General features: G+C 36.2%; 2 protein-coding genes across 4 annotated transcripts in view; both read right to left on the reverse strand.

The window, feature by feature from the left end:
* Positions 1–3,884: 3,884 nt before the first annotated feature.
* LOC111149893 (NOP2/Sun RNA methyltransferase family member 3) lies at positions 3,885–59,198 on the reverse strand. Its single transcript, XM_022507193.1, has 6 exons — positions 59,068–59,198; positions 58,147–58,256; positions 46,577–46,920; positions 36,442–36,596; positions 35,582–35,703; positions 3,885–4,775 (listed from the first exon to the last, which is right to left on the reverse strand). The coding sequence occupies exons 1-6, from the start codon at positions 59,077–59,079 to the stop codon at positions 4,505–4,507; spliced, it is 1,014 nt and encodes a 337-aa protein (XP_022362901.1). The 5' UTR covers positions 59,080–59,198; the 3' UTR covers positions 3,885–4,504.
* Positions 59,199–66,718: 7,520 nt separating this feature from the next.
* Positions 66,719–72,005, reverse strand: part of LOC111152096 (ADP ribosylation factor like GTPase 13B) — a 71,366-nt gene continuing 66,079 nt past the window's right edge. For all 3 annotated transcript variants that reach the window (XM_022510412.1, XM_022510405.1, XM_022510418.1), the window contains one exon: positions 66,719–66,994. In XM_022510412.1, the coding sequence (XP_022366120.1) occupies positions 66,918–66,994 (77 nt within the window). In that variant the 3' untranslated portion in view covers positions 66,719–66,917. The remainder of the gene's footprint in view (positions 66,995–72,005) is intronic.

Below are 72,005 nucleotides of genomic sequence, written 5' to 3' on the forward strand. Positions count from 1 at the left end.
TCTGTTTATTAAACATATTTGTTATAATTAATGACTTAAGCTGAGGTGTTTTTATAATCAAGTCAAGAAGGATATCTACCTGTGGAAATGTGGTATGACTAGTTGGCTATTCATGGCTATATCATACGGAACAATTTCCAGTAGCATTAGAGCTAATTGTCACCATCATGTCCCCTTTTCCTTTTTCTGAAGAGTTGTAGTTATGGGGCACTTGGTGGCTCAATTAGCTGAATGTCTGCCTTCAACTCAGGTCATGATCCCAGGGTCCTGGGATCGAGTCCCACATTGGGCTCCCTGCTTTGCGAAGAGCATGCTTTTCCCTTTTCTTCTGCCTGCCGCAACCCCTCCCCCGCACAATGGCTTGTGTGATCTCTCACGCTATCAAGTAGATGAATATTTAAAAAAAAAAAAAGACTAATGTTTAAAAAAAAAGAGTTGCAGTTATGAACTACAAGCTCACACTATAACTTAGTAATTAAAAGCTGGAATATTCAGTCCCCTTTTCTATCACCAGTGCTAAGCCCTCTTAACTTTGTCCATTCTTATTAATACCTGCAATTGTATTCCTATTTGTTTTTAAGAACTAGGAAGAAACTGGGTCCTGCTTCTTATTTTCCAATTAGCTATGTTTTTAGTCTCTGTCGATTCTGCTAGGTTGTACAGTTATTTGTGTGTAATAGGCTCTTCCATAGCAACATGCAGCAGAAAATCCCTCTGACAAGCCACAGCAAGCTTAATTGAGTCATGACGTATGCCATCAAATAGCTTCCAGTGAGAAAAAAAGTCCTTTTTCTAAGATAGCATATGCTTTCACCCGGTTTCAACATGACTATATGATCTCACATGACTAAGGAAATAAATTACTTTCTTCATTTGTGAAAAGTTATAGAAAGGTATGGAGTTAATATTTGATTGAGCTAATTAAATTTTAAAGAGATATATGCTTTGCCAGGCTTTCTTCCTCCTTAGATTTAGTGAAACCTATTTTTTAAAAATCTGAGCATTGAATTATAGGTCAATTTTTAAATTTGTTTTTGTTTTCATTCTATTATTTAATCATTCCCTAATGAGAATCCCAAATCAATTCTTGTTAAATTTTCATCTTATTTTAAATGTCACACAGTAAGTAATATTAATAGAAACTATTCTGTTAAGGTAGTATTTCTGATTCTCTTCCATGACTTTGCAGCATGAAGCCATTCCAAATACTGACATGACTTTTAATGTTTTCAGGACAGATGCCGTTAGGGCTTTCAGCGCAAGTAGTAGGTTATCAGCAGACATTAGTTAATTTGTGAACCTTCATGTGAATATCCTTCAGATACCCATGGGATCTGGATGATATTGTAACTCCAATGTCAGCCTGAAAAGTAACATCAGTAATAGGTACCATCCTTACTCCCCAGTGCAGCAATAAGGCAAGGAAAGGGAGATTGTAAACCATTGATTTGAACCATATAAATGGGTTGTGCTATCTGTTATATTTGTCCCCAAAGTCAAATTTACCTAACACATAATACAAGGAGTTCCATTCAACTGCATCAAAGGACTTCTTTGCATCTAATAAAACTGTTGCTATTGGTTCCAATTTTCTCTTTGTATTCCAGACAAGTTGCATCAGCCTATGCAGATCATCTGATGCTTATCTTCCAGGTATAAGGCCTTCTTGGATGAGGGCCTATTACATTTGTGATTACTTTACTTAGTCATGTAGCAAGTGTTCTGGTACCTATTATTTTATACCTCCTCACATTGTATAAAAGGATATTTTTCACAACACTGCTAAGGGAGTAACATGCAATCTTGGATATGAGGCTATATGGATACATATAATAGGATAAAGGACTATAGGCCACCTTGATTTCAAACCACAGGTAATATCAAATGCTTTAAAAATTCAGTATAAACCATTTAAATGCATTACATTTATTCATAGTCTATTTCTGAAACCAGTGGCTATTCAGCGTGCTGAAGGCAGAGAGAAGTTAATGTGTTGGTAAGCAACCTAAATTTTTATAAAGCTATTTTGAAAGTAACTCAATGCCACAGAAAGTAATATCAATTACTCTTTGCTTTTCAATTGACATTGCAAGGCTGCTCCAAATTTCTGTTCTTCAGTTCAGCATCTGCAAAGAACAGGAAGGCATAGAGCACCTCCATGGGAGATTTCTGGGTATTGCAATCACAAGAAACAGTTTAGAGCACACTCTGAAATACTGCTGTTTCCCCCCCAAGTGTTGATTAGCCCTTTGATGCTCTGTGACTAAAGAATTGCATACAAGTGAAAACCTGAGGGATGGAGAATAAGGACCAGCTGTAATCCTGGGGGTTCCTATAATCTCTATCTTGTGAGACAGCACAGTATACGGAGAAGGTCCTGGACTCCAGAGTTAGTTTTAATCTCAGCTCCACTCTTTACTTACCAGTGTAGCCTTGGCAAGCTACAAACAGCACTGAGCTAGGGTTTTCTCATTCACAAAAGGCAGTTCTAATACTCAAGTTGTTTTAAAGATCAAGAAAGACAACATTTATATAAAGAAATTAATCAAATATTTAAGGCTCCATAAATGCCAGCTGTTTCATTATAATTAATGTCAACAATAAAGTAAGCTATATATGTATCTATATTTGCATTTTTCAATAATCATAGGAAGGTCAAATCCAATGGCACATTGAGTATTCAGATTAGGCTTCATGGCAGCATGTTGGAAAAATAATGACATTCAACAAAGTGCACTGTGAAAATTTACTTTGTGATTAACCTACACAGAATAAATGCACTTTTTAACTACAGTACCTGAAGACAAGGTTTTATTTATTTATTTAGAGATTTTATTTATTTATTTGAGAGAGAGAGGGAGAGAGAGATAGTGAGAAGACAGCATGAGCGGGGAGAAGAGGGAGAAGCAAGTACCCACTAAGCAGAGAGCCTGACATGGGACTTGATCCCAGGACCCTGGGATCATGACCTGAGCCGAAAGCAGATAACTTAACCCACTGAGCCCCCCAGGTGTCCCATGAAGGCAAGGTTTTTCAACTGAATAAATAAGCCAACAAATACAAACTTAAAATAAATAAAAAAAATACATTTTCCAGTATCTTTAATTTTCTGTCTTAATCCAAAATATTTCATTGAGTCCAAGAGATCCAGCTTTTTCTTTCCCAGCTATAAGAAACTGGTTATATATGCTTGGTGTGGGGGGACCAGTCCAGGAGATAAGAGTCTCTAGTTTAAATATGCAGAATATAGTAAACAAATTCAAAAGGATTCGGCTTCAGCAGAATATTCTATTTCTTTAGTTTTTTTTTTAAGTTAATTTCCAAATAGATACTATCTTTTGAAGTGTGCTGCATAATTTTTCTTAATAGTTGGTAAAGTACCTTTGGACTCTAAGTGAAGCAATTTCTAGAGAAAAAACATGATCCAAACCTAAAGCTAAAACCCTAAGTACATAAACAAAAATGTACACAATATTCCAGGATATATGTAAACAGGGAGAGCCACACAGTAAATGGTATTGGGTTTTGGTAATAGTATAATCCACTCTCATTAGGCATCTCCCTCTTGTGCATTAATATGTGACATCATACTCTCATATAACATTTCATAACGGGAGTGAAATAAAAAGCCCCTCCAGATTGCAACTGTAAGATAATCAGATTCTGTAGTGCTCATTATGACTGCAATTATGTAACAAAACTCTCCAAATATAGTTCAGTTATTAATCATTCTGGTTTTGTTTCAAGTACTTGCTTTATAGCCTGCTGGATAGACTCCATTATTCTACAAGCTGAATGTCGAAAGTCAAACTTGTGCATGTGAATCTGCTGTTCTAACAGCCTTTCAACATAATTTACCCTTTCAATTTGTATTTGTGAATACAAAAAAAAAGTGGAGAAATAAAGCTGGTGTCAATAGAGTCACTGACCTTTGCAGTAAACAGAAGATAGTCCTTAGTGGAAAACAATGTGGCAAATAAGAAACCTATTTTCTAGAGCTCAAAATAGTGCCGTTTAAGAAGTTAGTCTCAGAATACTAATCAGTTCTTACAGAAAAATGTGGGGGGGGGGGGTGGACTCTGAAAGAATCCGTATATTTGATAAGGAGAAAAATTATAAAAGGGACAGCCAAATGTGCATTTTTTAAAGGTTCAAAACACCAACATCATGGATACAATGTATCCCTAAGCATAGTATGCATAAAACCACATATTCTGATTAATTTAACTACAAAATGCCAACTAAAAGACAGCAGATTTATTATTCAGAACAAACACCATCTGCAACACCTGAAACCAGTGCTATAGATATACTTCTAGGGAAAAAAATATACCTGGAAAATCCTCAAGCCTAGATTCTGAGATGCCAAGTATTAAGGAAACAGGATTCCAAACAGACCCAGGGAAAATGACTCCACATTTATTTAAATGTTAACACCTTGAGAACCCAGAAATGTAAATATAATAATACACTGTCATGGCTTACAAAATGCATATCACCAATTTCATGTAGTCCATGATTTCTTCAATTTGGCTACATACATTGGGCCCCAGGCTTTGCCCTTGTCTGGAATCACTAAGAGTCCACATTCCTGGCCAGTGGGAGCAAATGTGAAGTCTTGGGAGCAAGTCCTTGCCATTTCCTTAATGTCCACAGACATGATGTTCGTGTAGGAGTTTAAAATTTCACTGATGACATCTTGATTTTCTGCCTTGGAAAGTGTGCATGTAGAGTACACAAGCAACCCTCCAGGGCGTAAGGCCTTAATTGCAGACCTGTGTGTAATCAGAAAAATGGAGAAGTTTGGTTAGATGCAGGAAAAGGAAATATGAGGTCAGAGGGCAAGGAAGCTAAAATAACTCTACTGTGACTTAGGCTGCAATAACTGTGAGTGTTTTCTAGCCCTACAAGCTATTTCCTTCTAATGTGACTTGAAACAATGATAATCAGATCAATCAACATGGAAAAACAGAGAATGTGTTTGGCTGGTTCTTTTGTTTGTTTGTTAAGGCTAGGAGGATGAGGGTGGAACATGATTAATGGGTTTGTCTTTGAATATACTGAGTGGTACTAATGAGTAGGTGGGAAGAACACCTGAACTTCAGGAAAGCAATTAGGGTTCAGTGATAGCTAAAGTCATGGGCGTAAATAGGATTTCCCCGGAAAAGAACAAGGAAATAGTGGACTAAAGGAAGACACTAAGAGAGAATACCTACATTTAAAGGGAGACAAAACTCAGGAAGCAATGAGGGCTTCACCTGATGAAAATGTAGCTTTAGGAAAAGATGGAAAGAAAGGTGTTTTTGTTTGTCTGTTTTGGCTTGTTCTTTTTTTTGTTTGTTTGTTTTTGTGGAAGACTTGAACATATTTGTAAATGCAGATCCAGGAGAAGAACAGATCTAGGACTTCAGACAGCAAATGGAGGAGTCAGCTTCACAAAAGATGGGGTTCCAGCACTTCATCTGAAACAACATGGAAGCATGAAGAGGGAACTAGGATGTTTTAAGGTAAATAAAGTTCATGATAGAAAGAAAGACTTGATAATAAGAGTGGAGTGGGAGACAAGGTAATCTACTGAGAGAGAAAACAATAAAAGTTTTAGTCCTGCTGCTGTGGTGATAACCGCTAAACAATTACTACTCAAGGTTTTTTGTTTAAAGAGTCCATATTCTAAAACCTCTACTGGACTTAAGTATACAGCCAATCCTATGTCTCATGTTTGTATTTTAACAATCTGTAGCACATGCCAGTAACGGAGATTTATAATGAAGATACACATTATCAAAATAAGTTCAAATTCTATTCCATATGCCCAATTACTAAAGGATTGAGGAATCCTAATTCAAGACAAACAAACTGATTTAAAAAAAAAAAAAAAAAGACAAACCGATGACAAACTTTTCTTTCCTCAAATATCCTCAGACACCCTGAAACACAAGGTGAAAAATATATACATATATTTTTAAGTATCAACTCAAAACAATAAAGTAAATAGGATAGACTTATTAACTGATAACAGATTTCAACATATTTCTGAAGGATGATATGCAGATGGAGGAGTGGTAGCAGATCAAGAGAGAGGAGAGAGCCTCTCATGGCGAGGACAACAGCCACAGGGAGCATAATTTGACCTGCGGACTACAGAGTTTGGGAACTGGAAATGCCATCTATAATGTGATGGGAGTAAAAAGTGAAAACAAGGATATTAATTCAGAGCATATATAGGAAATCATTGATTCCATACTCCCATGTACGGCAAGTCAGCCAGGTAAAAAGTTTGGAAGGTTTTTATCTAAGAAAGTTGAATAAATTATCTGAGGAGACATAAGTCAGCCACTGTCAGCATTTGCCCCTGAAACCAAAGTCCTCCGCATTCTCCCTCGAAGGGAGCCTCCAGGGTAACTGCCTGCTCATCATAAAGTGACATCACTGGGCAAAAAAATCCCACCTTTAAACTTCTAAAATAAAACTCCTAGTATTTTACTGTCCCATTAAATAAAAATGTACAACCAAGGACTGCCAGATAATTTTGGGTGATAAATGCTCAAAAAGAAATGTATAACAGTAAAAACAAACAAAAAATGGCTTAGGAAGAAACAGAAAATTCAGAAAACAAGAGACATAGTAAGACCTATTAAATGCAAAAAGATCAGCAAAGATATAGCACCTATAAAACAATAATAGAATGTCATGGAACAGGACCAAGGGAAGGGCTCATAGGAGTTAAATATATGTTTAACAAAATAAATAATACTTTGTAGAAGTGTTTAGAAGTTAAGATTGAAGAAATCATCAAAAAAGTAGAACAGATTGACTAAAAATGAGACAAGATCAATCAAGTAGGTCCAAATTTTAATTCATAGGAGTACTGGAAAGGTAATATAGAAAACTGGAAGTGGGGGGGGGACACTAAATCAATGAAATTTAAGAGAATTTTCCAGAGATAAAAGGAGTGTTTAAGATGAAAGAACTTATCAAGAGGCTAGAACTCTTATTATTATTTATTAAGCATCTATTATGTTGCTTGGCATTGTTCTAAATGTTAGGTATGTTTTAAAATAGAACAACAATTGGGATGCCTGGGTGGCTCAGTTGGCTTAGTGTCTGCCTTCGGCTCAGGTCATGATCCCAGGGTCCTGGGATGGAACCCCACATCAGGCTCCTTGTTCAGTGGGAGCCTGCTTTTCCCTCTTCCTGCCACTCTCCCTGCTTGTGCAATCTGTCAAATAAATAAGTAAAATCTTTAAAAACAACACAACAATAACAACAACAAAAACTCCTTGCCATCATGAAGCTACCATTCTGGCTGGGGGACACAGAATATAAAAAATAACAATAATAGTAGTAATGACAGTAAGTTTGTCATGAGCTAAATTGTGTCCCCTCCCTCCAAATTCATTTGCTGAAGTCCTAACCCCCAACAATTCAGAATCTAATAGTATTTGGAAAATAGGATCTCTAAAGAGGCAATTAAGTTAAAACGAGCTGGGTCCTACTCTAACAAAACTGGTGTCCTTATAAGAAGAGGAAATTTGGTCACAGAGTTATAGAGGGAAGACCATAAGAAGACGCAGGGAGACGACAGATTATCTACCAGCCAACCAGAGAGGCCTGATGAAACCAACCCTGGGGACCTTGCTCGCAGACTTCTAACCTCCAGAATTGTGAGAAAATAAACTTCTGTGATTTAAGCCACTCTGTCTATGGCAATTTATGGTAGTCCTAGAAAACTAGTACAAAGTATATACACACCAAAGGACAACTTGTGTGTGTGTGTAAACACATACATAATACACACACGTATGTATATATGTTTGTGTATTTTTCCCTTATCAGACAATCCTCCCCTCAATTCTCTGAGAACACTGACTGCAAGTCCAACAATTTACCTCAATTCTGACACTATTCACCTGGAGTTAGTATCAGATCCCAAGGTTAAGGGCTTACTATAAGGCTGCCCTTCAGATGCCAACTGGAAGTCTAGGCCTCTGGTACTTCTAACTGACCTGCCATAAATTGAGGGTTCCCACAACCCCTGTCCTTGGTTTCAACAATTTTCTAGAATGACTCAAAGAACTCAGGAAAAGAGTTTACTTATTAGATTACTGATTTATTATAGAAAGATACAATTCAAGATTAGCCAGATGGAATGCATAAAACAAAGTATGGGAAAAGGGGTGCAGACTTGCTGTGTCCTTTCCAGGCATGCCACCCTCCCAGTACCTCCTCACCAGCACCTCCTCACCAACCTGGAAGCCCTCCAAATCCCTTAAGTTAGGGTTTTTTATGGAGGCTTCATTAAGTAGGCATAATGATTAAAACATTAGCCTTTGGTATTTTCACTCAATCTCTCTGGAGGGGATGCTGAAAGCTCCAATCCTCAAGTCACATGGTTGGTTCCCCGACACCCTTAGAGGCTTTCCAAAAGCCACCTCACTGACATAAACTAAAGTATGGTTGACAAAAGCTTTTATCAATAACAAACATTGCTCCTTTCATATTAACAAAAAGCAAGTATTATAATAAAAGATGTTTGCATCCCTCTTACCACTTAGGAAATCACTAGGGTTTTAGGACCTCTGGCCTGGATCCAGTAACAAAGACCAAATATATCTTTATAATATCACAGTTTGCATATGTTTTTTTATTCACTAATAGGTTTATGAAGAAAATTAAATCAGGACAACAGGATTAGAAGAGCTTGGATGGGGGCAGGAGGAAGATTACAATTTTACATGGGGTAGCTTGAATAGGATGACATTTCAGGAAGTGACATTTGAACAAAGACCTGGGGAGGTAAGGAAGTGGCCATGCAGATATTGGAGGCAAGAGCATTCCACACAGAAGGAATAACCAGTGCAATGACCCTGAGGCACGTTCGAGGAAAGAGGAGCCAGTGTGTCTGGAGCAAAGTGAGCAAGGGGGTGGCAGAATGAGATGAGATCAGAAAGTTAAAAGGAAGGGGTATAGAAGGTCTTATATTAACACTGTAAATACATCAATTTTATCATGAATGAAAAACATCCATACTTAGATACATTATTATTAAACCTTAGAACTTCCAGAACCAAAGACGCTAAAAGCCTTCAGAAAGAAAAATGGGTCACCATAAGGCTCCAGGAAACAGACTGGCATCAATGGCATAGCTCACTTGAAATCCTGGGAAAAAAAGCAATTTAAAGTTGATGCTATTTACTACCAAACTGTCAAATAAATATGTAGGAGAAATACGGAAACGTTCAGATATCTGATGACTCAGAAATGTTACCTCTAGCAAAATGAGGAGGTAAATCAAGAAAGGGGAGAAATGTGAGACTGTCATAAATGTAACATAGGAAAGCAATGGAGGGAGTGAAATCCCAGAATAACTACTCAGGAGCCCCCCAGGTTAGAATGAGAGGGAGATATTTAGAAGGAAGTGAGAAGGGACAGAAGAGATGAAATGACTGAAAAGTGAGAAAACCTTGAAGATTTGGTATATGCAACTAGGCTGGGGCTGGGGGAAGGGAGAAAAAGAGGAGAGAAAGGGATTTTCCCATCAAATGTGATTGTACTAACATTTTCCTTCCAGCACTCGATTGTAACACTGAACCAATAGAAAAGGAAATGCAATTCTAAGGTTATCAGTCCATTCCGCAGTGAACAGTATTTACAGATTTAAACAATATATACTCATTATTGGTCTTCAGTGTTCAGTATCATTCCACCGGACTGACATTAGTAATGCTCCAGAACAGATTTGTACATCTCAGAAAGAATACTGTGGACCAGACAGTAGAAGTGCAGTTGTAAATCACTGGGAACTGGGGAGGGAGAAATGGAAGGCAGGGTGGGATTACAAATATTCTTACATCACAAAAAGAGAAACCAAGAGATAGTGGCCTCATTATTTCAAAAAGAATAAAGTTGGAAATGTGTTCAGAGACCCTTCCACTAACAGAATAAGAAGTGTAAATCTAAGCATGCAATGCTAAGTCTCTGAACTGAATGAGGGAGAGACTGAGAACAGGGTACTAAGAACTCAGGGTGCAGAGTGGGGTGAGGAGGTTAAGGGTGGCCTAGGTGAGAGAAGCCCAGGAAGAAGTCAGTAGTCAATGTCTAAAGTTGATAAATTAAAAAAAAATAAAAGATAAACATACTAGTTAGAAGTTTGGGAGCAACAGGCAGAATAGGTAAAGAACAAATAATTAGAAGTGGTTGCCTATGAGGAGTAAGACTAAGAGTGGGAAGTGGTAGGAGTAAATCTCTTTTAACTCAAAGTTCATTTATATTTTCACTTTTTCCCCATATGATGTATTTCTATGATAACACAAATTAAAGGGGAGCTATGACAGTAGGATAAATATAAAAAACGTTCCCACAGACATGGTTAACTTTGGGTGGTTTTTTTTACTCTTAAGGGATTAACTCTCTAGAAAACTTATTGCCTGGGGTTCCAGATGACTAAAATTTAATGGTATTCAGAATTTCTCATGTATTCATTTATTGTAAAAAATATTTGGGGAAGTGCCTAACACCAAAAGCCGACTTAACCTTCAGTGTTTATTGGTAATCTATTAAAAAATGCTTATATGTATCTTACTTTTCACTGTTCCCTAATATTCCCCCACAAAAAGAAAAAAAGGCTCCTATCTAAACAGCAGAGATGTGAACCATTCATGGGTTCACATTTGTGACTAGCCTGTGGTAGGAAGAATAATGGCCCCCCAAAGTTGGCCATATCCTGATCCCCAGTACCTTTAAACATGCCACATTACATGGCAAAAGGGTATTTGAAGAAGTGATTAAATTAAGGAACTTGAGATAGGAACACTAAATTGGATTATCTGAGTATGCCCAATATAATCCCAAAGATCCTTACTTACAAATCAAAAAGTGAGGTGGGAGAGTCAGAGAAAGAGGTGATGACTGAAGCTAAGGCAGGAGTGACAGGACTGCTGGCCAAAGACCAGCAAACAATTCTCCATCTTAATCCCTTTGGGCTGCTATAACAAAAACACCATGGACTGAGTGGCATAAACAATAAACATTTATTTCTCACAGTTCTGAAGGCTGGAAAGTCCAAGATCAAGGTACCAACAGGTTTAGTGCCTGGTGAGGACCTGCTGCCTGGTTTACTGCTGGCCTTTGTGTCCCCACATGGCAGAAAGGGTGAGGGAACTCTCTGGGTTCTCTTTTATAAGGGCACTAATTCCATTCATGAGGGCTCAACCCTAATCACCTAATCACCCCCAAAGGCCTACCACCTAAAACCATCATCTTCGCAATTAGGATTTTAACATAAATTTTGGGAGGATACAAATTCAGTCTATAGCCCCCACCCAGAGCATCCAGAAGGAATTGCGCTCTGCCAGGACCTTAATTTTGAACTTAGAACCTCCAGAAGTGTAAGATAAATAAACTTGTGCTACTTTAAGCCACTAACTTTGTTGTAACTTATTATAGCAGCAATAGGAAATTAATACACAACTGGGATGGTATTTTTATTTACAGCTAACATACTAAGGCATTAGGAGATTTTGCTAAAATTGTGTAATTTACAACTACACTCATTTTGGATTATAGCAATGGGTACAAAATATTCTTTTTTTTTTTTAAAGATTTTATTTACTTTTTTGACAGAGATCACAAGTAGGCAGAGAGAGAGAGGGGGAAGCTGGCTCCCTGCTGAGCAGAGAGCCCAATGCAGGGCTCGATCCCAGGACCTTGAGATCATGACCTGAGCTGAAGGCAGAGGCTTTAACCCACTGAGCCACCCAGGCATCCGGGTACAGAATATTCTTTAAAAAACTGTGATTACTGTGTAGGGGATATATGCAGTTTGAATAGAGCTTTTTTAAATCCCCGCTAAAAGGACTTATTTTGCTCTTACTTCCACAGTTAGCAAAGCCAATACCTAATCAAATAAGTATGGTTCTTTCCTATTACAGTTACACAAAAGTACATAGAAGGCTCATCATTTACAAACAATATGTTCCTGGCTTGATGGAAATTTAAATTAATTTTTACAGTGTTGGCTAATTCTCCTGGTTTGTTTTCATTCCAACATTCATAATTTATGTTTCTAAAATTAGGTTGGTATAACTTAACTAGTCACATTAATTTCTAAACAAGAAAATTGTATGTGGCAACACAAAGGCTTTGTTACTAACTGGGTTAATCTCAACACCCTAGCACAAAAATGTTAGGGATTCCTAACAAATTGTGGTTGTTTGCTGCTGATGATTGTTGTTTAAACACGATTTTTTGTCCTTTTGCTTATAGCAGTTATAGATTTTAAAAATACCATAATTTGGGGGCACCTGGGTGGCTCAGATGGTTGGGCATCTGCCTTTGGCTCAGGTCAAAAGCTCCAGGTCCTGGGAGCCCCACACTGGGCTCTCAGTTCAGCAGGGAGTTTGCTTCTCCCCCTCCCTCTGCCTGTGCTCTCTCTCTCAAATGAATGAATTCTTTAAAAAATAAATACCATAGTTTTGTATTCATAGATCAAGGAGAACAGGCATGTGAAGAACTCCTAGGATTCTGAGAATTATTAGAAAGTATAAAGATATCTTTCTAATTAGCATTTATCAATGCATATAATAGTTTCTTCAGTTTTGACACATAAATGGCAACAGGTAACTTAATTTTAGTTAAGGCTAGAGTATTTATAGATTAGTTCAATGATTTAAAAACTAGTACTTCTGGCATTGGCATTCCAATAAAGTAAAAGATAATTTAGTATGTATTTTATAATATTAAGTGAAAATTAATACATTTCTAAAATATAAGTACATAAATACGCACTACTTTACCTACTAGTAGTAGGTAAACTACTAGACACTACTAGTAGTGTCTAGGATAAATCATCTGCTTCTATAATTCATGCATACTTTGAAACAGCCCATAAGAATGAAATAATATAATATGAATACATATATATTATATATATATGTGTATATATATATATATATATATATATATTTTTTTTTTAGAACAGTTAGGTAGGAGGATGTGAGAAGGGTGTGATGCTTCAGGACAGAAATGATTATCAGAATAAAGATACTGCTTAATAGGTCTTAACAAGCCCAGTAGGGAATTTAAAAATCTGGAAAGGGAAAAAAACATTTAGAAGTCAGAGAGACTTGAATAATACAAGGCAGAAAAGTTGTGGTCTTGACCATATAAAAATATAAATCAGGATTAGAAAAGAAAAATAAAACGCATTGGATCTGAGGTCTGGTAGAAGGCAAAAAGGGTTCTCTCTATATTTATGTAAATTTCTCTATTATGCAAAAAAAATTTTTTTTTTAATAATAGGAAAGAAAACTAAATAACTAAGCAACATCCATTTGGCATAATGGTATCCTCTGCTAACTTTCTCCAAATGACCTGTGGCCCCTTGGCTTCTCAATAACTATAAATTTCATAGTTTAACAAGAACCTGAGTAATAGGATTATTTTCACCTATGCTATAACCTAACTATACTACATGAAATTACTACAAACCAAGTTGTATTAAGACTGGCATTATTTGTCACTGAATTATAACAGATGCTAGAAAGATGGTCAGCAAAGCATTCTAATCATACTTGCCAGCAGAAAGCAGAAAAAGATGTCATGACTAACTGCAATAGATGGAGCAAAAGTATTCATTTGATCAGATTAGGTGGTAATACTTTAAACTGAAGTAGAAACTAGCAGACATTATCTTGTATTTTATATATTTTATATATATATTATATATATTATTGAATATACTATAATGCAGAACCAGGGGAGGTACTTCTATAAAGGAGGCAGATTTGTCACATTACACAATCCTTCTATCATTAACTGAAACATACATTCTCCTCAGAAACCCCCTACCCAAGTCGTGATCAGGCTTAACCCTACTTTAAATTTGAAATAAGATTCTATCTCACAACATGCTGTAGGAAATAAAGCTGGTATTGATTAAAAGTACAGCATAAAATAAAGTGGGAAATGCTTTTACCTCAAGTATTCCTAATAGAAAAAGAATGATGACTTTCTTTGCCACAGAACTTATGCTAGATAGCTGTTGCTTTATGGTAGAAACTGGCCATACAAATTTCTCCAAATCTTTGGTTGTCTTTCAGTGTTATTATGGAATAGGCTGAAATGCATTTTGTGCTTGAATAACCTAGTTAAACACAAAATAAACATATTCTATTTTTTTTAAAGATTTTATTTATTTATGAGAGATGGTGAGAGAGGGAACACAAGCTCAGGGGAGCTGAAAAGGGAGAAGCAGGCTCCCAGCTGAGCAGGGAGCCTGATGAGGGGCTGGATCCCAAGACGCTGGGATAATGACCTGAGCTGAAGTCAGTCGCTTAATGACTGAATCACCCAGATATCCCAATTAAACATACTCTTAAAAAAGAAACCATTAAATAGAATAAATTAAATTTTCCCATTTACAAACAGAAAACCTTAGTGGATTTCGGACAGTTCACAGAGTAGACTACAATGAGACTTCAGTTCCATTATCTCTTACATGTCTTTGTAAAATCCAAAAGCTCTGCAACCTAGTTTTTTTTCTTAAGTCTGTGGCAGACTCACCGGCCTCAAAATCTGACCTAAATTGATGTGAGGTTATTTATGGTCAAGACTTAGCCCATGTGATATAACTATTCAGAGGTTGAAAACATATTAATATTTGATGACAGGATGCTGCCTCAAACCCTACTGGGGGAAGTATTATACCAAATATCTACTACATTACCTTTTTTAAAATAAAAAAAATAAAAAAAAAAAAACTCTGAAACATATCTGACCTCAAACATTCTGAATAAGATTACGGACTGGTATTTTAGCTTCAAATGAGTCTTGTATCTACATGACAAACTAGCCACATAATTAACTGATGAAAGCTTAATTACTTTTAAAAGTAAACGATTTAAATCTTAACTTTAAAAAGCACCAGATAGGTAAATCTGCAGTCTATTTGCAGGAGTCCGTCAGGGTACTCCTATTCTAGTACAGAGTGAGCAAAAAATACTGGATTCTCTCAATGGATCGAGAATTCCACCTTCCCCCCCAAAACTGTTTTGAGACTCGTATGTTTATATTTTTAATTTTATTTATTTTGTATTTGTTAAAGAACACTTTGTATAATCAATAATAAAGCCCCTTTTTAAAGGAGTTTGTCATTTTGTTCAGTGCTTTTCCCTGAATTTCTCCACCCTTAAAAGATCTGCTCAAAGAAAAACAGAGAATTAAGCCCCAAGAGCCATTTAAGGTACCAGCTTAGAAATAAGATAAGAAGTTGCTGGCACTCCCAGCACAAGAAGGGAGACCACCTTTACATTTCCAGCCTGGTCCACATAGTTTACCAGCTATCAAGAAGTAAAGTATAATGGTTGGGGGGAAAAAATCATTACCTGGCCTTAATACCTTGAAGGATAAAAGTATTACCACCTTAAGGAAAACAAGTTCAAGGACTTTAAAAAACTAGAAAAAGGGAAAAAAAAAAACCACCTAAAACTAAAACTAAAACATCTTGAAACCCTGGTAGCTATCAAGTTTCCAAACTAAAGGTATTTCACACTTAACCAAAATTGATAACATGATGCAGGGTGTCCTGTTGTTCCTAAGGTAAATCTCTGAATCTCAGAAAATGTTATTTAAATAGCTACTAAAACAACCTAACACATTCTAAAAATATAAATTCCATTTTTCTGGTATATTCTTCTGGTCCTTGATTAGTAATGTGGCTGTTGGGAGGGTCAGTGTTAATTAGATCACTAATTTTAACTGTTTTCTATATTTAAAAAGACTGAAAACTGCAGAAGAAAACAATCAGCACAGCAATAGTGCCATCTTTTGACCAAAACAGAAAGTGATTCTTTCCCCCTTTAATTCCTCATGATTTACTTACATATCAGGAGATAAATAACATCTTTTTTTTTTTAATTTTTTTTAAAGATTTATTTATTTATTTGACAGACAGAGATCGCAAGTCAGACAGAGATCACAAGTAGCCAGAAAGGCAGGCAGAGAGAGAGGGGGAAGCAGGCTCCCTGCGGAGCACAGAGCCCGATGCGGGGCTCGATCCCAGGACCCTGGGATCATGTCCTGAGCCAAAGGCAGAGGCTTTAACCGGCTGAGCCACCCAGGCGCCCCTAAACAACATCTTTTTATGTCTTCCTTGTAACATGTTTGAAGTTACAGTTACTGCCCCTCCTACAACAATTTCTGGTGCAGACGTAAAGCAATCATAGATGTCTACACTTCTGAAAAATTAAGATTACAGCTAAATATCACTGTGATTAATATATTTATTCTTCATCTTTCCTAAAGTCCCTTCTAGCAACATTAAAGCATTAAGGCAATAGCTTCCTTTTCTTCAGATGTAAATATGGAGAAGCAATCAAGTGAAACAGACTTAAACAAAGATCCCTTCATTGCCACAGTATTCTCAATCTTGTTCCATTCATTTTAGAAACTCTAGTATTAAACATTTCTTTAACAAAGCCAAGTGAGACTATAGTAACTTTAAAAAATTTAAAGTGGGCAGAAAAGCATCAATCCTGCAGTTGGTCCCTTGTAACCATTTAATATTCAATTAGTATTTCAAAGGTTTTATATATAAGGCTACTTCATAAGGTTACTTTCAAGTTACATAGAAAAGAAAAACATTTCTGTAATTAATGTAAAAGACGTATGAAAAGTACTGGCAGTCTCTGTATCTTAACTACTCAAATGACAAACTAAATCCCAAACTGAGAAGGTTAAATACCTCCAGAGAACTCTGCACACACAGCACATGTTCTCCCAGGAAGAAATTTTTACTTTTTCTTTCAAATAAAATAGAAGACTCCTGTTTCAACAGGAATATGGATTTGGTCCAGGAATCAAATGAGATGCGATTCCTACATTAACCAGGTGAAGGACAAGCTATCAGTCTAATTAGTCATATTATCTTATGTTTATTTGGTACTTAATTTAAAGAGCACCTCACACATGGAGTCTTAATAAAACCTTATGAGGTGCAGAGGGTAAACAGTCTGACCCAATTTATCAAATGGAGGGTGGTCACAAAGACTCAGTGACTTACTCAAAGTTACAAAGCTAATTAATGCAGCACAAAGACTGCCACCCTGAGTACCAGGAAAAGGACTGCAAGCTTTACCACTGCTACATACCCTGAAGCAGATGTTACCACTGCTAAAGTAAGTATGGAATTTAGGCCAAGAAAAAAAGAGGATGCCACGTGCATACATTTTATCATCCCAACTGTCCCAAACACTGAAGGTATGGAGTGACTATATACTTACAGGCACTTTTAACATAAACTAAAGAATTACTAGGTCTGACACTATGACCTGAGAATCTTGGCTACCTACTCCCTTTATGGAATACACAATCTTTACCTATTCCAGTGATAGAGCATTTACAATGAGGTAAATGAAAGCAAATACCTCATGCTGAGACATAATTTGAACCTCTTCACCACAGACTGACATCTAAATCATAGTTTTAAAGAATTTAAACAAACTACACTTGACTGTTAGAACCTCTGAGAACCTCCAAGAACCTCCATTAAAATTCCAAATAATTGGGGCGCCTGGGTGGCTCAGTGGGTTAAAGCCTCTGCCTTCGGCTCAGGTCATGATCTCAGGGTCCTGGGATCGAGCCCCACATCGGGCTCTCTGCTCAGCGGCGAGCCTACTTCTCCCTCTCTCTGCCTGCCTCTCTGCCTACTTGTGATCTCTCTCTCTCTGTCAAATAAATAAATAAAAAATCTAAAAAAAAAAAAATTCCAAATAATCTGGAGTAATTTGGTAATTATTCCAAACTCCAAATCATCTGGCAATTCATTTGGTTAATTGTTTGAAGTAAAATGAGTATAAAACCAGCCCAAAAGTTTCATCTTCAGCCCTCATCTAACTATACTATTCAATTCTTTCATCCTCAATTTCAAGAAACATTCTCCCACTGTGGTTTCTGGACACTACTCTTCCTTTGTTCACACCTCCTTCTCTGAAGTTCCCCTTTAGCCTCCTTAACCACCTTTCTTCTTCTTCCTATCCATTAAATATCAGTCTTCCCAAGAATTTTATCCTTAGGTTTTTTTTTTTTTTCCTTTAAGATTTTATTTTTAGGAGCGCCTGGGTGGCTCAGTGGGTTAAAGCCTCTGCCTTCGGCTCAGGTCATGATCCCAGGGTCCTGGGATCAAGCCCCGCATCAGGCTCTCTGCTCAGCAGGGAGCCTGCTTCCTCCTCTCTCTCTGCCTGCCTCTCTGCCTACTTGTGATTTCTATCAAATAAATAAATAAATAAATCTTAAAAAAAAAAAAAGATTTTATTTTTAAGTAATCTCTCCACCCAACATGGAGCTCAAATCTACAACTCTGAGATCAAGAGTCGTATGCTCTACCAAATGAGCCAGCTAGGTCCCCTCCTTGGTTTATTTTTTCTTCCTAAAGTTGGGTGTTTTACATGTTATCTCATTCAAGCTTTCAATTAAGTTTTCAAACATTAGTTATTATTCCCACTTTGCAGATGAGAAAACCAAGTCAAGAGAGTTAAGCAACTACTATAAGGCCACTCAGGAAATATACAAGCCAAAAATCAAATTCAGACAGTAGAGCTCTACAGCTCATGCTGTTATTCAAGGTGTTATCCTTGACACTTTCTTCTCCTTCCCACTCCAGAGCGAATACATCACCAAGTTCTATTAATTCCCCCATTGAAATTATCTTGCAAATCTAACCACATGTCCCTATTTCCCTATCATTTACTTCCTTAATGTCTTTGTTACCTAATCTTGACTATTGTAAAATTTTTCAAATTGGTTTTCTTGCTAAAGGATTTTCTTGTAAATCTCCTTTGCATCTTCCAGTGTTATCTGATCAAGAGATTTCCAATTTTTGACAAACACTTCTAATTTTTCCTCAATACCAGTTCTCAATTCCTTCTGTAGTAATGTGATTTTTAATAGTATATAGCTAAGGCTAATTTCCTAAACTGCCTTTCACCAAAGGTAGTCATATAACTAAGTCTAACCATGAGATGTGAGTAGAAGTAATGTGAGGTATGTTCTTTTGTCCCTTCCTACTAGTTGCAATGCAGATTAAACACAAGAGCTGGAATAGCCACCCTGGACCATGAGATGGAAGAAAGTTGGGGCCTGGATCCCTGATGATTGTGGAGTCTGGCAATCAAATGGTTGCCAGAACCCTGAGAAACCTAGTCAGGCTTTTACTTATTTAAGTCACTATTTTGAGTCTATTTCTTTCTGTTATATTAGAACAAAAATTATCTTCACTTAAACTGAATTTGGCACCAAATGTGGACTTGCTTTAGCAGAATCTAAAATGTGGAACTGGCTTAGTAAGCAGGCAATGGAGAGAATGTTCAAATAAATCACCACTGGCTACAAAGCCAGAGTGTTAATTTTATGTGTCAACTTGACTGGGCTATTACGCCTAGATATTTGGTTAAACAGTATTCTGGATGTTTCGTTGGTGGTATTTTTGGATAAAATTAAATTTAAATCAGTGAACTTTGAGTAAAGCAGAATGCACTCCATAATGTGTTTGGGTCTCATCCAGTCAGTCACAGCTGAAGGCCTGAATAGAAGAGAAGACTGACCTCCCTTGAACAGAATTCTATCAGCTGGTATTGTTCAGACTTGAACCACGACATCAAATCTTCTCTGGATCTCCAGTGTGCTAACTCAACCTATAGGGTTTGAATTTGCCAGCCTCCATAATCGTGTGAGCCAATTTCTTTAAAAAAAAAAAAAAAAAATCCCTCTTTCTGTATATATGCACACTTCCTATGTTTCTCTGGGGAACCCAGATTAATATAGCCAGTAACCCTTATTATGGCATGGGATAACATTTAATAAAATCATTGTTTTATGATATCTTGGAAGACAGACCACATGCTACCCGAAGCTTATATAACTCTAAGATGACCAGAAGAAAATCTCACAATGTTAGTGTATGTTAATGTGAGAAGGCTCAGAAAAGATCTTTGGATTTGGAAGACAAGATGGAAGGAATACAGCTCTGCTAAAGAAGGCCCTCAACCTGTGGATTATAATCTAAATCAACAAAGAATTCAGTAATTTGAGCCTTGTTAGGGTTGAAAAAGTCAAGATTCTGTGCCCCACAATAAAGCAGTGATAAAAAGGTTTCCCTGAGGAGGTTGCTCTTACAGAGGTAAGACAGTGGCCTCAAGGCTTCTTCAAGCACTTCTGAGTAAATGTTCTTATCCAGAGAGTAAGATTTAGTCCCAAAAAAACGGTTTCTTTCACACCTCATGAATAAATTTCAAAACGTTATGCTGAGAGAAAAAAATTCCAGATATAAAAAGAATGCATGTTTTTTGGTTACATTTTCATAGTTTGAGAACAGGCAAAGCTAATCTATAGTGAGAGAAGTCAGAACAGTGTTGCCTTTGATGAGAGGAGCAAATGGATTCTAAGGAAGCATCAGAAATCTTCCTGGCGTGATAGAAATGTTCTATATTTTGATAGGGTTATGGTTACACATGCCTCTGTAACTGTCAAAATTCCCTGAAATGCACATATCACCTCGTGTATACCCATGTTGTTGTAGATCCAGTGGCTCAACTTGTAGTTGGGGTGGGATAGCTCCTCCAGCAATCATGGGATCTTTCTTCAGCTTCTCTGAATTCTAGACCACGTTCCTATGCAGCTCCATCTCGAAACGCACCAGCTATTCTGCAGACCACTCACATCATTAAGATTAGATGCTTAGTGGTGATAGGAGACCTATACAGTTTCTGGTGATAGAAAGATGTGGTTCTTCTGACCTTCTGGGTTGTAGTGTGTCTTTGTTCTCCCCCACCTTGTGTGCTGGTTACTAGTCCGGGCTAACTTCAGGTCCCACACCAGAAGTAGGGGCACAATTACATACAACTTTTATAGATTGTTTAACCGCTCCCATGATTCAGTGAGATCTAATTCCTGTAAGATCCCTTACATCACTTACAGAGATTCTTCTCTGATCAAATGCTGTCAGTCAGTAATACCTCTGCTGGTTACAGAATGAGACAATGTGTGTAATTAACTCTCAAGTCAAGGAGTTAAAATTCATTCTTAGCAAGTTCCAATGCTTATGTAATTATTTTCTCGTTTTCTTTTGATCAAACTTTCATTCATCCTTCTAGACCTACTTCAAAGTTTATATAATCTCTAAAACTTTCATTGACTTCCCATGGAATTCCTTCCTCTGTTTTTCCCAAGCAATAAATTTTCAGCTGCTTGAAAACATGGTTTATATTACATTCATTTTGTTTATATATAGCACAACTAGAAAGTATGTTCTCAAAATATATTAAATAGTGAATGAACGAATGCTACCTTAATTCAAAGGTAGGTCAAGCAAAGAACTTTTCAGTGTAAAAAAGTTCATTGCAACTAACACTCAAAAATTCTGGTGGGATGGCTCAGTTGTATCTGACTCTTGGTTTCAACTCAGGTCATGATCTCAGGGTCATGGGATGGAGCCTTACATTGGGCTCCCCGCCCAGTGGGGAATCCACCTGAGATTCTCTCTCCCTTTCCTCCTCCCCCAATTCATCCTTTCTCTCTCTAAAATAAATAAATAAAATTTTTAAAAAATTCTGGTTAATGAACAGCCCAAGCAACCTACAACTCTTATGTGACAGAACAGATGGAAATGTTAGAGGCCAGAGGCTTTATTTGGAAAAAAAATTAAAAACTTCTTGCCAACAATTTATAAATATGAGAAAGAAGGTTTTTTTCCCTTGTTAGAAGGGTTGTAGATAAACTCCTAAAGAAGGAAAAATAATTTGTTAATGAAGGTTACTACATAGCAATGTGGCCTCAATTCTGATTGAATGGAATAGTTTGATAACTTTCAGTAGGTGAACTTGACTTTCCATAGGGAAAACTATGATCACTATTTTAAAATTGAGGTATGTGGTACTGTGATCTTGTGATTTATAATAAATAAATAAATATACATATATTTGGTCTTCGTTCCTTTTTCTGGCACAGGGCTCCAAAAACTTTGAGATTTCCTAAGAGATGAGAGTAACAAAGGCATCTTTTGTTACATGAATGAGGTGGACTTTTGAACAACTACTAAGGGTGGGCACTGGTTTCCAGAGGAACCAACATGTGACCAGAAGGTTAGAACTTTCAGTCTCACCCTCCAAACCTCTAGGGAGGCATGAGGGGCTGAAGATTTAACAACTGCCAATAGCCAACAATTTAATCAAGCATGTTTATATAACAAGGCCTCCATAAAAATCCAGAAGGATAGGTCAGAGTGTTTCTGGATTAGTAAACACGTAGAGAAGATGGGAGAGAGTGACATGCCCACAGAGTGCATGAAGGTTCTGTGCCCTTTCCCATATACCTTGCATCTTTTCCATCTGGATATTCATCTGTATCCTTTAACATATTCTTTAATAGAATTGGTAAATGCAAGTAAATGTTTCTCTGAGTTCTGTGAGCTGCTCTAGCAAATCAAAACCAACAAGTGCATCATGGGAACTTCTTACATTTCATTGGTTAGAAGCAAGGTGACAAACATGGACTTGTAATTGGCTTCTGAAGTGTGGTGAGGGCAGTCTTGTGGGGCTGAACTCTTAACCTGTAAGAAGTGACACCACAGTAGAGAGTGTGAAGAACGGAGTTAAACTGTAGCTACACACCCAGTGGTATCACAGAGTACCACTTGGTAGTTCATTGGAATTGGTACCACAACCCTTTCAGGCACCAAAAAGGCCATTAAGACATATTTAAAAATGAAGGTTATCCCTGACACTGTCTTTCTGGTAACATAAGGGAAATCTAAAAGAGAAAGTTAGTGTGGAATGCAGGCAATCTGATTTAAAAGGAAGGAAATAAATTCATTCTTTAAAAAAAAATTAGCCTAATTTGATATACCAATAGAAATATTTTAATTACTACAAGATAAATTAACAAATGATAAAACCACAACTTTAGCCAATTGTTATGAGCTCACAAAGCTTATATGTCTAAGTTGTTCCTTTTTGTCTCCCCCATAATCCTAAATGTTTAATTCCTCTACATTTTGTCTTTTTTTCCTAAATGTTTCAGGTGTTCCTGTTTCATTTATTTTTCCTTACCATTCCACATTCTTTTCTATGTTACATTGTTGAGTTCTAGTATTCATTTCCAATTTTTCTATTTTTGTTCCTTTTCAATAGTTCCTGTTTCTTTCATTTTTCCATGACCTGTTTGTTTGTTTGTTTTTTAATCACTTCACTCTGTTTGTACCATTTACTATTTCTGCTGGTAAACAGCAGTCTGGGCAAGGAAGCAAATTCCACTATTATGTACTATGACCAAAGAAAACATTAAGGTGAAAAGTTGAAGCTCATGTACAATCTATCAAATAAATGCAGATTCAAAATTAAATTTCAGGTACCATAAGAATCTAAAACACAGATATTTCCAGGCTGATAGTTACAGAGTGCTATCATCAGTTTGTGAAGTATTATTTTCCAAGCCTTGAGGGTCCCCTTCACTATGCTCACAGTAAGTAATCAAATATCTAGATATCAAACTGTTTATTATCAAAGAAGTTCCATAAATTCAAGATAAAAAAACATGACCGAGTTTGCTATTTTCAGAGATGCCATACCCAGCAGCTATTCCTTTGTCAGCCTAACAAACAAAAACAATGCTGATAATTATCTTCTCTCCACTGGCAGTAAATTTTTACCTTGAAGAAGGAATTATTTTTATATAGTACTTTTTTATATATGGTAGCAGAGTGATAAATGATGCTAGCTATTCCTGAAATAGATTATAAATGGCAAGTTTTAACATATTTATTACCCATTTCTACTTGGAAATCTTATGTTTAGTATACTTTCCCCTTAGCTCTCTGCAAGAGAATATAAGGAATGCAGATTTGTGTTGCTTAAGTTAGTAAGAGTGACAACAAATTACATTAGGCCTGCTTTTTACATAGGGTCTTTAATCTACTACCAAATACTGTTTCTTCACTCATATAAAGAAAAAGAACTTTCAAGAAAAAAAGAGCTTTCAAGAAAACCACCAGAATTGACTTAATTTTGACCCATGGCAAATGTGCTTATAAATGAAGAGAGATTGCTTACTGCTGATTTAAATGATTTTTTTTAAGATTTTCAAACTTCTTTTTATTCTTTTTTAATGACAAATATTCTTCAAATGACATCCTACAACTTTAACCATATGAAGATATCATACCTCTAGCTGGATCTGCTGGGATGAACTGTAAGGCTCTCCTGGTCATCTCTCTCCCTTCCCTCAAGATGGCTCCTACAACAATGCTACAAAATCTTTATGTCTTTACAGAGCAAGGTTTAAAAACCACAATTATAGATAATTATTTAGAGGTAAACAACAGGCTGATATAGCATATGTTCTCTGATCAAAATACAAATTAAAAAGTAGTAATATATATATATATATATATATATTCCCATGTTTGGAAACAGGAAACGAACTTAAAATAAATAAGATGAACAAAGTTAAATACTGGATCCTGAAAAGACTTAAAAATTTGACAAACCTCAGGCAAGACTGATTAACAAAAATAACACAGGAGACATTATTATAAATCCTACAGACACTAAAAAGATAATAAGATGATACTATACACAACTTCATGTCAATAAGTTTGTAGACTTGGGTGAATTGGCTGAGTAACTTAAAAAAAAAAAAAACCCACTTAAACTGATTCAAAAAAAAAAGAGAGAGAGAGGGAGAACTGTTAAGAGTCCTGTGACTATCGGGTGCCTACGTGCTCAGTTGGTTAAGCATCTGCCTTCAGCTTCAGTTGTGATCCCAGGGTCCTGGGATCGAACCCCACATCAGGGAACCTGCTTGTCCCCCTCCCTCTGCCTGTTGCCCCCCCTGCTTGTGCTCACTCTCTGTCAAACAAATAAATAAAATCTTAAACAAACAAACAAACAAAAAAACCTCCTGTAACCATTAAACGACTAAATCAGCAGTCAAAAATTTTCCCACAGAGCTCTAGGCCCATTATGGCTTCAGCTGCAGTTTCTGCCAAATATTCAAGGGAAAAAGATAACTGCAATTTTCCATACACTGTTCCAGAGAATATAAATGAGAACCCACTCCTCAATTCATTTTATGAAGTCAGTATAACCTTAATTCCAAACTCTAATAAGGCTATTTCAAAAAATGAAAAATTACAGGCCAGTTTCATTTATGAACACACATGAAAAAGTCCTAAGCAAAATACCATACAGAATCCAGAAAAAATTACCTACATATTTCTACAGATTACAGAATTATGAGGGGTTTTGTTAAAAATCCAAAAGAATTTATAATTTTTAGACTTTGAAAAATTTATCAATATTGTGAAATAGCAGGAAAATGTCAAAGCTCTCTAAATTGATAGATTTAGTGTAATTCCAATCAAAATCCCTACAATTTCTTATGAAACTTGAGAAGCCGATTCTAAAATGTAAAGATGCAAAGGAATCAAAAATAGCCAAGATACTCTTAACAAAACCAAATGAAACAAACAAAAGGAATATTTGCACCTACACATTATGATATTAATGCTATGGTAATTAAGCTCCTGTAGTACTAGCTGGAGGATCTGTAAACAAAGCAACTGAATCAACAGAAATCAGACTGATGTTAATGTGGACATCTGATTTACGATAGAAGTAGCACTACAGAGTACTGGTAAATCGACAGACTTCAATAAATGCTGTTGGGGGTGCTAGGTGCTTCAGTTGGTTAAAAGTATGACTCTTGATTTTGGCTAGGTCATGATCTCAGGATTGTGAGACTGAACCCTTTGCAGGGCTTCATGCTCAGTGCAGAGTCAACTGGAGATTCTCTCTCTCTCTCCTTCTGCCCCCATGTGCTTTCTCTCTCTCTCTAAAAATAAATAAGTACATCTTTAAAATAATAAACTAAAAGCTGTTGGGACAATGAGGTATCCATGCGCAAGGTTAAAGAAAGTAAAGAAAAGGAAGAGGAAGAAAGAAAATAGATTCCTACCTCACGCTACTAAACAAAAATTAGCTGAGGTGTATTATAGATCTAAACGTTAAAGTTAAAAAATAAAGCTTCCAGGGGCGCCTGGGTGGCTCAGTTGGTGAGCGACTGCCTTCGGCTCAGGTCATGATCCCGGACTTCCAGGATCGAGTCCCGCATCGGGCTCCCAGCTCCTTGGGGAGTCTCCTTCTCCCTCTGACCTTCTCCTCTCTCATGCTCTCTCTCACTCATTCTCTCTCAAATAAATAAATAAAATCTTTTTAAAATAAATAAATAAATAAAGCTTCTAGAAAATAACATGAGAGATTATCTAAAGTATGGAAAGATTTCTTAAACAGGACACACAAAAGAGCATTCATCCTAAAGGAAGATAGAGATAAAAAGCAACAGCCTCTCTTTGTAAAAACAAAACAAACCCAAAACACTGAGAAGAGTAAAGGGTAAGCCACCAAACCACAATATGGAGAAGGTATCTGTACCACAAAGTAAAAAACTGTGAAGGGACTTATATTTATCCTGCTTGCAAGCTAAAAAGGTAGCATGCCAGTTTCAGGGATGTTGACGGAAGTCATGAAACTCCTAAATCAGTAATGATGGATGGTTAATTACTTACAAAATAATGGCAGCCAACTCAAACAAGATTGAATCTGCCCTGTTTTACCACTGGTCCCCAGAAGATAAAAGGCACTCAATAAATACGTAGACTACAATAAACAGAATACACAAGTAGGGGAGAACTGTCACCATCCTTGCATCCTGTTTCTATGAAGAAGGAGACTCACCTTCCTCCACCCACAAGGCAGGGATAGGCATGTTGCTGGAGTAAACAATTCAAGATTCTTTCCATCTCTTTACTGTAAGCAAGGACATAAGTAGCTAATACAGTTAATAAACAGCATACATTGTTATTATTTTTACTAATGAGTGGAGCCAAAATGGAAAAAATTACTATTCATGGAACATCACAAACTCTTATTCTCCTGGAACTGCCTAAACTCTGGCACAACAGGTCATACCCTTTCACCTTTTTAATCATGTTTCCATGCACAGGATATAAAGGGAGAATACTCTTACTTTCTGCCTAAGAGCTATGTGGATTAGCAGATTGAATTTCAAGATTTAGATGTGGGACTGGAATAAGAGGTTTCCTCAGAGGTCCCTGGATGGGGTTCAGGGACAAGTTAACACAAAGGACTGGATTGTCAAATCAGAGTCTCACAAGCCAGAATCATAGCCACTATCAAGCTTTACTAATAATTTCAAGTATATAAGCAACCAAATGGCATACAAGAGGCAGGGACATCTGATGTGGCTACCTCAGACTTGCTTATAGTTCAGAATGTTTTCTAGCTCAGATAACAGATGAGTTCTCCAAGCAAAGTTTGCAGGTCACCTCACACAATGGGGAGCATTTAGGTTATGTCACATCTCCAATATATCTTAGGGAGCTGAATAGCTTGTATGACATTCTCCAGGAAGCTGTGCCTCATAAATCTAGATTCTAGGTTGTGTTTACCATGGCAATCCTAACTAGGGATATTCTGCTCAAAGAATACCACAAGTAAGAGTTCTCCTCTCAGCAAAATTCATTAGTCTATTTACCAAGGAGGTCAGTTATCAACACGTTTAACAGGGTCACCTGCCTTTTTTTCCGTGGGAACGCCTCCCTAGAAATCAAAAGAGAAATGGATCACAGGCCAGCTGCTAACTCCTTCCCCAAAGAGTTATCAAGTTCTTGCCTGGATCATTGAAAAGGCTGATGTTTCAATCTCCACTAGGATGTTTTTGTACCTATTTCTTGCATTAATGAGACCCTATCATTAGAAAGTCTTTAATACTCCTAGGTACCTGAATACATGAAGGAATGAATGGAGTGATTTATTATGATGTAGCCATTTCAAAAGTATATTTTCATATACTATTTGGTTAACATATTCAAAACAAATTAAATAGAAAAAGATATCAAGTTATATATCACTATGATTTCTATTATGATTACTGTATGCAAAGGAAGTCAATATAAATTTCTTTCAATGGATGCCTTATTTTCTTCTTTATATTTCTTTTCATATTTCAAATGCTATATGAGCCTATATTACTTCCAGGTTATGAAAAATTATTAGAATACCTTTAGTTTAAATATTTACCTGTTGCTTATTTTGTAAAATAGAACTTGTTAAACCCACACCCCATCTTTAACCTGACCAAAGCTGGGTATCCCTCCTCTTGCTACCTCTGTATTCTTCTCTGTTACCACGTTCTTGCCCCATGTTATGACAACTGCCCTGTGGACCTTGAGAACAAGGAGCATTTCACATGTATTTTTGTATCTGCGGTGCCTAGCAAAGTTCTGATACAAAATACTTAATAAATGTTGGATAAACTAATAAGTGTGGGTTTTTTTAAGATTTTATTTATTTATTTATTTGACAGAGATGACAAATAGGCAGAGAGGCAGGCAGAGAGAGAGGGGAAAGCAGGCTCCCTGTTGAGCAGAGCCTGATGTGGGGTTCGATCCCAGGATCCCAAGATCAGGACCCGAGCCAAAGGCAGAGGCTCAACCCACTGAGGCACCCAGGTGCCCTATTAATAAGTATTGATAAAATCTCTTTTTCAAGATTTTATTTCATATTGTCAATCTATACCTGAGATATTTTTAATGTTGAAAATACAGTAGCTACAAACTATAGATGTTCCCTCAACCTTTTACAATTTCATTTAATGTGGAATATTTTGATCTGCACACTCTTACTAAAAGAAGTGTGTACTTTGCCCAAATTACATATTTTTAATCGGAGAACCTCTGACTCCTGCCATTTAACTTAAAGAATAAAAGGAGAAAGAAGAGAAAGTAAAGTAGTAGTAGTAGCAAGAGTATTAGTATTAATAGTGGTTTGCTTGTTTTCTGGATTTCAAACATATGACTAAGCATATAATGACAGCATGCAAAGCTAAGTGAATTAGTTGATCTTTAAGAAGAAATTATATGCCACCAAAATTATTTCCACCACCAAAAGAGTGGTGGAAATCTTCCATTCTAATAGAACTGTATATCCAAATATTATTTTTCCAACATGAACACATCAATATTTTGATCACTATGTTGATAAATGATGAAGACTCATGCTCCATAATCACTAGGTATTCCTTATCTCAGCTCGAAAGCATGACAGAGGAGTTGTTGGGGATTTTTTTTTTTTTTTTAATGTTTCTTTTAAAACACAATTCTTGCTGTCAGAGTACTACTTTTTAAGGATAGTTATCTGGATGATTTATACAAATTTTCAAAATGTTACTGAATAATCTAAGCTTCCTTTTCAATGAGTTCACAAATTGGATTTTACTTGTCAACTAGTGAGAAAAGAAAACCAGAAGGGGTCAGTATTTTAAATGTGATTGATTTTCTCTGAGGAAATGGATGACATGATACAGTACTGCAATAACATACCAATATTTTTGTTATAAATCATACTCTTCGGTTCATACTTTCCCACCTAAAAATCATGTAAACGCCTTTTGCACAAACACCATGCCACTTTCTAAAGAGACTATGTGTATATTATTTTCAGTATATTTTCCCACTGTTTTCCTAATACATTTAAATAAAAATGAGGCAAGAGAATCTGATTATGTCATATGTACATACATAGTATGTAACAGAAATGAGTGGTCTCAGAAATTATTCTAAGAAATAATAAAGTTATACTTTCAAATGGTACTCCATTAATAAAACTGGCTTATATTCAATTACTCTTTATAATGTTGTCCCACATTCTTATCTTCTTAAATGGTTCTGGGGAAGATGTATGAGTTGTATACAACTTTATCTTCATGTTTTATAAATTAAATAGAAGATTCTAATTTTTCCATTTCTGTATGGATAAATGAAAGAGTCCTCAATAAGTGTACAATGAACTCATGTGCTTTGGGAGCTCTAGCTCCTGTCACCATTGTGTCTTCCAATATGCTTTCCATGCTAAAAAGAAAAATCAGGTTAGGTTACTATTTTCATGATTATAAACATACAGTAATTTTTAAAATAATTTTAAAAGACTTAGATATCTACTAACATTACTCTTTAAAAAAAAAAAAAAAAAAAGTAACGCCCAGAAACTTCTATTAAATAAAGTGTTGGGATGCCTGGGTGGCTCAAATGGTTAAGCATCTGCCTTTGGCTCAGGTCATGATCCCAGGTTCCAGGGATCTAGGTCCACATAGGGCTCCCTGCTCAGCAGGGAGTCTGCTTCTCCTTCTCCCTCTGCCCCTCCCCCTGCTCTGCATGCAATCTCTGTCTCTCAAATAAATAGATAAAATATTTAATAATAATAAGCAAAATTTCTATTTTAAGTATCACATTCATAAAAATATGTTAAGAGTAGTATTTGCTTGTACAGTATTGTGTTCTCAAAAGTTAAAACTGTGAACACCATGCAGACTGCCTAATTAGTATAAATATGAATAATTTCTAGTGAGGCAAACGAATATACAGCCACAGAGGGCATAAAGTATCTCTGAGTACCATATCGGTCAGCTGACAAATGCAAATACTAGTCTTCAACAAAACAGTACAAAAAGTTTTCTTTATTTGCCTCTCAGTTATCCGTTCCATTCATTTTCTCCCTTCTGAGTGTCATCTTCTTTCCACAATATCAGGCTAGGCAATATTTGCTTTCTTGCTTTCTAATTGCTCTTTGCAAATGCAAATAAGGATCTACAGTCAATCCTTTATACTTGTGACTAAAACCCATACATCAATATATTTACTTTCTTGTCTATGTTTGCATTTGAAACCTTTTGTTTCTTATTGTGGAATAAAAGGATTACCTTTTGTTAAAGGAAGGTAAGGCAATAACCAGGTGAGAAAGATTTCAAAGAAATTCAGAAATTTCTTTGAATGTGGTATAGTGATAGAGCTATCCCTGATGAGAAAATTACTATTAATATATATTTCATTTTCGGTCAAGGACAGGAGGTAAAAGAGAAATTGTGACTGGAATTATCATTTTTCCTTTCATCTTTTCAACCCCCAAACTTGTAGATGTCATGGAATAAGAACCATTCTCTGTGCCTATAGTTTGGATGTCCCACTCTTTCCCCATTATCATCATAACTACACAGCCAAGGGAACCAAAGTTTCAACTACTTTATTTAGGTGGCTCCCAAATCTCTCACACAGACCAGGCATCAGAGATAGGCAATGGGGTGTAGCTGTTCAAGGAAAAGAATAAGAGATGGGAGGGGTGATGGTCTTCCCCATCTAACTACATAAAAATCTACACCTGTAGTGATTGAGATGACAGTTTTGCAGCTTGTTTATATATGCTACTAAAATGACATAATGCTAAAGCCATTCTTTTTGAGAAATAAGATGATGGGAGAGAGGAGTGGCCACTAAGGAAGAGCTGTAGTTGTTAGGGCATAAGTAGGTGCCTATGTGAGGTTTATATAAATGCGTGACCTTCACAATGATGACTGAAATGCTAAATGAAGTTAAGAGAAATGTATCCAATTGGAAGGAAAAAAACTAAACTGACACTAAAACCATGCTTTGGTTACATAAAAACAATACTAATCAAAATAAATTACAGAAATGCTTTATATTTATGCCTAATTACTATGCCCCACAATAGTGATTATATCATTTTTGGCAGATTAACTTTGCTATAAATTTAATTACACATTTAAATTCTAAACACTCAGCCCTTGTAATTTAGTATTTTTAAATAATTATTTGCTGACCTCCTACATAGCAGACACCAAATTATGTATTAGCAGTAAAAACAGTAAGACTATCCCTGTTCCCATGGGGCTTGTAACAGTCTTGTTGAAGAAAGAGATAAGTACTAGGCAAATGTTAAGCAAAGGAACTGACAATATATTTTTAAATTAAAGTAAGGACAAGAAGGGAATATCAATCCTAGTCCTAGACAGTCAGATAAGACTTCAATAAGAAGAGGTCAGGGCTGCCTGGGTGGCTCAGTGGGTTAAAAGCCTCTGCCTTCAGCTCAGGTCATGATCTCAGGGTCCTGGTATCGAGTCCCACATCGGGTTCTCTGCTAGGCAGGGAGCCTGCTTCCTCCTCTCTCTCTCTCTCTACTTGTGATCTCTCTCTGTCAAATAAAAAAAAAAAAAAAAACAATAAGAGGTCAGAGCTAATTTCTAAAGAATCCAGAGTTAGCCAAGAGAAAGGGGAGGATGAGTAAGAACTCTCAACCAAAAGGAAAAGGAAATGCCCTGGCCTCAGAAAGAATACTGTAAGGTGAGTTAGAAGAACTGCTCTGGTGGAATACAAAGTAAGAGAAGTCCTGAGACAATGAGGCAAATGAAGTAAGAAGACATATCCAAAGACAGTTTGAATATTATACTAAGGAATTTGAATTCTTTTTGGTTTGTTGCGGTTTTTTTTTTTCAGAACTTGATATCTTAATGGTAATGGGAACCACTGCAGGATTTTAAAAAGGAGAACGACACAATCAGATTCACATTTCGGATCAGATTTGCTTTACTGAAGAGTGGAGTGAAGCTCACACCTGGAGACCTTCAGGGCACTTAGGAGCCAGCTGCAGTGATTCAGATGACAGATGCTGGTGGCTCAGGTTAGGCTATTCAGGATGGATAGAATTGGATGGACTTGAAAAATATGTAACAGGTACAACCGAAACATCTTAGCGATTGATTTGAGTACAACAGAAAGGGGGTTGGAGATGGATTTCTGACTTAGGCAAATCTATGATGGTATAGAAATTACTGAGATACAGAAGAGAGAAAAAAAGAGGTAGATTAGTGGTGTTTCTATTTGATTTTTTATTTTGTTGATGGGGGGCAGAAAAGCATTAGAAATTATGAGTTCCCCTCTTGACAAATTCAGTTTTATGTTTCCAAGGGGCTTCCAAATAGAGATTATGTCATAGATAACTGAATACATAGGTCTCAGGCTAGGGAGATAAGCTGACACTCACACTTGAGAGATAGCATCTTATATCAGTTGAAGCCACCAGATAAATAGAGAGCCAACCTTAGCAGCCTAAGGAAACCGAGTAACTATGCAATGAGTAATAAATGCGATGGTTAAGGGTAGGTTAAAAAAAATTAGTAGGAAGAAAATCAGGAAAGCGTATCATCACAAAAATCAAGGGAAGAGAATACTATAAGAGGGAACAAACAGAGGCGCCTGAGTGACACAGTTGGTTAAGTCTCTGATTCTTGATTTCAGCTCAGGTTATGATCTCAAGGTCGTGAGATCAAGCTGCGCAGGGCTCCGTGCTTAGCGCAGAGTCTGCTTTAAGACCCTCTTTCTTGCTCTCCCCCTGACCCTGCCCAAAATAAATAAATCTTAAAAAAAAAAAAGAAAGAAGAAGAAGAAGAAGGAACATGCAGTCAATATAGTCAAATGCAATAGAAATAGAAATGAAATAGAAAGTATAAACTGGTATAGCTATTTTATTTATTTTTAAAGATTTTATTTATTTGTCAGAGAGGGAGAGCACAAGCAGGGATAGCAGCAGGTGGGAGGAGAAACAGGGTCCCCACTGAGCAAGGAGCCCCATGCAGTACTTGATCCCAGAACCCTGGGATCATGACCTGAGCCAAAGGCAGACGTGTCCCCGACAGCCACTCAGGAGTCCCTGGTATAGCTATTTTAGAGAGCAATTCAATACATCTAAAATGTTTGATCCTTGTTTCTACTTTTGATATTTAATCAAGAAAAATGTTAGTATCATGTCCAATGAGACAAATTAAAGGATGGTTTAAGTAAAAAAAAAGGGGGGGGGATAAATGTATCAAAAAAATAGAGGATTAAATAGAATATAATAGACTGATCCTATTTAACATTTCACAAAAGTTGAAGAGAACAAAGCAGATCTATAAGGAAAAAACTAAGAAAAATCAAGTATAAGTTTCAGAACAATATATACACAATGATAGCAGTTATTTTTAAAACGTATTTCTCCATGCACACATAACTGTAAAAACAGCTACAGGAAAAATCTGGAAGAGTGAACACCAAACGAGTGCAACAGTTAGCTCAGTAAAGGAAGCTGGTATTTGGTTGGGTCTATGACCAAGGGGCCTTTTGCTTCATTTTTATTATTTGAGTTCTTTACAATGAAAATGTTTCTATGTAATAGCTATATAATAAGATACATTTTTAAAATGCTATTAAGAGATCAAGTAAAATTAAAACTGAAAAATATTTGTCAATTTAATGTATCTTTAGTAGCCTTAACAAGCATAAATTTGGAAGAATAAGAGGAACAGAAAACAGATTACAATGAACTACACTTAGATGGAAGGAAAAGCAATAGAATATAAAACACAAAAAGTTTGGTAATGAACAGGAAGAAAAAGAAGTGAAGAGATGATTCTTCATGAGAGAGAAAGAAAAATGACATTTTCAGAAAGCCTGGTTGCTTAATCACAGTTTAAAAAATAAATCAGAGGTCACAACACTAACAAGCAGTCATAAAACTTACTGTCTGTTATAAGGTATAAGGTATAACAATGGCAAGGCCCAGAGTTGATGGAATAATTAAGAAGCCAAATCAAGAAAGTTCAGGTGAGAAGTCATAGCAGGATCTATGCAACATGCAAAAGTTAATAATCCAAGAGGTAGAAGGGGAAAAGTAGTATAAAATTCTCAAAATATTTTTGGGTTTCCTAGATGAAAGGTGACACTGGAAGCATATAGAGAGTTTAACTGCCAGATAAGTAGTGTTTAGAAGAACTCTCTGATAGGTACTACCTAGAACAGCCATATGAGCTGATTTCATAATCTGGTGCAAGAACAAGACCTATTAGTCAGCTGTAATACTTAGGTAATGGCATGTATTCATTGTTGTGTATCAATCAGAAGTTGGAAGTAAACCACATTGTCAGAAGTGCATAAAAAAAAGTTAATCATTCTCATTCCACGTGTAAGAGGTAACAAGTGGTATTACATCATTAAATTACATTTTAAATATTCCAGAGAATTTTTGTTCTGCATTGAATAGGAATTACTTGCAAGTAGGGTAGAACTAGAAATCTCTTTTGAAACCAGTATAGAATGTCCCCAAAAGCCTCTATTTGGAAGAAAACCAAGTATCTCTTGGTGGTCACATGCTTCTAGAAAATTCTTCAAGGGAAGATAAGTGTCAACAATAAACTGCAACTTCCTAGGAGGCTGACTCATCCAGAACAATGCATCCATTACCAAAAAAAATACATCCTGGTCCAAAGCTACTATTATGGGGGCACTGTTCAGGTTCTGGTGAAAGAATAGTGTGCTGACCCCTAGGTTTGAGATGGTCCTGATATGCAAACAACTTTAAAACACAATAAAATCATATGTGGCCTTTTAAAAACAATGCATAGCAATACTACATTTCATTGAGGGGGTGGGGGAAGGGACAGTGGCATCTTACAGCATGAGAGCTGGAAGGAAAAAGGTTAAGAATTTTCTTAATACAGCCTTTGGAGGAATAATTACCAACACCTATACAGGAAATGCTCCATTTGGGGAATCCTCTGTGTCATGATTTCTCATGCCAACTTAAATTACATTAGAAACCAGAATAACTTTTGTATTAATAGCCCTCACCTTAAGAGTTCTAGCTGCAGAATGGGCAAATTCCTCCGTTGGCTTATCCTCCAGGTTGCCTTCTGAGAATCAGAAGAGAACAACCAACTTCGATCATTTGAACAGGGAGCATCAACTAACACCTAGAGAAAAAAAGGATATATAATGCACACGTACATTGAGAATATAGTCAAAATACATGGAGAAGCTATGTAAAATACGACAAAAAACAGCTAATAAAGACATTTCTTTTAAAACCAAAAATATACTACGGTAAATTCTTCATGACATTTCTTCACTAATACTTTACAGGAAAATTTCTCGTGTCCTTTCAGTGTTTACTTTTTTTTTTTTTTTTGGTGGGGAGGGGGAATAGGAGGACTTAAAGTCTACCAATATCTACTCGTATTTCATATTCTTGATGGCTACAGCAAAAACTTTTACAAGTTACTTGTTTTAAACAGACATTACTGTATTTCTGAATTCTCAGCATTTATTTTTGAGAACTAACATTTCAATTTCGGTTTGCTGAAATGTTCTTCTTCAACTGTCATACTCTGATATGAATTGTTACCAAATTAAAGCAATATAGCGTACATGTTTGTGCACTGACCCAAATAACATCTGATCTTTTCCTGAGTATCTTTGAGGCACCTGGAAATAAAAACATTCAATAATCCCCAATTCCAATGTTACCGCTTCCTTTGAACCATGCTGACCATCAAATGAAAACTGCTTCCTTGTTCACTTTATCAAAATTTCCCAGAGTACTGAGAAATTTTATCAGGCTATGTCTGGAAGAAGATGGAAAACAACAACAAAGCAAAATAACAATGGTATCACTGGGAGTGCATCGGTTTGTCACAATGTAATAACTGTACCTTGTCAAACATTTCAGGCTGGGCATCTCCCATTTCTCTGCCATCCAATTGAGACACTTTAATTACATTTATCAAAGGCTGTGGGATGAAAGATTCTAATGTCTGCCTCAGCCACCTCAATCTCAGACTATCATGTTCATTACAGTGAAGATAACCTAAATGCAAAGAATGAAAACGTTTTAAAATGAATGCAATGGATTTGTTAAATGTTTACTTTTGATCAAATAAATTTCAGAAAGATATCAATTCATCATAACTATGCAGATATAGGGCACAGAAGTAAATACTATGATCGTCTAAGGTTTTAAAAACAGCAATATACACACATACAGAACCTTCACAATAGTCTTGTCTACACAGTCTGTTAGGAGCTCTGACCATTTACTCATTCAAATTTAATTATGGATTCCTAAAGATATACCTCAAATACAGTTCTCCCTAAAGCTCTTAAGAGTAAATGATATATTCTATTATATATATATATATCTCCAAATATATGTCTTTCCAGGACAGAAAACTTTCATTTTAAGTAAAAGTTATGCAATATATGGAAGAAAGCACATAAAGAGCTACTAGCTCTATGGTAAGACACTGGCTCAAATTATGAAGTATCAGATTCTGGGGAAGTTACTCAGCTCTCCTTGAGAGTCTCAGTTTCCCAAACTGAGGGTTGCTGAAGGGGACAGAGGTGGGGGATGGAGTAAAAAGGTGGTGGGCATTAAAGAGGGTACATGATATAATGAGTACTGGGTGTTGATGAATCACTGAACTCCACCTCTGTAACTAATAACACACTATATGTTAACTGAATTTAAATTAAAAAAATGTTCATGACTTCATTAAAAAAAGTCTCAGTTCCCTTACATGTAAAATGGGGACTGTACTAGTGAAAAGATTCAGAACATGCCTCTCCAAAATATGCCATTTTGGCATGTTAATTATTTTGAGTTAAAGGCACTTGAATAACAGCATAGCAGGAAGGGCATTTTTACCTCCCTTTTTCTTCCTAAAAGGAGATGAAATCCCATATGAAAAATACTCTCTCTATACCAGAAGGGAAGAAATATTCTTATCACCAGAGTTGGGGCATCTGGGCCAAGAGAAATCTGTACAGATCTTGCTAAAAATCTTTCCTGTCTTCTCCCGGCAACATTCTCAAAACTGGCACTCTGTGTTCAACCTACTACATAAACACTTATGATTAGCCACTTTTGTGGATCTTCTATTTTCTTATGGCAACACCTATGTACATGTAAAATTTTATTAAATAAAATTTGTATGCCTTACTTCTACTAACCCTTTTTGTCAGTCCCAGTGAAAAACCCTAGAGGATGTAGGAGAAACTTTATCTCCCCTACACTGGCTACCTTAAAAAGTGGTTGTTAAGTTTAAATGTGGTATTTTAATGCTATACTGCTTCTCGGTACAAAGACACTTAGCAAAATAGTTCATTCCCTAATGAAAGTTATTTTGTCTTTCCTTTATTTAAATATATGTGTATATTTTTATAAATATTTATGTGTATTTATTATATAATATAAATTATATAATATATAAATACAAGCACATTTATTTGGGACGCCTGTGTGGCTCAGTTCATTAAGCTGCTGCCTTCAGCTCAGGTCATGATCCCAGGGTCCTGGGATAGAGTCCCACATTGGGCTCCTGGCTCAGCGGGGAGCCTGCTTCTCTCTCTGCCTCTGCCTGCCATTCTGCCTGCTTGTGCTCTCTCTGACAAAAAAATAAAATCTTTAATAAATAAATACATTTGTGAATACACAGAAGTATAAAGAACATCAAAAATTACCTCAAACCCAGTGTTCAGATAGCAATTTAATAATCATACCATCACGTCACATCTCTTTGTGTATACCCATATAAAACTGATAAAAGTGGAATTATATAATATTTTCATATTGTCATTTTTTTCATCTCATTCTTCATGTACCCTCTCCACCAACTGCCCAACTACCCCATCAAAAGGGACTTATATTATCAACCCACACATTTATATATGACTTCTTCTCCACATATGCCAATACTTTAAAAAAAACACTACCAAGTCAACTGGTAGAAATATAAATAATTTTAAAGGCTGCTAAATAGTATATGAAATAGATATATCATCCTTTATTTATTCATTACCAATCATTGGGCATTCACATTGTTGTCACTAGTAAAATTCAATAAACAAAAAAATTAAAAATAAAATTCAATAAACACCTTTCTACAGTTGTCCTTTCAAAATTTTTATTTTTATGAGACAGTTCCAGAGGTATGGATAGGTTAGAGTAGGGGAATTTTTATTTTTAGTAAATATCACCCTGTCCCTCCACCAAACTCCCCCAAGAAGTGTTAATGGGATGTGATGTTGTGTAATTTTTTTCTTTTTCTATTTACCATTTGGTTTTGCTTTTCTGTAAATGCCTATCCTTTTTTTTTAAGATTTTATTTATTTATTTGACAGAGAGAGAGAGATCACAAGTAGGCAGAGAGGCAGGCAGAGAGGCTTCAGGGGAAGCAAGCTCCCTGATGAGCAGACAGCCTGACACGGGGCTCGATCCCAGGACGCTGGGATCATGACCTGAGCTGAAGGCAGAGGCTTAACCCACTGAGCCACCCAGGCGCCCTGTAAATGCCTATTCTTATCCTTTGTGTTTTTTTTTTTTCTGTTCCACTATTTATATTTTTCTAACAGGTAAGACATATTTTCATTACACAGATATTATCCCTTTAACTGCCATCTGATCTGCAAATGTTTCTTACATTGTCTTCTGAATTTATCTTTTTTAATTCTTAAGTTACATAATTTTTTAATAGTCAATCATATCACTTTTATAATTTCTAGGTTTATGTGGTCCTTTTTAAGGTAGCCCTTCAACCATTATATTTTCAAGTCTGATTCAGCTCAACATTTATGCAGGCCATGTTCAGCATCATCCTACAAAGGACAGAAACCACAGCTTGCCAAGAGGGCAGGGTGAGACTTCCCTCTTTCATGAAGACCTGTACTTTGGTAAGCTGGTAATTTAGGTGCAAGAAGATAAGATTCACATTGGTGTCGGAGCTGTCCTGGCTTAAAAGCTTCATGTGCCACAGAGACAACATCTCTTCTAACAACTCCAGAGGCACAGCTTCCAGGATCCCCATGAGGGATGCCCAGTTACAAGAGGACTGCCCAATAACAAGCATCAAGGCACTCAGAGAGACCCAATCCGGGAATCCCTATCAGGTCTCTGGGACTTATTTATTTTTTCTCCCAGGGCACATGCATTTTACCCATCAGCATCTTTTTTTATCATGAGTAATACTGCCTGGAAACGTAGTGACAATCTGTTAGGTTACCAGGGAAACAAAGCTAGAAAACTGCATGAAGGTGAAATTCTAATGTAGACGGGGAAATATTTTTGTAAACCCTTTGCTCAAATATATATATGTATAAATATATCTACATCTACATCTCTCTATATGTGTATCTATACATAGGTTGTTCTCTCTGATTGTCACACCATGATTAAAAACATTTAATGATTTCCCATCATCCATTAAAGTTCAAACTACTGATTTATTTCAAGGTCTGTGATAATGAGACCTTAAGACAACCTTTTAATTTTAACCTCCCACTGTTTTACCAACATACTCTGTGCTCCACCAAATCTGACTGACTTGTCCACTTCTCATACATACTTCGAACCTCTTCCATAGTACTTAACCATATTTTGCCTCATGAGTGGTGTTTGCTTGCACTGCTTACCCTTTCTACTACCACCACACCGCAATTTCTATATGGAAAGCGCTCAGGAGATGGCATCAATTTTGTTAGTGGGGAGAAAGGAGTAAGAAATCACCTTAAAGTTGCATTTATACAGGTAGTATACTCTTTTTAAATTTAGTTTACATGTTTATTTCAGGGGCTTCTGGAGGATTTGCTAATGTAGGTTATGGACAGTTGTCTAAAAGCCTGAAATCACTACAAAATGACTGAAGGCAAAAGTTAATGTTACGGAGGGGCTACAACCACAGGGAAACTAGAGTGAAAGAAAAAAGAAGTAAATCATACAAAGACAGAGCATAAATATAAAAGGGTTTTTAATCAAGTGGGCTACAGCACTGGTCCATCTCTCATCTGAAATTGATGAGCCTTAGAAGAAACTATGGGGTTTAGTGGAATAAGGAGGGAGAACAATTAATCTGCTGTCATCTTCCAGTCTTCTGCCTCTCGTTGGTTAAAGTCCATTCCAAGAGTTGGTAACTCCCACACACTTCAGGTTTGTGCTATCTGGCCCCTACAGACAAGCCAGAGAGTCCCAAGGCCAGTTACAGCAACCATTCAGGTGTGGTGATTTTTGCTTGTCAGCTGGCAGCCATCTGGAGGCTGCTCAATTTGTGACAGCAGTTAACACTATCAGCATAAAACTACAGGAACAGCATGGATCTTTTCTAGGGTTTCTCCAGTCTGGAAACAATTCAAGGGTCTCAAGCCTTTAAGTAAGGAATGGGAGTAAAGGTGGGAGTAAAGACATCTAAGTTGGATCATAAACTGGGGCCAAGAGACCTCCCCAAAGTCATACCTTGTCCCCATCAGATACTAGGAAAGACCCATGTCTTAATTATTTTTTACTCTACTTCTCCCTTTTTCTGGTTTAAATATTATATTCCATTTCTATTATTTTACTGGTAAACATAAAAATTTTAACATGCATGCTTATGTAAAAAAAAATATAAAGTTAGTCAACCTGTTTCTCCTAAAAGATATAATAATCTTTTAATTCTCCCTCCCAAACTAGATGCCGTTACTATATATTTGGGTTTTATTTGGGCTTACATTCTTTAACTACACAACATATTATCATCATTGTCTTCTCTTGTCAATGGCTTTTAGATTTTACCTATATATTGCCCATCTTTTTTATTCTTCATTTCTTCTTATTATCTTATCATCCATCTACAATGGCTTTCCTTTTTCCTGAAGCACATCTTTCAGAATCACAAACCTATACTCTATCTCTCTGTCTAAAAAAATGTCATTTCACTTTTGTTCTTCAGGGATATTTTGGTGAATATATTTCTGGATTTATAGTCATCTTTTCTCAGGACATTGAAAACATCGTTCCTCTGAATGCTAGTTTCCATTGTTACTCTCAAAGGTCAATCCTCAGTCTGTTGTCTTTTGAAGGTAAACTATCTGTCCTCTCTGGCTGCTATTAAGATCTCTTTTTCAATGTTCTGCAACTTCACTATAATGGTCCTCACTGGCTTAGCTGTGCTTCCACAATTTCAGAGGTTATTTCCATTCCTCCTCCATTATCAAAGTTGAAAACAGACAGTTTCCTTTTTTAGTCCCTTGGGATAGAACAATTTCTTCTTAGTTTACCTTACATGGAGGGTATACCATTTTGGGATCTCAGCTTTCTGTAAGTTAACCTCCTAGCAGATGCTCTCTTGGGCAAGCTCTGGCTTTGTCTTTTTTCCCCATATTTTCATGAAGCAATGAATATCAACATTCAAGTTTTTCAGGTTAAGCAAATGCTCATAATTGAAAAGCTAGCTTTGATGCTCAATTGATCTTCTGGGTTCCCATTATCTCTTAGATTTTGGTCACTGAATATTTGGAGATCACCAATGCATTTAAAAAGATTCTGTTTTTAATATCATATGCTACATTTGTTTTCAGCAGGAGTTGTTTTCACCAGGAGTTGGTTAGAAGACCTAGTCTGTCATTCTATAAGAATCCAAAGTCTTAGTTACTTCTGCATCTTTCACAGCTCCATACCTACTATCCAAAGCCTTGCACACATAGTATGTGCTCACTAATGTGGCTGAGTTGATTTGAAACATGGCATCATATGAATATTTAAACTATTAAAAGTGAAAATCAAGTTAGCTTTTCATTAAATTACAACTTTAGTCAAGATTCTTAATTCAGCATTTTAAAAGAAGTCTCTTACTTAAAATATAGCTTTATGTTATATTGTTTGTCCTAGATGTAGATTTTATTTGAAATTGTCTTAGATTGGTTAAACTTTTTAAAATATGTAATATAAGACATCACAACTCAAGTTTCATATAACTACTAAAACTTACTATATTGAAACAGAATTAACTTCATGTTTAAATTGCCAAAAATAAGCCAAATCTTGGTATTTTATTCATCTAAGCAGGAAAGGGGGTGAATTTAAAAAAAATATTTGAGTAAGTCATTGAGGCTTTACATCTGTTTAAGGCAGCCTTTGGTCCATGGAAAGAAACTGTGCTGGTATTGTCATTCATTAATTTACTCTGATGCAACTAACTTGGAAAAAAAACAATTATGCCTATTTTCAGTTCTGTTAATTATTCCTTGGAGCCATAAGCCATAATCATGATTATCTGAGGAATTATATGTTGCTCTCAATGTAAAAACTGGAATAATGGTATTGTCCATATATTAGAAGTGATATGAAAGCTAATGGTAAGATTCTTTGGGATATCTGGAAGCAATGTTACAACTTCACAACAAATTTAACAACAAATTTGTTAGAACATGTTTGACAACAGACTAAAATACACTTGAGAATACAACCACTTCAAGATTCTGGTTTCCTAAGTACCTGTTATAGACTGGGTATGGTGCTAGTAGCTGCAGACACAAAGGTAAGTGAGAACCTCCCCTATTCTCAAGAAGCTGTCTAATGAAGGTTGCTGGAAAAGTCAGCAGTTGAGTAACATTAGGAGACCTCAAAACAGAGTCACGTGCACATTCCTGAAAACCTGAGTTGAGATCCCACCTCTGCTACTTACCTAGGGCAATTTCGATTAATTTCTCTTTGTTTTGATTTCATCTTTAAAGTGGGCATAATAATGCCCAACTAATGGTGCTGCAGGGTTAAAGAAGATCTATACACCATGATACTCACACTGTGTTCCTCAGAGCCCTAGGGCTTCAGAAACATGTATATACAGAAATACAGCGTAAGATGCTGGAAGCAAAGACTACTAAAAAATGTTTGAAAACACAGATTTATGCCATGTGATTACTACAGTCCCTGGCACATATTAGGTTATTCTGAAATGTTTTTATTACTACCAAAATAAAAAGTACCTCTAATACAGGGAGTTCTGGAAGGCTTTCTAGGAAAGTTGATTCCTGAGTGAAAACTTGAAGAATTGGGGGGGGGGGGGGGGGTCAGCAGGGGAGGAGAGGGGGAGGAAAGTGTTACCCATAGAGTATGCAGAAGGTTTGGAGGCCTAAGGGAGCAGGAAGCAGGATAAAAGCAATTCAGTAAAACAAGGAGTCTTTCTAATCCTTTCTACCACCAAAGGCTAACTAGATGTCGAGAATGTATCAGGGACAGCAAAGAAAATTTCATGAATAAAGCCCTCAGCAAGGAAGGTGAACAAACCACTCCACCAAGCTGGGTCACTCTTGCTTTGTTAATGCCTTCCTATTTAGAATCAGAATTGTTTTCTCTTCTTCTGTCAAGACAAGGACATAACAAAGCCTGTATTGACAAAAACAAAAATAAAAACAAAACAAAAAAAATGGATAATCTGTCACTGTGTCAACAGGTGGGAGCAGCTGGACCAAAAGAGAAATAAACTAATTTAATCATCCTAAAATATGAGCTTCTTAATCATTCAAAGCTGTGAGCCTCTTGGCCCAGAATAAAGGCCAGTAGTGATCTAAAGAAATTTGTTGTATAAATGCACATTTAGTTGCAGCCATCATCTTAGGTTTTGTTTTTAAAAGCTTATTTTAGTATTGCTTCCGCATTCCAAATTCAAGCCGTGTAGCTAACCTAATCTGGGCTTTGAGCATCAGCATGAAGACTTCTGTACTTCTTACCAAACCATTATCATTAGTCCTAATGATGAAAAGCTTCTTTACTTGGAACAGTGCCTATAGTTCATTGCCCTTGATGTAAGAACAGTAAGATTCTTCTCTAATTCAAACTCCTAGGATATATCAGTTTGCATTTGTATTCCTAATCAAATCAGCTTCCCTATCATAAGCATGTGAAATACAGCCTACTAATAAGAATAATTTAGGATTAAAATGCTCTCTTTAACATGGCACCCAAACTTGATATTTCTCTTCCATTTTTTTTTACAATACTAAAAATTCTCTATTCAAAACTGATAAGACAAAATAAGAATACTGCCAAAGAACACAAGAATGAAAGTAAAAATACTCCTTATCACGATTCCATAAATCTTCAGCTCAAATTATAAAAATAATAAAATTAACGTTACAAAATTACCTCTTTTGTTCTGATTTCTTACATTAAAAAATACAGCAAGCTTCAATAACAGAGTTTTAATAACAACTCTAAAACACACAGTATGTTTCCTCCTAAATACATAGTTAACTGATAAATTTGTACCAACGCCTAATACTACTGGATTCACAGTTGTCCTAAAAGTTTATGAAATCTATTTCAACAGGGAGTGCTCTCAAAGGAAGATATAAATTAGCAGTCTTCAAACTAGGGATACTAACAACTTTCTAAGGGATAATAAGCAAAGTTGGATAGTTTTAAAAGAATCAATGTTCAGATCAACTTCCTAAAGCACATCTCCCGTCAGGGCCTCTCCTTTCACAATGACACTTCACCAACCTTCTAACTGAGAAGCATGTTTCCCACTCATCCAGAATCTTATTACAGCAAACTGTGGCAGGGTATAGAAATTTACAAAGGACCAAACAAAGGCAAGTAAACACATGGGTACCTTGACTAAGAAAGTGAATGAATTAAACAACTAGGCAAAGTAGCCTTTAGTAACTGAGATGGTTTGTAACCCTTTCCCTTCAACAAAATCAAAAGCTGGTGCTTACTTAGCAGATCATTAAAATAATGCTTAAAGAAAAATATTTATGGACATTTGGGGTCATAACTCAAGATTTGAAGAGCTTGGTGAAACTACTATAACATAATTCCCACCATTTCCATCACCATCTATAATAAAAAACAGCATCTGCATTTATAAAAACCATCAGACAAAAATCAGACATAACTGATGCTGAACCCTATCCCACCAAGCAATAAGTAATATTTATCCAGGGAAATCTGAAGTAATTTTTTAAAAAGTCCTATTATCTAATTAGGAAAATAATTTATGCTATTGCTTGACTCATTACTTTTAACAAATATAAAAATGTACATTTACATACATTTCACCATTTTTATACTAATAATGGTAAAGATAAGTTACTTCCAAAACACTTTTCAAAGTCTTAGAATTGCATTGTGCAGGGAATCCTGGGTGGTTCAGCCAGTTAAGTGCCTGCCTTCGGCTCAGGTCATGATCCCAGGGTCCTGGGATCAAGCCCCACCCTGGGCTCCCTTCTCAGCAGGTAGCCTGTTTCTCCCTTTGCCTGCAGCTCCCCCTCCTTATGCTCTTTCTCTCTCTGTCAAATAAATATATAAAATCTTAAAAAAAAAAAAAAAGGAATTGCATTGTCTAACATCATACCCATTTGCTACATGTGGCTATGAGCACTTAAAAGACAGCTAGTCCAAAGTGAAATGTGCTGCTGTACAATACATACCCATTTTGAAGACTTTGTAAGAAAATAAGAACGCAAAATGTCTCTTTAATAACTTTTATTTTGATTACATGTTGAAATATTTTGGATGTACTGGGTCACAATGTTATTACTAAAATTAAACTCAACTGTTTCTACTTTTTTTAACGAGTACTTAAAAATTTTAAATTTTACGTGCACTTCACATTATATTTCTATTAGACAAAACTGCCTTATAACCTTACGGTCTAATGATACAAAAAAACGACTTTAAATGTGTATACTTTGTTGCCTAGAAGCATGATATCATACAAGACTCTCAAGTATAAAAGTCAACAATAAAATAAAAAATCTTTGTTATTGGCTGATCAGGATTCATCTTACCTAACAGATTTGTTTACAAAATATGATTGTTTTGTTCAAAATGACCTGCAAGTACATAGCTGAAAATTAAAAAAAAAAAAATTACACTGATTCCTCAGCTAAAACTTCCATTCTACATACTCTCCTGGTTTTCAGATTTTCAAAGTCTGCAAACGCAATCTTATACTTCTTCCCATATATTCTGAAAGTATTTTGAAATACATGGATATTTAAAAGTTGTCAATTACTGAAAGAAAAGCACACTACCTGGATAAGCACACTGCAGCAGAGCTATCGATTTGCCTCCAGGAGCAGCACAGAGATCCAGAACCTTCTCGCCATCCCTTAATTCCAGAGCCAATACTGGGAGAAGAGAGGCAGCATTCAGGAGATAATATTTTTTTAGATTTCCAATTTGGTGTCTTTCTGAAGGCATTCTGTCTGGAGTTCTGCTAAGGTAACACCTCATTGATTTAGGATAGTAGGGTAAAGATCCTTGGAAGAGTGTGTGATAGCCCTTTAAATGTAAATCTTTTTCCAGTTCAAAGGAATAATTGAATCGGTTAAGAAGGATAGCATACTGCCAGCATGATGGTGATATTAGTATATCCCTAGAAACAGAAGATGAAAAACAAAACAGTATTAATATTATATATACAAACACAATTTTATATTACTAATCAAGTGATCGGGGTCCTAGTTTCACACTTACCTGTGATTTTTTTCAGAGTCAAGGTAACTATCACTGGCTTTGCTCTTTTGCCATAGGTTCCAATATGGGTCAACCTACCACAGTCATGATCCTGACTTTATTTAAAACTTTGGTATTTTATTCATCATGGGTTTTCTTTCTTTTGTATCAACTATACCCATTAAAGTATTACTTGATTATTGAGTTTTAGGGGTCCCTTAAATTCTGCACCAGAGAGGAATGCCTCACCTGCCTCAGCCTAGTACCTTCCTGCAGAACATCTTGCCAAAAACACACAGCCTGTCTTTTCATACCTCTGAATACATCAAAATAGACTGTCAATCATTCTTTGCACAAATGTTTTTCATGAAGAAAAAATTTAAAACCTGAGACTGTTACTATTGGAGGGAAAAGTACTATCATTAAAGGGCATTTGGAGGAGTGAGTGTTAAAGTCTTCCTCTCAGGAAATAAAAGCATGGAAAACTAACTATAGTGAACTCTACAGTAAGAGAGTTAGTGAGGCAATCAGTGGTTCAGATGATACAAAACCAAGGATGGTTTAAAAATCACTTATGGATTGACAGTACCACCCACCCGCCACCTTCCTGCCTTCACCAGAAGATTTTCTTTCCTAATTTTTTATTTAGTCCAACAGTTAGAGCTCTTAACAGTCACAAGCTCACATCAACTGACATATGATACAGCAGGAAATATTTATTTACAAGCTGACCTTCCTAGCTGAGTTATTTGGTAGCCTCATTAACCATGGTCAATTAAATAAATTCCAGCTGCTACTCACCCCGGAGTTGACTATGTGAGAAATGGCTGGATTGAAATGTAACACCTGCGACTGGAACTGTGCCAGGTGAATTTCAACTGGGGGCTAATACGTGAAACTGCTTTCTCCTTTACTGCCTCTTACTATGATGGTCCACCATCATGGGAGCCCAGTTTGTCTGTTTCAGGAATTCTGGAAGATGACAACCTCTTTTTTTAAGAATGTATTTTGCAAACTTTAGCATGCATCAAGTGTCTATAGGAGACTGCTAAACCCTACTCCAGGATTTTCTGATATAGTAGACTAGAAGCAGGAACTCAGAATTAGCATTTTGAGAATTAGCATTCAGAATTAGCATTAAAATGGACCCAAGGGAAGATCTGCAAATGTTATGGTAGTAACTTTTATTTCAGCCCATCCTAATCTTACCCTCAAAACGGGATGAAAATTTACCCAGGGTTCTGACTCATGTAACAGAGAAGTAATAGTAAGAAACATAATTTAATTCATACAGATTGGAGTGGCTTGTCCCATTAGCTAACAATGGTAGGGTATTTTCAATTGGTTAATATCTAACAGAGCAAATCTGTTTTTTTTTTCTTCAGAATTTCCAAAGCTATTTTAGAATGTTTATTCTTTCAGATGAACTTTAGAATCAGTTGGGTCAGTTAAAATAATTTATAAAATATTTGTGTAGATAGATAGACATCTTGGCTAGGATTATATTAAATGCAGTAAAATTGGGGAGAATTAGCATCCTTATTGTATTTAGTCTTTCCAACCCTGACTACAATGTTTCTCCAATTAGTCACATTTTCTTTCTGATCCCTCAGTACAGGTTATTATTCTTGCATATTTCCTTTTAACCTTATTGTATATAAAAGGATTGTTAGTTTAGGAACACTATTTTTGTGTATTATGCAATATGTTAAATCTTGAATGATAAGGAGAAATACCATAGGACAAAATGAGAAGGGAAGTTGAAGGACAAAGGCAATAGCACAGGCAGTACGTATGAAGGAGGACAGTGCATTTGGGTAATTAAAAGTAATCTGGGGTACCTGGGTGGCTTAGTTGGTTAAACATCTGCCTTCCACTCAGGTTATGATCCCAGGTCCTGGAATCAAGCCCCGCATTGAGCTCCCTACTTGGCAGGAAGCCTGTTTCTCCCTCTCCCACTCCCCCTGCTTGTGTTCCCTTTCTTGCTGTCTCTCTCTCTGTGTCAAATAAATAAAATCTTTAAAAAAAAAAGTAATCTGGTGTGGCTCGTGGCAGATTATATGTGTCAAGTATAATGTGATAAAGTTCACTAAAGCACCCTAGGGGAGAAAGCCTCATTGGATTTAAAAACATATACTTATTGGGGCCCCTGGGTGGCTCAGTCAGTTAAGTATCTGACTCTTGGTTTCAACTCAGGTCATGATCTCAGGGTCCTAAGATCAAGCCCCATGTGGGAAGCTGCTAAAGCTTCTCTCTCCCTCTTCCTCTGCCCTTGCTTTCTCTCAAATAATCTTAAAAAAAAAAAAAAAATAATACACACACACACACACACAACACATACATACACACACACACAACACATACATACACACACTCTGGCAGAGTGAGTCAGCAATCTTCAGAAATTATTCTCATTCTCTAACAACTGGATGAAATAAGACCTTGCTTTAAAAAAATTTTCTGACTCCTCCTAACCGGTATGCAACCTTACTGAAGTCCTTGCACTTCCTGGAATAAGTTTTCTTTAGCCTTTACCAGTCTCAGGATAAACTGCTCCCTCTGTCTATAATGACCTTTCCTCTGACCTACAATGGCCCACCTAAAACCTGGCTGACTCCCCTACTCTCTGCTGAGGGGCCAGTTTAGGCTTTATCTCCTCAGAGAAACCTTTCTACCTACAACTTAATCCACCCACCCCACCTCACCCTAATAATAAAAATTACTAATCATAAGTTTACAATATGTGGGGTGCCTGGGTGGCTCAGTGGGTTAAAGCCTCTGCCTTCAGCTCAGGTCATGATCCCAGGGTCCTGGGATCGAGCCCCACATCGGGCTCTCTGCTTGGCGGGGAGCCTGCTTCTCCCTCTCTCCCTCTGCCTGCCTCTCTGCCTACGTGTGGTCTCTGTCAGACAAATAAATAAAATGTTTTTAAAAAATAAATAAATGAATAAAATAAGTTTACAATATGCATTTTTCATACTTAGCTTATTTAACCATCACTACCGTGAAGGACAGCTATTACCCCCATATTAGAAGTTAGGTAACTGAAGCTTCCCGAAGTCTGGCAACTCACCCAAGGTTCTATCACTATTAAGCAGAAGTACCTGATTCAAAATCTGGCTGACTTTAAAGTCTAACAAAGCGTGAGACCTTTGTACTGTAGCACTAGCAGCATACCACAGGGAGAGAGAGAATTTTCACCCCAACCTTGGACTAGAGTCAGTGCCCTGGCCTCCCACTGCTCCTAACAATCGGAATAGCCTGATACATGCTGCCTGGAGCACCTGCAATGGGACCACTTGATGAAGGGACTGCTCAGGATGGTGCTTCCTACCCCTGAGAAAGCAAAACTGCATATTAATGTGGGTCTCAGCACCATACCCACCCCCCCCCACCCAACTACCAGTGACCTCCCCTCTTCCTAGCACATGCGCACAAAGACACACACACTCACACTCCAGTGCACTGGTAAGGATGATGCCTCTGGGCCTCCCAGGTCAATGGTTACTCAAGTCCAAAGCTCTAAATGGATAGACAAGTAGCCCAGCAGATAATACAGGGAGCGTACATTAAAGGACTTAAGAAGACACTCACCAGGCACCACACTCCAGCACTCCTCTCAAGATTCATGAGGAGTCTGAAGCTGTTCCACTTACTGGTCTTCGATGACAGAAGTTCAAGTACCTCAGCAGCCAGGAGAACTGGGACCCACAAGACCAGTAACCTACAGATGTTTGCTCGTACCTCCACGGGTATCATTTTGAAAAAAACTATGTACCCTCTGGCACGTTTTAAACTGACATCAAAATCTTCACCATAGACTTAAGAACTTAATTTCCAGCATACTATAAAAATTGACATTTTCAAATATAAATTATACCACTTTTTAAAATGCATCCAGTGGAACCTAAATACCAGAGTGATTATGAAACCCATCACTGTCCATTTAAAAATTCATAGACTGAATCTTCTTGAACAGGTGAAAATTTTAGTTCCTTTTCCTATTTACATACTATTTCCCCAACATAACTTTATTTTAATACATTTTTGTGTTTGAAATCTTTTATTACCCTATCATACTTCTCTGCCATAAACAACACACATATATACATATATATATATATACTAAATCTGTTTTCAATGTGGCCTAAATCTCTAAGTGTTAAAATGGTAACTTCTGGATTCAGTTATCAGTAAAATTTTTACTATAAAATTGATCAAAATACTTACCATAGATTTGATAATTAATAAACATAAAAAGGGAAGTGTTAGGAAATGGATCTCAATGAAATAACTTCCCTTCCCACCCACCCCCCCAACCCTGGTCTCCATATATCCAGAGATGAATATTACCGAGGGCTATACTGAGTCAGGGTTAAAATCAACTATATTCCTGTTTTGTATTTTTACAAGGGCTGAGAAAAACCTTCACTTAAATAAGTGGGTAATAATTAAATATACTTCATTGTAGCGATGTCTCTCTTTTTGACTTCTATTTCCTTCTGAATTATAGTCCCAAATCACTTAAGCATCTATCTTCAAAAATATTTTAATTGATCTGTTAGTTGACAACTCAACTGGAGCTCCTTTACTTTTGCTAAAAGCAAAACTTGGAAACCACCTGACCTGTCAAAGTATTTGTTGTCATTAGTCATTTATTTTTTCAGCCCTTACAATGACTTCCAACAGTCTCTGACCGGCAGAGGTGTTATCACCCTGGAGAACGGCAATGTGGAAGAGTCAGGATGTGAAAGTGTGCCCTCTTTTTGTAAAGTGGGAGAAAGGCAAAAGAAAGGTAGTTGAGAAAGGAAAATAAATACTCCCTTAGGCACATAAGGATCAGATTAATTTTGTGAAAGAGAATACATGAAAACTGAAAATCTGGAAGTTGATGCTATAACTTGCCTGTGCACACATATCCTTTGAAAAAATTGTATAATGTATTATTTGGACAATGTTATTTGATGTTATTATTTTCATTCAACTTTTCTGTGACTTTATTCTTTTCTCTTAGTACTTATTTTACTCTCTAGTCTACCTTCCTATCAAATGATGAGGATAAAAAATCATTTTATCTAGGAATTGCTAAGCACAATTGGTATAACCTTGTCGATTACAAAACCAATTAAATTTTTATGGTTATAAAAGTAAAAATCCGTTTTACTGCTATTGGTATCCACTAGAGGGTGCTCATTCAATCATTTTAAAAGTCTGGTTTAGCAACGAATCCATCAGTTCATGGAAGTACACCTAAGTATGTTTACAAGACTTTCATTTTTATTCCTCAGAGATTCTAATGATGAACTGACTGCCCCCTACTCTTTCTTGGCATTGTTTCTTTAGTGCTTCTCATAGAAGGCAATCTATGTCCATATTTGTTATTCACAGTAGCTCAAATAGAAGTCCTAAGTGATGGTTTGCGTTTCTGGTAGAGACCAACCTAAGGTGAAAATACTGCATACAAGGAATCCCTTGTATCAAGAGACATGTGCATACAATCCCAGGGCTGGGACTCCACACCCTCCATAGCAGCACACTTGGTAGAGGACAAAGATGGATTTTAGTATCACAGGCCTAGATTGGCCAGTAAAATTGGTACTTTCTAACTTACGACTTTTAAAGGGGCTAAAAGTTACTACTTCATAGGGATTTGCACAAAGTACGGTTGAATATTTGTGTAAAGCTAACGTAAGGGACAAAACAGAAATAGCTCATTTCTGTTTTCCCCAACCATCCTACTCCATCTCATTCACAGATTCTGCTAATGCAATCTGGCTGTATTTTTTCTCCTCTATATATGAACTACGTGAACTCTGGAGAAAAGTGTTTAATAAAGATTTCCAATTAATCCTCCCCTCATATACAATTGAGGGCAGAACATATATAATCCATCTTGGTATACCCAGTGCTTAGAAGAGTACTTGGTTTATAAACACTAAAATTGTGAATAAGTAGATGACTTGCTCAAGTCTTAAGATATTGGTTCTTCAAGACCCTCCCTTGTCAGAAAAGACAACTTAATGAAATTATGACAATACAATCTCAAAAGAATTACAATAGCTGTTATCAACAAAATGCAATGGAAACACATTGTCTAGGATATATGGGTCAGGTTGATGGAGAACTGGTTAAAAACATAACAGTAATAAAAATAATGCTAATACGTATAGAGGGCTTACTATATGTCAAACAAAATTCTAAAATTTGCACATACATAAAATTATTTTATCTTTCCAAATTATTATATGAATTAGATCCTATTTTACACATAAAGATAGATTTTAAGTAACCTACCTAGGTCATATGCTACAAGATGTAAAGGTGGGATTTGAATGCATATTTTAACCACTGTACAGAGGGAAAAAGGAGAGGGTCATTCCTGGCAGAGGGAATAGCATACACAATCCCAAAGGGATGAAGGATCCTGTATAGTCACGCTAAGATATTTAGTCCAAACATAATACTGCAGACACTGGGGGGCAAAGGAGGCTTCTACTCCAGGAGTGGCACAATGGAATACGATGGTACTGAGAAGCAGCAGGACAGAGGGTAAGACAAACTCCCAAAGCCCCTCCAAATGTGAGCTCTGTTCCATTAGGCAAGTTAATTAGCCCCCATGTGCTCCGTTTTCCTATCTGTAAAGTGTAAATAGTAACAACTATCTTAGAAGGCTGTACAGAGGATTATGTGAGTATTCATAAAGTGATTAGAACACTGCCCGGCAGACAGTGTCATAAAAGTGGTTACATATAAGCCAACAAATAAATACTAAAGGCAGGAGACTATGTAAAGGGACTACTGCAATATGCCAAGTAAGTAATGATGCAAGCTTAACTAAACAGTAATAAAGCGGTTACAAATGAAATCCAAACGAAGAAATTTCTCAGGAAGAAGCAAAAGCATCTGGTGGGCATTTAGATTATGATGGAGGCAGAGTAGTAGTGTATGGCAGTCCATAGTTTGGGAGCTACCAAATTATCAAGGTCAGTCAAGGTAAGAGATACATGGTGCAGAGTACAGGGAAGTTTAAAGCATGAAGCTTCCACATGTGCTTTCCAGTGGAATCACGGGCAAGGACAACTTTTCCCTGCAACAATGTATGACCACATGCCTAAGAATACCGCCAAGTAGGAAGGCTCATCAAAAGCTTGGTGTCTAGATTTTATTGGGGCCCAGTCACATAAACATGATCAATTGGCTAATCTTTAGTTTCCAACTCCTCTGGAGGTCAGAGGTGGGAAGCCAAGCTGATACCATGGCCCACAGCCCCTACCATAAATTACAGTTAGACTTTCCAGTGTGGCCTGACCCCCCAAGTAAACAAGGACACTCTTGGGCAGGACATTCCAAGGGCTCAGAGATAACCTCCCAGGAGCTGAGGGCAAATGTCAGGCTTATTTTTGATTAAGGTTCATTCCTTACCTTGAAAGTCTGGAGGAGGAAAGAGGAAACATATTGATGGTGATAACTTCAACAAGTGAGAAAAAATATGCAAGTGGCAAATGACAACATAGGTTTAGAAGGGAAAATAACATGCTTCTGAGATTGCCTAGTATCAAACTAAGTGAAATGACCAGAAAATACTGAGAAGTATGGAACAAAGCTGAGAGAAGACTGCACAGCTTCAGATGGCAGCATAGTGAGGGAAGTTCAAAGTCATGCCATGAAAGGGCTTCCCTGAAAGATAAACAGGCAATGAGAGGAGCAAAACTTAAACTCATTGTAAACAACTTCAAAGGGCTAGTCAGAGGGTGACTTGTAAAAAGTGTTATTACAAAAAAATAAAATTTAATACTAAATCTTCCCCATTATCTACATCTCTTAGATAAGAAAGGAAACTAAAAGTAAGTAAATCACTTTCCAGGTAGAAGACAAAAATGCACTCACCTTTCTCTGGAAGTAAATACACTCTGCAAGCATGACATTCCAAATAAAAGTTAAAAATATATATATATTTGTTCTGACTTCCGCATGCCATCTTCCATGTTCAGACTACTTTCTGAGCTCAGACTTTATTTTGCCCATGGCAAATTTAGAACATTTATGCAAAACTTAAATCATCATAAAAACGCAACAAAAAGGTAGATGAAGCAGAAGGCACAGCTAATTAAATGGATTTGAGGTTCACTGCTCATTTAATGTAGGGTCAAACAATAACTTATAAATCTGTCTGAGCACATTAAATAGAAAAATAATTCATTACAGGGTATGGGTAGCCAGACTACCATAAAATCTGAAGACACTATCCCTTTAAAAAAATTTTTTTTTTAAATCATCCATGAATGTCTAATTACACCCAGGTGTGAGATTAGGAGTTAGGCAGTGGAAGTTCTTGAACCAGAAAGCCTAGATACAGATCCCTGCTCTGGCACTTATGTAAACTTGGGAAGTTACTTAAATGCTATGTGGTTTCATCATGTGAAAAATGGGAAACAAACCTCAGAGCTTTGTTCTGAGGATCACATAAAGCCAATACTATCTGGTACATAATAAGCATGCAGTAGAAGTGTGGTTGTCTGGCTACTCTCTGTGAGTAACTTTACATACTAAAAACATAATGAATTTATTACACTCCACTATCATTCTTCTTTTTTCTCTGTGACAGAAGCTACTCATTTTAAAATCCAGTTTGAGGGGCACCTGGGTGACTCAGTCGTTAAGGGTCTGTCTTTGGCTCAGGTCATTATCCCAGGGTCCTGGGACAGAGCCCTGCATTGGGCTCCTTGTTCAGCGGGAAGCCTGCTTCTCCCTCTCCCGCCCCTCCTGCTTGTGTTCCCTCTCTTGCTGTGTCTCTGTCAAACAAATCTTTTAAAAAATAAATAAATAAAACTAAAAATCTAGTTTCGAAATAAAAACCACAACCACAAACTATTTTTTCATATTGCAGTATTTACAAGTTCCTAAAACAGTATAATTTGTTCTAAAATTATCTCAGAACCACCTCAGACTTTATTATCAGTCAATATTTCATTTGTTTAAAAAAAAAAAAAAAGCTTAAAGTTGTCCTTTTAAGTGAGAAAGCGTTACTGAGTTTATCCACAAAGAGATTAGTAAGACAACAATACGACTGAATCCATTGTCTATAGCTACATAACCTTTTTTTTCCTGAGCAGTATGTACTGGGCTTTTGTCCCTCGCTTCAGAAGCAGTGCTCCCTCTTCTTTCAGCCTAAATTATCTAGTTCTTTTTGCTAAGATAACTCCTGTTAGGTCACCAAGGGCTGGCTTCTCCTCAGGTCTTTGTTGGCACCCTCTGTATTTGTTAAATAAGACAAGGTTCTCCTGTCTATTTCTATCAGGATATTTATGGAATTAATAGTTCATATAGTTTTAAAACCAGCCTCCTTATCCCCCATGAACACCAGACTGCAGGCAAACTGGATATAGGAACTGTCTTGCTCTTTATATTCCACAGGGCATGGAATATACTATATAAGAACTCAGTGTAGGCAAGGGAAACAGAAAAAAATGAACTATTAGGATTTCATCAAGATAAAAAGCTTCTGCACAGCCAAGGAAATAATTAATGAAACTAAAAGGCAACCTTCAGAATGGGAGAAAATATTTGCCAATGACGTATCTGATAAAAAGTCCAAAATATATACAGAACTTATCAAACTCAACACCCAAAAAACATTTAACCCAGTTAGGAAATGCAGAAGACATGAATAGACGTTTTTCCAAAGACATACAGATTGGCCGACAGGCACATGAAAAGATGCTCAACATCATTCAGCATCAGAGAAACACAGATCAAAACCATAATAAGCTACCACCTCACACCTGTCAGAAAGGCTAAAATCAACAACTCAGAAAACAAGAGATATTGGAGAGGATGCAGAGAAAGGGGAACCGTCTTGCAGTGTTGGTGGGAACACAAACTGGGACAGCCACTCTGGGAAACAGCATGGAGGTTCCTCAAAAAGTTAAAAATAGAATTACCCTATGATCCAGCAATTGCACTACTTCAGGAATTGAACCAAAGTATACAAACATACGGATCTGAAGGGGCACGTGCACCCTGATGTTTATAACAGCATTATCAACAACAGCCAAACTATGGAAAGAGTCCAACTGTCCACCAACTGATGAATAAAGAAGATGTGGAGTGTGTGTGTGTGTACACTTATATACATATGTAATATCACTCAGTCATCAAAAAAGAATGAAATCTTGCCATTTGCAATGATGGAACTAGAATGTATTATGCTAAGCAAAGTAAGTCAACCAGAGAAGGATAAATACCATATAATTTCACTTGTATGTGGAATTTAAGAAACAAAACAGATGACACAGGGAAGGGGGGGAAAAAAAGAGAGGAAAGCAAACCATAAGACTCTTAACTATAGAGAACAGACTGAGGGTTGATGGAAAGGAGGTGAATGGGGGAGAAGCTAAATGGGTGATGGGCATTAGAAAGGGCACTTGTGCTGAGTACTGGTTGTTATATGCGGGTGATGAACCACTAAATTCTATTCCCGAAACCAATATGACACTATATGTTAACTAATTAGAATTTAAATGAAAATTGAAAAAGAAAAAAAAAAACCACTTCAATGTAAAGAACCCATGGAATAACATTCTGACCAAAGGCAAAAGTCACTAAGCATAGAAATCAAACTTACCTCACTTACTTTTATGCATGAAAGATGTTTTCAAAAATACATTTAAATAATTTGTGTGTGTGTGTGCGCGCACGTACATGTGTTCAAAACATAGCCTGCCGAAAACACAGGGAAGAAATATAACCAAATAAAATGACTCTAAGACAGAGCTGTGCCAGCTTTAAAGACTAATTATCTTCTGAATTTTCAGAAACTAGTCAAATACCCTCAGAAGTTTTAAGGTTTTTCTGTTACAGTATAATTAATTTTGTCAAACTGGTGGGCATTCCTATTTCAAAGATTAAAACAATTGCTCGAGGCAAGGCTCTAACATTTTTTTCCTTACTATTACTACAAAGTTTTCTTTCTCCCCTTTTCATTTTCCTAGGATTCCATCTATTTCTTCAGTTCTTCTCTTTAGTCTCTGTAGGAAAAGAGCACCCAGATTTAGATTCCTTTATCTTTTATCCTCAAGCACCCCTCCCCCAAAAAGGTTTTATTTCCTGTTCTATCATAAAGCATCAAGAGATGAATTATACTAACCTTACTGTATTCCAGGCATCTCCAAGTTCTTTGGAATACTGTTTCTCAAAATGATCCAATACAACTCTGCAAATCTGTTTTGCAAGCTTCCCCTCTGATTTTGCTTTCAGCTATGATGATAAGAAAATGTTGCTGACACAATCTGGTATTACAAATTTATTAAACTTCAAATTAGCAGTTTTTTTTCTTAAGAACATGTTTTATGATTATTATTAGTTCTTTCAAGGAAGCATTACTTCAAATATAACAACACTGTATTTATGAAAAAAGAGGGTTTCTTCAAATAATTATTGCTCATATGTAAAGCAAAGGTTAAAGGCTTTGTGGCGTTAAAAAAAAAAAAAAAAAAAAGGTTAGTGGCCTTAACAGAAGCTGCGTCAAAGAAACAAAATTAAGCGACTCTAGGTACTAACATTTGGGGAAACTGAGTGAAAAGCCTATGGAAATTAGTATTATCTTGGCAACTTTATTCTAAACGTAAAATTATTCTAAAATTAAAATATTACTTCGGAAAAAAAAAAAAGTCGCTCGCTTCCTGTGTAAACTTCCTTGCAATTTTATTTCATTTACTCATTCAAAGTTTAGCGAGGTATTACCGGGTAATACTGTTCTAGGGTCCCAGGATAAAGCAGTGAGTCTCATATCCTGAGGAGCTTGCATTCTGCTCAAAGCTGAACGGAGCAGGTATTCAGCACTGCAGGCTGGACTGCAACCAAGTTACGTGGGGCACAGGTGAGTCTTGGGAGAAAACAGCGGAGAACGCTCAAGAGAAAACGTTCGAGCATTCAGCATTACAGCCTTGAACTATGAAGCCAGAGAAGCCAACAGCTCGCGAAGTTCCCCCATCCCGACCCCCTCCCTCGCCACCTAGGCCCGCAAAGTGATTGAGTCAGAGGCTCCCAGTCGAGTACCAGCCCTCACCCGGGTCAACATTATCCCGCCGCGAGAAGCCAGACAAGAGATCTACACGACGCAGCACCTAAAACCTCCAGGAAATCAAAAGCACGGCCTCACATGCGAGGTTCACTCTCTGGCACTTCTATCCCTCGTTTTTCCGCTTCAACTCCCCGCGAGATACTGCTTTGCCCTCCTAGTCGAAATCTCGCCAAAAGTGGTGTAGGTCCCGCGAGAGGCACGAGCGCGCAAAGTTACTTCCGCCGGCGGCTGGTGGGGGCGGTGCTTACTACCAAGGGCGTAGTTTGACCCTTGGGCGGAGCCTTGAGTGGCTGGAAGCTTCAAGTGAAGCGTTTTACTGAACAGCAGCTGCTGTGTGCTTGTGGCTCAGTAAAAAAAAAAAAATGTTAATTTGTATTAGGTTTTGTATAATGACCATTGTTGTAAAATGTTCTCAGAGGCTAAGCTAGTTACTGAATTAATCCATCAAATTTGATAACCCCCCCCTTTTAGCTTAGATATTCAGAACTAAGGGTAATAGGGATGACAGGAAGAAATAAGGCATGTATTTCCTAGAGATGGACAATGGGGATGATCTCTCTTTCAACGGAGAGGGTTAAATGTTTAATTGAAATACAGTGAAGCACTTAGCACAAAGGGTAGGAAACAGTAAACGCCTAAATGTTAGCTGCTGCTGTGTATTATTTTTACTATCATGATCTTCAAGATTATGATCATCTCGTTCTGTCTGATACCAAATGCCTGAAGACCAAAATGACCCTACACAGTAGCCTCCCACCCACCTTTACTAAGGGCAGTGTTACATGTGCTGAGGAAAGTATTACACCCATTCTAATAGGAACAGCACTTTATTTGCTCTTTTAGTGTTACTTTTTAATTCCTCCCTTGTAACAGCAATCAGCAATTCAAGAAATCAGTGCTTCATATGGTCCGTGATATTTAGTGAAAATCATCATTTTGAGACCTTTGATGCTCAAAATATCAGTATAGGCATATACCATAGGTACAAATCTTAGAACCATGTAGAAAGGAAAAAAATCATCAATAATGTGATTTGAAGCTTAATACATTTACTTACACAACTTCCCCAGTAATCTAAAAATAAATTTAGATTTGGTGCAAAAGAAAATAAAGTATTAAGGAGTGAAGTGATTAAATGCATGCGGTTGGTTGGTTGTTTAAAGTCATTAGTCTACCTTTCAGCCTCTATACATAAAAGATTATATTTTTTTCTATGTTCATTTCAGAATGTTGCATTTATTGAATTAATATGGTAGTATATTTGCAAAGTAGACATTTAAAAGACTTTTAAGGAGATAGTAGAAATCATATACACTGTATTTCTATTATGGAAAGGGGATGTGTAATGCTTGGAAAGAGGTCATATTGGTTCTATTATATAATTTTTGAATTTTCTATTTCCCAATGTTTCTATTTTCCAATTTTAAATAAGCTAATGCATACTGATGAAAATGGAAAAACAAAAGCCTATGAGAATGAAAATTGAACATAATGCCACTAGAGATCATATTGACATCTTGATGTATTCCTCTAGTTTTACGCATTTTCAAGACATTACCATGTCTGATAATCTTACAATTTTTATTATATTCTTAGTTTGAATAGGTTTCAAATTGTACTATTTGTTTCTTTTGTAAATTACCACCTCATGTCCACTTATCTATAGATGTCTTTAGTGCTATTTTTATTTATATTAGAGATAAAATATATGTTATATATTTATTTATATTAGAGATGTTAACCATATAACATTTTCAAGTACCTTCCCATTTCTTTCTTACAACTCTTTAAATGTAAAAATATCTTAAAATTTTATGCAGTAAATTTTTTTTTTAAGATTTTATTTATTCATTTGACAGAGAGAGAGAGATCACAAGTAGGCAGAGAGGCAGGCAGAGAGAGGAGGAAGCAGGCTCACTGCTGAGCAGAGAGCCCGATGTGGGGCTCAATCCCAGGACCCTGAGTTCATGACCTGAGCCGAAGGCAGAGGCTTAACCCACTGAGCCACCCAGGCACCCCCAATTTTTTTATTTTGTGATTGATTCCATTGCTTTTTGGCTTGGAAATTGCTTCTCACAGAGGCAAGCAATTATTTGTTTCTTTCTCCCTTTTTTTTTCTTTACAGCTTGATCTTTAATACTTAACCCATTAATCTATCTAGAATCAATATTAATGTATCATGAGAATGTTAGTGGACTTCCCCTACCAAATACCTACTAAAGAATAAACAAAGGTCCACACTTTATTTTAAAAATAGAAACTGTTACCAGACTTGTTTTAAACCATGGCAGATATAAATTGAGCTGACACCAACACCAGAAATTGTATTTTATTATTATTATTACTATTGTATTAAAGAATAAAGCAGCTTAATATGTACTTAAACTGGGCAGGAAAAGAATTTTTAATAAACCTATTGTGAAGTCATTTTATATAAGAAGTGTTTCAAGATAAGAATACTTTATAGACTTCTATGCATTTTATGAATTTTCATATTTACATAAAACATAAAACATTCATATTCATGTGGAGGTTTATGTGCCAAAAAGATAAAGACAGGCTTTACAGTAAAACAATCCACCATCAAGAGACCATTCGCTCCTTAAAATGAATGGCAGAAAAACACAACAGAGAAATCCACCATCAAAACAAGAGAACAAAGCTTAGTTTACAGGCCATCTTGAACTATCATTTCAGGAGAATAGCTTATTAGCTGAGGCTCTCATTTTATTATTTTAGGCCTCCAAAGTGGTGTGTACAAACTCTATCATAGAATCCAATGGGATTGGGAAGTAAATATAACTTGTATTTTTATTTAATTTTATCAAATCTTTAAAAAAAAAAAACCTTAGGGGGAGGTATATGTACAAAGTGCAGTAGAGTATGTTAATTATGAGCTGAAACTTATCCCCTCAAAATTCACATACTGAAGCCCTAGGTCCTAATACCTGAGAATATGACTGTATTTAGAAAGTCTTTCCAGAGGTGATTAAATTAAAAAGGACCTTTATGGTGGGTCCCAATCTAATCTGACTAGTATCCTTATAAAAAGAGGAAATTTAGGGGCGCCTGGGTGGCTCAGTGGGTTGAGCCGCTGCCTTTGGCTCAGGGCATGATCTCAGGGTCCTGGGATCGAGCCCCGCATGGGGCTCTCTGCTCAGCGGGGAGCCTGCTTCCCCTTCTCTCTCTGCCTGCCTCTCTGCCTACTTGTGATCTCTCAATCTCTCTCTCTGTAAAATAAATAAATAAAATCTTTAAAAAAAAATAGAAAGAGGAAATTTAAACCCTGAGACACTAGGTATAAACACATATAGTGGAAAGATCACACGAGGAAATAGGGAGAAGCAGGCCATCTATAAGCCAAGGAGAGGAGTTTCAGAAGAAACCAGTCCTGCCAATAAGGTTCCAGGTTGATCCTGGACTTCCAGACTTCAGGCATGTGAGAAAATTAATTCCTGTTGTTTGATCCACCCAGTCTTTGGTAGTATCGTGTGGCAGATTTACCAAACTAATATAATAACTTATATATTATATATATTATTATATATAACTTAAATATTATGATTCATTTACCTAGGTCATAAATTCTGTTTACTAATTAGCACACAGAATTTACAACTCGGGCTCTAAACAAGCAAATAATTTTCTTCCTATTTTTCCTTCAATTATAAGCTGATTCCCTTCATCAAAGAAAATTCATTTCTGATTTCCTATTTCTTTCCCCCCAAAAAACAGGTTTCCATTATTGTTTCCACGAAGCTAATGGATTATTGTTATTTTGAGAGTTTATAATCATATATATATATATACAATTTTTTTATTTTTTATTTTTTTTTAGATTTTACTTATTTATTTAAGAGAGAGAAAGCAAGAGAGATCACAGAGGGAGAGGGAGAAGCAAACTCACCACTGACTGAGTGGAGATCCTATGTGGGGCTCAATCCCAGGATCCTGAGATCATGACCTGAGCCAAAGGCAAACTGAGCTGAAGGCAGATGCTTGCCCCTCTAATCATACTTTAATGTAAGTCTTCAAATATCTAAATTTGTTCTTTGGATCAGCTGGAATATATTTGTTGATAAATAGTATTAGCAGAATCTCAGTTGCAAAGTCTACTCCACTTAGAGAAAAACTTAAGTATTAAAGCCAAAGAAGCTACAGCTTTATTTGTATAAGCAGTTTCACTTTTGATAAGGTTTTGACACCAAAAAGTATTAAGTTTCTTCAGTGCAGAATGGGAAAAATTCAGTAACATGAATAGCATACAATATAGAACCAAGTAGCAAATAAAATAAATTATCACAATAAACAAATACTTAGAGATCAGCTGCAAAAAAAAAAAAAAGGCATATTCTACAGATAATTTATTTATGGGCTATTCAAAATACATATTACAAGAGCGCCTGGGTGTCTTGGTTAGTTGAGTCTGACTCTTGGTTTTGGCTCAGGTCATGATCTCATGGCTCCTGCGACTTAGCCCAGTGAAAGGCTCAGTACTCAATGCAAGTAGTCTATTTCCTCCTTCTCCCACTCCCTCTCCCTCTGCCCTCCAGATCTGCTCATGTGCATGTTCTCTCTCAAATAAATAAAATCTTAAAAAAAAAAAGTTTTACATATTAAGTCCTTTGTTTCACGCTGAAAAGTCTGTTCAATTTTCAGCTTGCAGAAAGCATAGCACTTAATTTTTACAAAATTATGTTTGATTCTCCCATCATAAAAGCAGCAAAATTTGGGGGCACCTGGGTGGCTCAGTTGATTAAGCATCTGCCTTCGGCTCAAGTCATAATCCCAGGACCCTGGGATCAAGCCCCACGTCAGGCTCCCTGCTCAGCAGAGTCTGCTTCTCCCTCTCCCTCTCCCTGCCATTCCCCCTGCTTGTGCTTTCTCTGTGTTTCAAATAAATAAAATCTTTAAAAAAATAAAGTAAGCAAAATTTTAAAAACTCATTTGAAAAATTGAGGAAAACACACAATGAATAAAAAATTCATTATTTAATATTAATTACATGCAATATTGTATGCATGTTATATATTCCTTTTGGGCATATAGAATTATCTTTTAAATAAGTAAAAATACATATCTTTGGGTAAGTAATTTTTTTTTAAAGATTTTATTTATTTATTTGACAGACAGAGATCACAAGTAGGCAGAGAGGCAGGCAGAGAGAGAGGAAGGGAAGCAGGCTCCCTGCTGAGCAGAGAGCCCAACGCGGGGCTCGATCCCAGGACACTGGGATCATGACCTGAGCCAAAGCAGAGGCTTATTAACCCACTGAGCCACCCAGGTGCCCCTTTGGGTAAGTAATTTTAAGAAAAGACAGACATTGCATCATCCAGGATCATGAGGTGATACATTTTTAATTGCCTTTAAAATGACAGTATTCCTGGGGCACCTGGGTGGCTCAGTGGGTTAAAGCCTCTGCCTTCGATTTGGCTCAGGTCGTGATCCCAGGGTCCTGGGAGAGAGCCCCGCATCGCATCGGGCTCTCTGCTCAGCAGGGAGCCTGCTTCCCTTCCTCTCTCTCTGCCTGCCTCTCAGCCTACCTGTGATCTCTGTCTGTCAAATAAATAAATAAAATCTTTAAAAAAAAAATGACAGTATTCCTTTCCATATATATGAAAACTTGTACAGAGAAAAAGTTTTCATGTAAAATAAAGTCATTATTTTAATCTATCGACTTGAGATTTCTTCCAACAGTCATATCTGAAAATTCCTTTTCTATTTTCTTACCAAAAAGAAATCACTTAAATTTATCAAATGAAAAGCAAAACTGCATACTGATATAAATTATTTTTATTGTGTGAAAATGTCATAATCCATGATGATTAAGAATAAAAATGCAGCATATAACAAAATAGGCATTTACTTGTTAAAAGCAACCTGGATTTACAAAACTTCTTTTAAAATATCTTTAGAATGCTTTAGGAATACAAATTAATTTTTGAGAGATATATAAAACATTTATTTCACTGTATCATATATTTCATTTCAAAAATCATTTTTATTTTTAATAAATGAATTCAGTATTATTGCACACTACAGTATCACAGGAAACAAAAAATGTTTAAACTTTTATTTACTCTCAAACTGGATGAAAATTAAAAGGATGACAAAAGTGTAAGTTTAGTGTTTAGAAAAATGAATAAATGTAAATGTTACAAGCAGGAACCAAAAAGATATACAAATAAGTTTCACTCTAAAATCCAGTTCAAAATTTACACTTTGTCTTCCTGTGTTGCTTTTGCTTACATTTCAGCCACCTATCAAATTTAGGCTGTTATGAATTTTACATCTGAAGCAGAATGCTTTTTACTCAGTGTGCCTGGTGCACAAAACTTCAAAAGACTGCGTTATGATGCTGACTAGAGTAATAAGTGACCCAACTAATGAAAGTTCAAGGACTTAAAAAATGTGACTAAATGTGATGCTCCAAAGTAAAATAATCGTATTAAACTGCTTTAGATATACTTAATCTTGTTACTGTTAGATACTAGTGTTTGCTGTCAGTACAAGTTAACCAAACTTACAATTTTAACGAGGTGATAGGATTCATGTTGTTTATAACATTTTCACCTTGATATATATGTATATACTTTTAATTAAGTGCAAATTATGATCTAATATTCAAAATATATTCCTAAAAGTTTGCTTAAATAGAGAATCCTATAGATGCCATTCTTCAGTGCAAGGGAAGTGCTATTATTTTAAATTGAGAAATAATTTTGGAATTCTTTCTTTATAAAAATAATTTTAAACCAACTTTTTTATTCTTATTGACTTAGTACTCAAGCATTTCCTAGTTATAAAACCAAGTGTTTGTACCCACAGTGTCTTTTTCAGTCTTCTTGCCTTTATTTTCAAGGCACAAAAGAATTAGAGTAAGAGTCACTGCAGCTTCTGACAGAATGAGGGAGTGACAATGAGCACCATTATCTGAAAAAGTCTATACCATAAAAGAGGTGTTCACTGAAAATTTTAATAATATCTTACGTAACATTTTTATTAATTTAAAAAGCATTTAGATCAAGAAAGTATTTCAAGTCTCTTTCATTTATTGCAATCATCACAAAAAAAAAAGCAAACAACAACAAAATGAACTCTGCTTGGGTAGTATTTGGGTAGTATTTTCAGATAACATAATTTGGAAGAATAAAGATCTAAGCAACTAGTTTTAAAAGGTATTATTTTAAAATTAGGTAAAATTAGGATGTACATTTCAAGAACAATACTATTATAAAACATACCTAAAACCATATAAATATGTCCGTTTGTATAGTTCATGTTTGTCAAGTAAATCAACTCCATTTCCATTAAACAAAGCATCTATAGAAAAGTGCAGTCAATATCATAGTAATTAAAATTCTTATAAGTTTTAGAAAAATATAAAAAGTTAAAAACGTAGGTTATAAATTCCCAAGATTCCCCTTCCATGCACGTTACAAAAAATGTGTAAGATACAGTAACAAAGACTATTAAACAAATGGTAAAGAAAGTGTGCAGAGTCCATTGGCTCTTTTTCTGAAAAGGTTTTCCTTCAGGAATATGCCCATGAGTGGGACTGTAAAATCCAGAGTCAACAATAACTCCTGCTAACTTGATTCAAATGCTCATCCCATCTACTGATCATTTTGCTTCCCTTTTTTTTTTTTTTTTTTTTTTTAAACCGTGAATAACATGGATAATTGTCAGATCAGTCAAGTCTTTGGCTATTCGACTCCTTACTGAAATTGCCATGGTTATCTTGTCCTAGTCATGAATGTTTAGGGCTTTTCTTCTTTGAGAAAGAAGGTCCTCTAGTTGATCTTGCCTGTATTTAGTGCATCCATGTGACTTGGCTATGAAATCACATCATGAGAATCACTGTTAGGTCTCTGTCGCACAGCCAGCGGAGGCAGTGGCTTTCCATAGAAATCTACATAAAGAAGGGATACCAAAAAACAGTATGGTGAATCAGAATTTTTGATGCAATTCGTTATTTTCCAACCAGCACCTTTAAAAAAGTAAGGTGCTCTCACTTGATGGGTAGAATAATGGATGAGGAGAATAGACAAAAAAAATCAAAATCCAAGAAAACTTGAATAAATTCAAAACATAACCACTAGTACAAATTCCTAACTCTAGATTATAAATTAATTTCTACTTGATTTAATAAAAAGCTTTATCTAATATATATACATATATATTATTTTTAGGTCCAATTACATGTTCATATTAGTGTAAAACAAATAAATACTCACAAATCTATGGAAGTTCTTGCCAAGGCCCTGATAAGTCAGTATTTGTACCATCCATATTCTCATCCAATGGTTATTACTTGTAGGTATTTTGCAAAAAGAATTAATTATCTTAGTTTTCTGGTAGGTAGTAATATTTTACAATGATGCTTCTCTATAATTCAGTGATTTAAAGTGTATATGATACAAAGAAAGTCTTATTTTACATTTCTTAGTAAGTTCCTGTCCCTTAATTATTATCAATTGGCTTAGAGTTAATAGCATATGTAAACCTTTAGTAAGAAATTATTTTCTAGTCTATTACCTTAAAATTATTCTAGAAGCATAGATTTTTAGGATCACTTGAAATAAATATATTGAAAATATATTAGAGTCCTGTTTCCAGTTTCGGATATATTGAGAGTTTGGCCAACTAGCCCTAAATGAGCACATGCCCTAGAAAACAGCCTGCAACTTCACAAGTAAATGTAAGTTCCTGATATAACTTACCCAAATGTCCTTTGTGATCAACAGTATCCCTCACCTGCCAGAGCGTTCTGTTAGATAAGACCCTGATGGAGCTTACAAAACCACATTTTTTTTTTGTTTTGAATTCACCAATCTGGCGTTAGTATATGGCCCAGCTCCTGCAGCTCTCTCTGCCTGCACCCTGCCTTGATCTCCCCCATGGAAACCTTAAGGTATGCCACATATTTCCTCCAGGACCTGTGAGTAATAAATTTCTCCTGTCTCAATTTCTTCTGTGGCCTTTTTGAACCAAGACTTACCATCTAACATCCAGGGGCCCTACTTAACAAGTGTTAATTTAACAAAGTCATAACAGCATTTAAGGAGATTGGAAGTCACCACTCCATCCTAACAAGAAGTAAAAAGCCGAACAGACTACAAAATCAACAAGTCATCTCATTTCCATAAGAGGGGAAGTCACAAGACAAACCACTGCCCCAGTAATGGAGACAGACAGGCAAATATAGGGAGTTTCAGTTTACCAGAGCACATATTCATGAATGGAAACTGCCAAAGGAAGGAAAACTGCCCAGCTAGGAAAACCTGAACTTTGATGAATTGCTGGAGGCTTAGCAGGAACAAATCTCAGAGTTAAAAACTCCAAGGAGACTAAGTCATATGAGGATTCCTGCAATATTGTGAAATTTGTCTCCAGGAACATGAACAAATTTCCACAATAAATATTGAAGAAAAATCCCCTCCCACTTCTGGCAGGCGAGGAAAAAAAAGAAACCATTTTGAAATAACCCAGAACACTCTGTTTTGGGACACACGGCCTGCCCTCAGGGAAAACTAGTTAACTAGAGCCTAAACTACTGCAGTATCATCAAACCCTAACTGACCTGGGGAAGAAGACCACCAATTCCAGCTGGCACTACCCATTTTGTCTAACGAATGGGGAAGAAAAAAACTGAGAAATTCTTGTGACATTCAGAGTCCAGATGGACTGGCTCACTAAAAAACTGAGATTTCATTATAGAAATATAGAACACTTCTCTTTCCATCACACATCACCACCATATTACTGAAAGCCAATTTCAGTAATTCAGTAACTTCAGAAAGTTTTTTTCACCTGATATACCATGTCAGACAAAACCAAAACAAAAACAAGGCATTCCAGAAAGGGCAAAAAACGCAAAATGTGAAGAGACAGATCAATCATCAGAACAAGACATGGCAGGAATATTGGAATTATCAGGCCAGGAATTTAAAATAACTATGATTAATAAGCTAAGGGCTTTAGGATAAAGCAGACAGCATGCAAGAACACATGGCAATGTAAGCAGAGAGATGGAAATCCAAACAAAGAACAACAACAAAAAAATGCTAGAGATAAAAAAAATAAAAATCACTGTTACAGAAATGAAAAATGCCTTTGATGAGCTTATTAGTAGTCGGGACACAACTGAGGAAAGAACCTCTGAGCTTGAGAATAGATCAATAAAATCCTCATGAACTGAAAAGCAAAGAGAACAAAGGCTGGGGGAAAAAACAGAAAAGAATATCCAAGGACAGTGGGACAAGTACAAAAGTCATACCTTATTTTTAATTCAATTACCAGAAGAAGAAAGAGAAAAAAGAATGGAAGCAATATTTGAATCAATAATGACTAAGAATTTCCCCTAAATTAATGTCACACATCAAGGCACAGATCAAGGTATCTAGAGACCACTGAACAGGATAAATGCATATCTGGGCATGTCATTTTCAATCTACAGAAAAACCAAAGAAAAGGAAAAATCCTGAAAGAAGCTAGAGAGGGAATAACACCTTTTTAACAGAGGCTCAAAGCTACGAATTACATGCAGCTTTTCCTCAGACACCATGCAAGCAAGAAGAAAGTAAAGTGAAATATTTAAAGTGTTTAGAGAAAAAACAAAACAAAACAAAACAAAACACCAATCTAGAATTCTATACCCTGCAAAACTGTCCTTCAAAAGTAAAGGAAAAATACACTTTTTCAGACAAACACAAGTTGAGGGAATTTATTGTGAGTAGACTTGCGTTGTAAGGAATTTTAAAAGTTCTTTAGAGAGAAGGAAAATAATATAGGTCAGAAATTCAGATGTACATAAAGAAAGAAAAAGTATCAAAGAAGAAATAAATAAAATGAAAACACATTTTTCTTCTTAATTGATCAAAAAGATAAAAGTCGGTTAAAAAATACTAACAGCAACAATGTATTTTGATTATGTATATGTAGGTATATATCTTATGAATGTATGTATATATACATATATTCACTTATACATGCTTATATATTAAGTTAAATGAATGACAGCAATGACACAAAGAACACAGAGAAAGGAATTAGGATTATTTGATTATTTTAGGTCCTTGCACTACCCATTAAATCTATAGTGTTGTTTGAAAGTGAACTTGGATTAATGTAAATGTATACTGCAAATTCTAGAGTAGCCACTAAAAAAAAAGTTAAAAAAAATTAGTTTAACTGATACACTAAGAAAGGAGAGAAAATGGAATCATATAAAGTGCTCAATTAAACCCACAAAAAGCAGGGGCACCTTGGTGGCACAGTTGGTTAAGTGTCCTATTCTTGGTTTCAGCTCAGGTCATGATCTCAGGGTTGTGGAATGGAGCCCTGGACAGGCTCTGCCATAACGAGGAGTTTGCCTGAGATTCTCTCTCTTCTTCTGCCCCTTTCCCCACCCCATTCCCTCTCTTTTTGCTCTCTAAAATAAATAAATCTTTTTTAAAAAGGCCACAAAGGGAGAAAAAGAATGGAAGACAAAAATAGGAACAAAGAATGAGGGCAACAAATAGAAAACAGTAATGGATATGCTAGATATTAATCCAACTATACCAATAATCATTTTGAAAGTCAGTGGTACAACTGCAAAAATTAAAAGATAGAGACTGTCAGAGCAGATCAAAAAATATGATCCAACAATAGGCTGTCTAGAAGAAAATTACTTTAAATATAGAGAAGTATTAGGAGAAAATGGCTTTTCAAGCAACTATAAATTCCAAGCAACTAGTAAGCTGCAAGGATGCCCTCATAAGTCTCGATGCGACAGCGCAACAAAATGAATTAAAGGTATGGATTTCAAAGCTGGACAGACCTACATTCAAATCTTGATATTGCTACATAGTAGCTGTGTGACCTTGGAGTATAAGTTCCTCCTGCACAAAATGGGGATATCCCTGCCCATCTTACAAGGCTTTTAGGAGAATTAAAATGAATTAATGTACCTGAAGTGCTTAGCAATATGCCAGGAACACAGAGTATACAGTTAATATTATTGCTATATTGTTGTTATAACTTAAATTAAAACAATTTTGACGAATTTTAAATATGACTTTTCTAATTTCTTAAAATCAAACTTAATGAGAATTTTAATACATAACAGAACTCAAAATTAACCCAAGGTGAGTATACTTCCTAATACGTTATACTTTTAGAATTTAAAAGTATACTCCTAAAACGAGAAATCACATACACATGGCAAGAATTATCTTTCTCTCTCCCAAGAAGTTATTTTATTTTTGAGGTAAGGATTCTATATTATTTCTTTACCAGAAAATAAAATCATTCTATACAAAGTATGTTTCTTATTGTCTTAACTGTAAGGGATATAAGTCGATGTTAGTACCCAACTGATGATAACTGGGCACTAACTGATAATAAATCAACTTAATTGCTAACACACATTTTTACAAAGAGCTTCAAACTTTTTAAACACCAAATTGAAGGGTAGTAAAACTGCATACAAAATTTTATCTTCATTCACATTTTAAGATTAGAAATATTCTTTTGTTTAGTGCATTTGGAATTTCTAGCTAACAGAATCCTTGATCTATTTCTCATAATGTATGACACACAACATGTTAATGAAGTATGGGTTGAGAGTGTTTATATAGTAAACATATTCTCTTTTTAAGTCTCCTTTCTCCATGCATGTCTTACCTGTTACACTGAACAAGTATTACAGACAATAATAAGACAAGTAAAATCAAACTGCTACCAAAACAAATGTCTATTAGCAAAGAAAAGGTATGAATCTGCTTTAAAAGTGTAGGAGGAGGAGTCAAGATGGCAGAGAAGTAGCAGGCTGAGACTACTTCAGGTAGTGGGAGATCAGCTAGATAGCTTATCTAAAGATTGCAAACACCTACAAATCCAACGGGAGATCGAAGAGAAGAAGAACAGCAACTCTAGAA

This window comes from Enhydra lutris, unplaced genomic scaffold (assembly GCF_002288905.1).
Source record: "Enhydra lutris kenyoni isolate GAN:26980312 unplaced genomic scaffold, ASM228890v2 scaffoldscaffold2, whole genome shotgun sequence".
In the NCBI taxonomy this organism is placed as follows: Eukaryota; Metazoa; Chordata; class Mammalia; order Carnivora; family Mustelidae; genus Enhydra; species Enhydra lutris.

Coding starts and splice junctions, on each gene's coding strand:
- LOC111149893 (XM_022507193.1), bottom strand. Junction 46,921..58,146: donor GATGCCTGGAATACAGTAAG/GTTAGTATAATT, acceptor TTCTGTTTCTAG/GGATATACTAATATCACCAT. Junction 36,597..46,576: donor GCTGCAGTGTGCTTATCCAG/GTAGTGTGCTTT, acceptor CTTTGCATTTAG/GTTATCTTCACTGTAATGAA.